Below are 72,089 nucleotides of genomic sequence, written 5' to 3'. Positions count from 1 at the left end.
TTGGTGAGAGTACTTGGTGGGCCGACCTGGTTGGGTGACTTCATGAACTGACTTAAAGAGTTGACTTGGTGGGAGTACTTGGTGGGGTGACTTGATGAACAGACTTCAAGGGTCGACTTGGCGAGGTGACTTGATGAACGGTCCTAAAGAGTTGACTTGGTGAGATTACTTGGTGTGGTGACTTGATGAAAAGACTTAAAGAGTCGAATTGGTGAGAGTACTTGTTGGGGTGACTTGATGAACGCACTTGAAGGGTCGACTTGGTGGGGTGACTTTATGAACAGACCTAAAGAGTTGACGTGGTGAGAGTGATTTGTGGGGTGACTTGATGAACATAGTTAAAGAGTCAACTTGGTGAGAGTACTTGGCCGGGTGACTTGATGAACGCACTTGAAGAATCGACTTGGTTAGAGTACTTGGTGGGGTGACTTGATGAACAGACTTAAAGATTCAACTTGGTGGGATGACCTGGCTGGGTGACTTGATGAACGAACTTAGAGAGTCGACTTGGTGAGAGTACTTGGTGACTTGGTGGGATGACCTGGCTGGGTGACTTGATGAACAAACTTAAAGAGTCGACTCGGTGAGATTGCTCGGTGGGCTGACCTGGTCACGTGACTTGATGAACGGACTTAAAGAGTCAACTTGGTGGGCCAACTTGGCTGGGTGACTTGATGAACGAACTTAAAGAGTCAACTTGGTGGGTCGAACTAGCGGGGTGACTTGGTGAGAGTACTTGGTGGGCTGACCTGGCAGGGTGACTTGATGAACGAACTTAGAGAGTCGACTTTGTGAGAGTACTTGGTGGGTCGAACTGGCGGGGTGACTTGATGAATGAACTTAAAGAGTCAACCTGGTGAGAGAACTTGGTGGGTCGAGCTGGCGGGGTGAATTAATGAACGAACCTAAAGAGTCGACTTTGTGAGAGTACTTGGTGGGTCGACCTGGCGGGGTGAGTTGATGATCGAACTTAAAGGGTCGACTTGGTGAGAGTACTTGGTGGGTCGACCTGGCGGGGTGACTTGATGAACAAACTTAAAGAGTTGACTTGGTGAGAGTACTTGGTGGGGTGACCTGATGAACAAACCTAAAGAGTCGACCTGGTGAGAGTACTTGTTGGGCCGACCTGGCGGGGTGACTTGGTGAGAAAACTTAAAGAGTCGACTTGGTGAGAGTAGTTGGTGGGCGGACCTGGCGGGGTGACTTGATGAATGAACTTAAAGAGTCGACCTGGTGGGCCAACTTGGCAGAGTGACTTCATGAACGAACTTAAAGAGTCCACTTGGTGGGCCGACCTGGTGGGGTGACTTGATGAATGAACTTAAAGAGTCGACTTGGTGAGAGTAATTTGTGGGCTGACCTGGCGGGGTGACTTGATGAATGAACTTAAAGAGTCGACTTGGTGGGGTAACTTGATGAATTCACTTGAAGGGTCGACTTGGTGGGGTGACTCTATGAACAGACCTAAAGAGTTGACTTGGCGAGAGTACTTGGTGGGGTGACTCGATGAAAGGACTTAAAGAGTTGACTTCGTGAGAGTACTTGGTGGGGTGAACTGATGAACGAACTTAAAGAGTCGGCTTGGTGGGAGTACTTGGTGGGCCGACCTGGTGGGGTGACTTTATGGACGGACTTAAAGAGTCAACTTGGTTAGAGTACTTGTTATGGTGACTTGATGAATGGACTTGAAGAGTCGACTTGGTGGGGTGACTTGATGAAAGGACTTAAAGGGTCGACTTGGTGAGAGTACTTGGTGGGGCGACTTGATGAACGGACTTGAAGGGTCGACTTGGTGGGGTGACTTGATGAACGGACCTAAAGAGTTGACTTGGTGAGAGTACTTGGCAGGGTGAACTGATGAACGGACTTAAAGAGTCGACTTGGTGGGAGTACTTGGTGGGCCGACTTGATGAACGGATTTATAGAGTCGACTTGGTGAGAGTAGTTGTTTTGGTGACTTGATGAACGGAATTAAAGAGTCGGCTTGGTAGGGTGACTTGATGAAAGGACTTAAAGAGTCGACTTGGTGGGGTGACTTGATGAACGAACTTAAAGAATCTACTTGGTGGGGTGACTTTATGAATGAACTTAAAGGGTTGACTTTGCGAGGTGACTTAATGAACGGACCTAAAGAGTTGACTTGGTGAGAGTACTCGGTGGGGTGACCTGATGAACAAACTTAGAGAGTCGACTTGGTGAGAGTACTTGGTGGGCCGACCTGGTTGGGTGACTTCGTGAACTGACTTAAAGAGTCGACTTGGTGGGAGTACTTGGTGGGGTGACTTGATGAATAGACTTCAAGGGTTGACTTGGTGAGGTGACTTGATGAACGGTCATAAAGAGTTGACTTGGTGAGAGTACTTGGTGTGGTGACTTGATGAAAAGACTTAAAGAGTCGAATTGGTGAGAGTACTTGGTGGGGTGACTTGATGAATGCACTTGAAGGGTCGACTTGGTGGGGTGACTTTATGAACGGACCTAAAGAGTTGACGTGGTGAGAGTGCTTGGTGGGGTGACTTGATGAACATAGTTAAAGAGTCGACTTGGTGAGAGTACTTGGCCGGGTGACTTGATGAACGCACTTGAAGAATCGACTTGGTTAGAGTAATTGGTGGGGTGACTTGATGAATGGACTTAAAGATTCGACTTGGTGGGCCGACCTGGCTGGGTGACTTGATGAGCGAACTTAGAGAGTCGACTTGGTGAGAGTACTTAGTGACTTGGTGGGCCGACTTGGCCGGGTGACTTGATGAAAAAACTTAAAGAGTCGACTCGGTGAGAGTGCTCGGTGGGCTGACCTGGTCACGTGACTTGATGAACAGACTTAAAGAGTCGACTTGGTGGGCCAAATTGGTCGGGTGACTTGATGAACGAACTTAAAGAGTCTACTTGGTGGGTCAAACTAGCAGGGTGACTTGGTGAGAGTACTTGGTGGGCCGACCTGGCAGGGTGACTTGATGAACGAACTTAGAGAGTCGACTTTGTGAGAGTACTTGGTGGGTCGAACTGGCAGGGTGACTTGATGAACGAACTTAAAGAGTTGACCTGGTGAGAGAACTTGGTGGGCCGAGCTGGTGGGGTGAATTGATGAACGAACCTAAAGAGTCAACTTTGTGAGAGTACTTGGTGGGCCGACCTAGCGGGGAGAGTTGATGACCGAACTTAAAGGGTCAACTTGGTGAGAAAACTTAAAGAGTCAACTTGGTGAGAGTAGTTGGTGGGCTGACCTGGCGGGGTGACTTGATTAACGAACTTAAAGAGTCGACCTGGTGGGCCGACTTGGCAGAGTGACTTCATGAACGAACTTAAAGAGTCCACTTGGTTGGCCGACCTGGCGGGGTGACTTGATGAACTAACTTAAAGAGTCAACTTGGTGAGAGTAATTTGTGGGCTGACCTAGATGAATGAACTTAAAGAGTCGACTTGGTGGGGTGACTTGATGAACGCACTTGAAGGGTCGACTTAGTGGGGTGACTCTATGAACGGACCTAAAGAGTTGACTTGGTGAGAGTACTTGGTGGGGTGACTCGATGAAAGGACTTAAAGAGTCGACTTGGTGAGAGTACTTGGTGGGGCGACTTGATGAATACACTTGAAGAATCGACTTGGTTAGAGTGGGCCTAATAGGGAGATGTGGTCAGTGGGCCTAACGGGGCGAGTTGGTGGGGCGACTTGGCGAGTGGTATTAGAGAGCCAACATGGTGAGGTGACTCGGCGAGTTGGTTCGTTGAGATGACATGGTGAGCTGACTTGGCGAGTCGACCTGGCGAGCGAACTTAAAGAGTCAACTTGGCAACGTACTCAAGTTGACTTGGTGAGGCGACCTAGCAAGTGGGCTCAAAGAGTCAACATGGTGAGGTGACTCATTGAGTCAACATGGTGAGGCGACTGATGGTGAGAAGCTATCCTTGAGGCGACTTGCTGGGCCTACTTGATTAGTCAACTTGGCGAGCTGACCTAACAAGCTGACACGATGAGCGGGCTTAAAGAGGTGACGACTTGGTGGGGTAACTTGGCAAGCCAACTTATCGAGGTGAGATGGTGAGTCGACTTGTTGAGCTGACTTGGTGAGCGCACTTAAAGAGTCAACTTTGTGAGGTGACTCGGCAAGTTAGCCCACTGATGCGACTTGGGCAGGCCGACCTAGCGAACGAACTTAAAGAGGCGACTTGGGCAGGCTGACCTGGTGAGCAAACTTAAAGAGTTAACTTGGCAACGTACTTGAACAAGTGACTTGGTGAGCTGACATGGTGAGTGGGGTTAGAGAAGCAACTCGGTGGGGCAACTTGGCGAGCGCACCTGCTGGAGCAAGGTGGTAAAACGACTAGGTGATTCGACTTGGTGAGCTAACTTAGGGACCTGACTTGGTGAGAAAACTTAAGGGGTCGACTTGGTGAGGCAACCTGAATAGTCGACTCAGTGTGCTAACTTGGGGAGCCGACATGGTGAGCGGTCTTAAAGAAGAGGCGACCTAGTGGGGCAACCTGGTGAGGCAAGATGGTAAGTCATCTTGGTAAGCCTTCTTGATGAGCTGTGAGTGGACTTAAAGAGTCAATTCTTGATTTGACAAAGACCACATGGTTAGATGACTTGGTGAGCTGACCTGGCTAGCAAAATTGGCAAGCAAACTTATAGAATTGACTTGCTATCCCCAGCCAGGATCGCACGCCTGGGTTGACCCAACTTTGGTCACCCGACTACGTCATCCCATCTTCGTCTCCCCAGCTTTTGGATCATGCACAAGTTTCAGTTCATGTATTACCGATCCAACTCGAGGCGTTACGCCTAGCTAGCCAGATTTGAGGTAGGGTAGTCGAAACGATCCGATTTGAGAATTTTCTTTATAAAAAGAGATCATGATAGGCCTCGTAAGGCAAAAAGAATGAAATTTTGGGAGTTCAAAAAAAAAAATTACTCAGTTTTGGATCGCGCACAGGGCTCGGGTCACGTAGCATCGAGGTGCCCTGGGTGACATGATTCGAGCGAAAAGTCGACGGTGGCATGAGTCATGCAAAAACATTGGAGGCCATTAAGGCTCGAGGTGCTTCGAGTCGAGGTTGCCGAGGCGGGTCAGGTTGAAAACTTTGTTCATTAACCAAAAAGAAAAAGTTAACCGCTTTTGGATCATGTACACGGCTTGAGGCACTTAGAATCAAGTCGAGCACAGTGACATGAGTCATGCAAAAAATTTGGAGATGACTCGAGTCGGGGCATCTGACTCTATTCGAGTTCAAAACTTTGGGACTTGACAAAAAAAAGAAAAAAGAAAAAGTTACCCGGTTTTGGATCACGTAAGTGACTCGAGCCACTCAGAATCAAGGCGAGTTCGATTACATGAGTTGAGCGAAAAAAAATGGATGTGGTTAAGGCTCGAGGCAATTCGAGTCGGGGTAGCTGAGTCGATTCGAAAACTTTGGCCGTTAGCCATAAAAAGAGTTAATCGCTTTTGGATCACGTACATGACTTGGGGCGCATAGAATCAAGTCAAGCACGGTGACATGAGTGGTTCGAAAAAATTGCAGGCGATTAAGGCTCGAGGCGATTTGAGTTGGGGTTGCTGACATGATTCAGGTTGAAATCTTTGGGTGTTAACCAAAGAAGGAAGAAGTTAACCGCTTTTGGATCACGTCCATGACTCAGGGCACCAAGTCGAGTATGGTGACATGAGTCCTACAAAAAAACTAGAGGCGGTTAAGGCTCGAGGCGATACGAGTCGGGGTTGCCGACACAATTTGGGTTGAAAACTTTGGGCGTTAACCCAAAAAAAGAGTTGATTGCCTTTGGATCACGCACATGACTCAACGCACTTAGAATCATGTCGAGCATGGTGACATGAGTCATGCAAAAAAATTGGAGGTGGTTAAGGCTCGACACGATTCAAGTCAGGGTTCGGGTAGTTGGGGTGATTTGTGTCGGGGTTGCCGACACGGTTTGAGTTGAAAACTTTGGGCATTAACCCCCCAAAAAAAAAAGGTTGACCTCTTTTGGACCACGTACATGACTCAGGGCACTTAGAATCAAGTTGAGCACGGTGACATGGGTTGTACGAAAAATTTGGAGGCGATTCGAGTCGGGGTAGCCAACTCGATTTGAGTTCAAAACTTTGGGCGTTAACCAAAAAAATAAGTTGACTGATTTTTGATCACGTACATGTGTCATCTGCCCTTGCGAAAATTACAAAACTTGAGGACCCACCTGGAATTTGCAGTTAGAAGATTTTTCTGTCCTCACGAAAATTTACAAACCCCACAGGCTCGAAATTTGGACTCGGAAGTTTTTTCTGCCCTCGGAAAATTTACAAACCCCACTCGCTCGAAAGTTGGCACTTGGAAATTATGAAACCCTGCCTACCCGAAATTTGGACTTGGAAATTTTTTCGCCCTCATAGAAATTGCAAACCCGACCCACATGGAAATTGCACTAGGAAAAGTTTTTCGCACTTGCAAAAATCATGAAACCCCACCTGCGGGGAATTCGGCACTCGGGAGTTTTTTTCGCCCTTCTGAAAATTGCAAACCCCACCAGCTCAAAATTTGAGACTCAGGAGATTTTTTTCCCCCTCGTGGAAATTTTACAAAACCCCACTCACCCAAAATTTGGCACTCAGGAGATTTTTCTGCCCTGGCAGAAATTTCTACAAAACCCCTCCCTCCCGCCCGAAATTTGGCACTTGGGAGATTTTTCCGCCCTGGCGGAAATTGCAAACCCCACCCGCTGGGAATTTGGCACTTGGGAGATCTTTTCACCCTCGCAGAAATTTTTGCAAAACCCCACCCGCCCGGAATGTGGCACTTGGGAGATTTCTCCGCCCCGGCAAAAATTGCAAAAACCCCACCCGCCGAGAATTTGGCGCTTGGGAGATTTCTTCGCCCTCGCAAAAATTTTCACAAAACCCCACCCGCTCAAAATTTGGCACCTGGGAGAGTTTTCCCACCCTCGCAAAAAATTGCAAACCCCACCCACCCAAAATTTGGCACTTGGAAGATTTTTCCCGCACTCGCACAAATTGCAAACCCCACCCGCCGGGAATTTGGCACCTGAGAGATTGTTATGAGCTCGCAAGAAAAAACCTTGCAAACCCCACCCCCAGCCAGAATTTGGCACTTGGGAGATTTTCTCAGCCTTGCGCAAATTACAAACCCCACCCACCTCAGAGTCAAAAAAGGTTTTACGAATCGAGGTGATAGAGGGCTGAATCTCAGTGGATCGTGGCAGCAAGGCCACTCTGCCACTTACAATACCTCGTTGCTTATTTAAGTCATTTGCAAATGATTCTTCTCGCTGACTGCTTGAAATTAATATCCAAGGTTACTCCAACGGGCTAGTGTGCCGATTGGAGATGGGCAATGACACGGGCCCCTGGGAGTGCAAGAGCACCCCTACTGCAAGTCGCGATGCAGCCGGAGAGAGATATGCGCCGCATCTAGCGTGGATTCTGACTTAGCTACATTCAGTCATAATCTGACACACGGTAGCTTCATGCCACTGGCTTTTCAACCAAGCGCGATGACCAAATGTGTGAATCAATGATTCCTCTTGTACTAAGTTGAATTACTATCGCGGCGTGGATCTTTAGTAGGGTAAAACTAACCTGTCTCACAATGGTCTAAACCCAGCTCACGTTCCCTATTGGTGGGTGAACAATCTAACACTTGGTGAATTCTACTTCACAATGATAGGAAGAGCCGACATCGAAGGATCAAAAAGCAACGTCACTATGAACACTTGGCTGCCACAAGCCAACCACCCACCTCATGGCTAGAGACAAGGGCTCGCCATTAGATCAATCAACTTCGAAATCACAGAACAGACGCGGTGTAGAATGGCAACCGCTGCAAAGTCTCTTCCGTAATTGTGTCGGTCAAGTGATCGAAGAAGGCGATCTAAGAGAGGGTCCAAGCGTAGTCATTTGTTGGGGGATTTGCGTTGATGGCATAAATTTATGCAATACCCGAGCAACACCGGATGGAGGTGCTAGACGAGGGCTCCCATTTTAGATCAAGTTTCAAAATCACCAAGTAGATGCGGTGATGTCTGGCAACCGCTGCCAAACCTTTTTCCAAAATTGCGCCAGCTGAGTGACAAGAAAACATGATCTAAAGGAGAGTCCAGGAATAGCACCCTCGAGGGTGAGCTTCATGCCCCTCTAACTGATTCAATGCCGGCGTCCACCATTTCAAAATCTGACATATCCATCCACCCTGACAGCGGCGTTGAATCAATGAGGGGGGCATGGGAGAGGCTCGTGGCAACCACTTCTCCCATTGTAGCTGCGATAGGCACGCAAAAAATTTTGCTAGAGTGCCAAAGCACCCACCTCATGGCTATAGACAAGGGCTCGCCATTAGATCAACTTCGAAATCGCAGAACGGACGCAGTGTAGAATGGCAACCGCTACCAAGTCTCTTCCGTAATTGCGTCGGTCGAGTGATCGAAGAAGGTGATCTAAGAGAGGGTCCAAGCGTAGGCATTTGTTGGGGGATTCGTGCCAATGGCATAAATTTATGCAATACCCGAGCAACACCGGATGGAGGTGCTAGATGAGGGCTCCTGTTTTAGATCAAGTTTCAAAATCACCAAGTAGACGCGGTGAGGGTTGGCAACCGCTGCCAAACCTTTTTCCAAAATTGCGCTAGCTGAGTGACAAGAAAACATGATCTAAAGGAGAGTCCAGGTATAGCACCCACGAGGGTGGGCTTCATGCCCCTCTAATTGATTCAACGTCGGCGTCCACCATTTCAAAATCTGACATATCCATCCACCCTGATAGAAGCATTGAATCAATGAGGGGGGCACAGGAGAGGCTCGCGGCAACCACCTCTCCCATTGTAGCCGTGATAGGCATGCCAAATTTTTTTGCTAGAGCGCCAAGCACCCACCTCATAGCTAGAGACAAGGGCTCGCTATTAGATCAACTTTGAAATCGTAGAACAGACGCAGTGTAGAATGGCAACCGCTGCCATGTCTCTTCCATAATTGCGTCGGTCGAGTGATCGAAGAAGGCGATCCAAGAGAGGGTCCAAGTGTAGGCATTCGTTGGGGGATTCGCATCGATGGCAAAAATTTATGCAATACTCGAGCAACACCGGATGGAGGTGCTAGACGAGGGCTCCCGTTTTAGATCGAGTTTCAAAATCACCAAGTAGACGCAGTGAGGGCTGGCAACGACGGCCAAACCTTTTTCCAAAATTGCGCTAGCTGAGTGACAAGAAAACATGATCTAAAGGAGAGTCCAAGAATTAGCACCCTCAAGGGTGGGCTTCATGCCCCTCTAATTGATTCAACGTCGGCGTCCACCATTTCAAAATCTGACATATCCATCCGCCCTGACAGCGACGTTGAATCAATGAGGGGGGCACAGGAGAGGCTCGCAGCAACCACCTCTCCCATTGTAGCCGCGATAGGCTCACAAAAAATTTTGCTAGAGAACCAAGCACCCACCTCATGGCTATAGACAAGGGCTCGCCATTAGATCAACTTCAAAATCGCAGAATAGACACGGTGTAGAATGGCAACCGCTGCCAAGTCTCTTCCGTAATTGTGTCGGTTGAGTGATCGAAGAAGGTTATCTAAGAGAGGGTCCAAGCGTAGGATTTCGTTGGGGGGATTTGCACCGATGGCATAAATTTATGCAATACCCGAGCAATATCGGACGGAGGTGCTAGACGAGGGCTCCCATTTTAGATCGAGTTTTAAAATCACCAAGTAGACACGGTGAGGGCTGGCAACCTCTGCCAAACCTTTTTCCGAAATTGCACCAACTGTGTGACTAAAAAACATGATCTAAAGGAGAGTCCAGGTATAGCACCCACGAGGGTGGGCTTCATGCCCCTCTAATTGATTCAATGTCAGCGTCCACCATTTCGAAATCTGACATATCCATCCACCCTGACAGCGGCATTGAATCAATGAGGGGGGCACGGGAGAGGCTCGCGGCAACCACCTCTCCCATTGTAGCCATGATAGGCATGCAAAAAAATTTTTCTAGAGCACCAAGCACCCACCTCATGGCTAGAGACAAGGGCTCGCCATTAGATCAACTTCAAAATCACAGAACAGACGCGGTGTAGAATGGCAACCGTTGCCAAGTCTCTTTCATAATTGCATTGGTCGAGTGATCGAATAAGGTGATCTAAGAGAGGGTCCAGGCGTGTAGGCATTCGTTGGGGGATTCACGCCGATGGAAAAAATTTGTGCAATACCCGAGCAACACCGGATGGAGGTGCTAGACGAGGGCTCCTGTTTTAGATCGAGTTTTAAAATCACCAAGTAGATGCGGTGAGGGCTGGCAACCGCTGCCAAACCTTTTTCCAAAATTGCGCCAGCTGAGTGACAAGAAAACATGATCTAAAGGAGAGTCCAAGAATAGCACCCTCGAGGGTGGGATTCATGCCCCTCTAATTGATTCAACATCGACGTCCACCGTTTCAAAATCTGACATTTCCATCTGCCCTGACAGCGGTGTTGAATCAATGAGGGGGGCACGGGAGAGGCTTGCGGCAACCACCTCTCCCATTGTAGCCGTGATAGGCACGCAAAAAATTTTGCTAGAGCACCAAGCACCCACCTCATGGCTAGAGACAAGGGCTCGCCATTAGATCAACTTTGAAATCACTAAACAAATGCGCTGAAGAATGGCAACCGCTGCCAAGTGTCTTCCGTAGTTGCGTCGGTCGAGTGATCAAAGAAGGTGATCTAAGAGAGGGTCCAAGCGTAGGCATTCATTGCGGGATTCACGCCGATGGCATAAATTGATGCAATACCTGAGCAACACCGGATGGAGGTGCTAGATGAGGGCTCCCGTTTTAGATCGAGTTTTAAAATCACCAAGTAGAAGCGGTGAGGGCTAGCAACCGCTGCCAATCCTTTTTCCAAAATTGTGCCAGCTGAGTGACACAAAAACATGATCTAAAGGAGAGTCGAGGAATAGCACCCTCGAGGGTGGGCTTCATGCCCCTCTAATTGATTCAACGTCGGCGTCCACCGTTTAGAAATCTGACATATCCATCCGCCCTGACAGCAGCATTGAATCAATGAGGGGGGCATGGGAGAGGCTCGCGAAAACCACCTCTCCCATTGTAGCCATGATAGGCATGCAAAAAATTTTGCTAGAGCGCCAAGCACCCACCTCATGGCTAGAGACAAGGGCTCGCCATTAGATCAACTTCGAAATCGCTGAACAGACGCATTGTAGAATGGCAACCACTGCCAAGTCTCTTCCGTAGTTGCGTCGGTCGAGTGATCGAAGAAGGTGATCTAAGAGAGGGTCCAAGTGTAGGCATTCGTTGGGGGATTCGCGTCGATGGCATAATTTTATGCAATACCTGAGCAACACCGGATGGAGGTGCTAGACGAGGGCTCCCATTTTAGATCGTGTTTTAAAATCACCAAGTAGACGCGGTGAGGGATGGCAACCACTACCAAACCCTTTTCTGAAATTGCGCCAGCTGAGTGACAAGAAAACATGATCTAAAGGAGAGTTGAGGAATAGCACATCTAGGGTGGGCTTCATGCCCCTCTAATTGATTCAACGTCTATGTCCACCATTTCAAAATCTGACATATCCATCCGCCTTGACACCAGCGTTGAATCAATGAGAGGGGCACGTGACAGGCTCGCGGCAACCACCTCTCCTATATAAGCTATTAGTGCGAGGCTTGCTCTGCATTAGAAATCAGCGAAGACATCGACATCCGCCTTAAAAATCCAAATCCTTTAAAATTCCTACCAAACAGCCATTCACGACCCAATTTTTTATGAGATCGGCAGAGGAGCAAAAGATTGTCATCGATTAGGAGATGTGAGTTCATGGAGCCAAGGGACTGAAATGGTCATCGAGATCATCTGATCAACTGGATGAATTTCACCTTGAAGGGGCCCAATCCAAAAGTTTTGGAGGTCATCTCCTGGAAATCTCAAGAACAAGGCCCATCTTACATGCAAACTCTGCTACTGCGCAAACATAGGTTGCAATTAAAGAGAAATTGCGAGGCCGTCATAATGGCTCGAGGCCAATGGCACCATCTAAGTCAATTTTCTCTTACAATCACCATGCTACTGTTCACAGAGAGATCTCCCCATTCACTTGTGATGTGACGCACAATCCAAGTGCTAGATGCGAGCTCGCCCTTGAAAGACAGACCACTTTCCAAGACATCCCCCGATGACACATTGGAACGTCAACCGCTGTCGAACCATTCCCAATGTTGTGTTGATCAAGTTGGCACAGAGGCGACCTTAGGGAGCTCCTGTGTAGCAATTGAGATGTGCTTTCGTGGCCATCTCTCACAAAAACCAATGTTAGCCATGGAAAAATTTGGAATCCAAGGGCTCGCATCCATCAATTTCGTCAGCACTGGGTCTATATATTCAAAGGCCACGGAGAGGTTCCGATAAGAGAAGCTCCCCTGCTCGCTTGCACAAACATCCCAAATTCTAGACACAAGCTCCTACCCTTAGCATCACTCTCCAGATCACCACAATGACACATTGGAATGACAACCGCTATCGAACAACTCCTAAAATTATGGCAATGGAGTGAGAAAGAAGAGCAACTTTGGGGAGCTGCGCATAGCAAACGGGCTGTGCTGCTGCTTCATTCTGCTCTTATATAGATCCAATGTCATTGATTTCATTTGGAATCTAAGGTTGCATTCATCCTTGCTCAAACACGCAATGGCTCTTCTAATCGAATGGCCATGGGGAGCTTCCGATAACAAAGGCTCCCTTGTCACTCGTGATGCGCAGGCCAACTGCTAGATGACGGCTCGCCCTTCAGATCACTGCCCAGGCAACCACCACAACAGCACCATTGGAAAGCCAATGACTACCGAACCATTCTAAAAATTTTGTGCCAAAGAAATTGTTGCATAGAGAACAACTCTAGGGAGAGAGCCCTCGCATAGAAAAATCGGGATGGCTTCACGGCCCTCCCAATAGAAACGATGCTGGTGCCAATATTCCAAAAATCTGAATAACGTGTCTTTCGCAAACACCAGCACTGATTTCTATTGAGGAGGGTTGCCGAGAGCTTTTGTTATCAAAGCTCCCATTGTAGCCGCGATAGGCACACAAAAAATTGCTAGAGCCCCAAGCACCCACCTCATGGCTAGACAAGGGCTCGCCATTAGATCAACTTTGAAATCGCTGAACAGACGCGTTGTGGAATGGAAACTGCTGCCAAGCCTCTTCCATAATTGGGTCAGTCAAGTGATCGAAGAAGGTGATCTAAGAGAGAGTCCAAGGCTAGGGATTCATTGGGGGATTCGCGCCGATAGCAAAAAATTATGCAATACCCGAGCAACACCGGACGGAGGTGCTAGATGAGGGCTCCCGTTTTAGATCAGGTTTTAAAATCACCAAGTAGATGCGGTGAGGGCTGGCAACCACTGCCAAACCTTTTTCGAAATTGCACCAGCTGAGTGACAAGAAAACATGATCTAACAGAGAGTCAAGGAATAGCACCCTCGAGGGTGAGCTTCATGCCCCTCTAATTAATTCAACGTCGGTCCACCGTTTCAAAATCTGACATATCCATCCGCCCTGACAGTGGCATTGAATCAATGAGGGGGGCACGGGAGAGGCTCGCGGTAACCACCTCTCCCATTGTAGCCGCAATAGGCATGCAAAAAATTTTGCTAGAGCGCCAAGCACCCACCTCATGGCTAGAGACAAGGGCTCGCCATTAGATCAACTTTGAAATTGCTGAACAGACGCGTTGTAGAATGGCAAACGCTACCAAGTCTCTTCCATAATTACGTCGGTCGAGTGATCGAAGAAGGTGATCTAAGAGAGGGTCCAAGCGTAGGCATTCGTTGGGGGATTCGCGCTGATCGCATAAATTTATGCAATACCCGAGCAACACCGAATGGAGGTGCTAGATGAGGGCTCCCATTTTAGATCGAGTTTTAAAATCACCAAGTAGACGTGGTGAGGGCTGGCAACCGCTGCCAAACCTTTTTCCAAAATTGTGCCAGCTGAGTGACAAGAAAACATGATCTAAAGGAGAGTCAAGGAATAGCACAATCCAAGGTGGGCTTCATGCCCCTCTAATTGATTCAATGTCGGCGTCCACCATTTCAAAATTTGACATATCCATCCGCCTTGACACCGGTGTTGAATCAATGAGAGGGGCATGGGAGAGGCTCACGGCAACCACCTCTCCTATATAAGCTATTAGTGTGAGGCTTGCTCTGCATTAGAAATTAGCGAACACACCGACAACTACCTCAAAAATCCAAATCCTTTAAAATTCCTACCAAAAAGCCATTTCACGACCCAATTTTTTATGAGGTCAACAGAGGAGCAAAAGATTGTCATCGGTTAGGAGATGTGAGTTCATGGAGCCAAGGGACTGAAATGGTCATCGAGCTCATCCCATCAACTGGATGAATTTCACCTTGAATTGGCCCAATCCAAAAAGTTCCAGAGGTCATCTCCTGGAACTCTCGAGAACAAGGCCCATCTTACATGCAAACTCTGCTACTGCGCAAACATAGGTTGCAATTAAAGAGAAATTGCGAGGCCGTCACAATGGCCTGAGGCCAATGCTCTAACTAAGTCAATTTTCTCTTGCAATCACCATGCCACCGTTCACAGAGGGATCTCCCCATTCACTTGTGATGCAACGCACAATCCAAGTGCTAGACGCGAGCTCGCCCTTGAAAGAAAGACCACTTTCTAAGACATCCCCCATTCACTTGTGACACGACGCACAACCCAAGTGCTAGACGTGAGCTCACCCTTGAAAGAGAGACCACTTTCCAAGACATCCCCCGATGACACATTGGAACGACAACCGCTGTTGGCACAGAGGTGACATTAGGGAGCTCCCGCGTAGCAATCAGGATGTGCTTTCATACCCATCTCTCACAAAAACCAATCTTAGCTATGAACAAATTTTGCTGCAATGACACCATTGGAACGACGACCACTGTCGAACAACTCCCGAATTTGTGCCGATGGAGTGAGAAAGAATAGCAACTTTGGGGAGCCGTGCATTGCAAATAGGCTGCTGCTTCATTCCGCTCTTATATATAGATCCAATGTTGTTGATTTCGTTTGGAATCCGAGGCTCAATTCGTCCTTGCTCACACAAGCAATGGCTCTTCTCATCAAATGGCCACGGGGAGCTTCCGATCAAAAAGGCTCCCTTGTCACTCGTGACGCACAGCCCAACTGCTTTCCGAAATTGCGCCAGCTAAGTGACAAGAAAACATGATCTAAAGGAGAGTCGAGGAATAGCACCTTGAGGGTGGGCTTCATGCCCCTCCAATTGATTCAACGTCGACGTCCACCATTTCAAAATCCGACATTTCCATCCGCCTTGACACTGTCATTGAATCAATGAGAGGGGCACGGGAGAGGTTTGTGGCAAAAACCTCTCCTATATAAGCTATTAGTGCGAGGCTTGCTCTACATTAGAAATTAACGAACACACCGATATCCGCCATAAAAATCCAAATCGTTGAAAATTCTGACCAAACAGCCATCCACGACCCAATTTATTATGAGGTCATCTAAGGAGCAAAAGATTGTCATCGGTTAGGAGATGTGAATTCATGGAGCCAAGGGATTGAAATGGTCATCGAGCTCATCCGATCAACTGGATGAATTTCACCTTGAAGGGGCCCAATCCAAAAGTTTCGGAGGTCATCTCTTGGAACTCTCGAGAACAAGGATCATCTTACTTGCAAACTCTGCTACTGCGCAAACATAGGTTGCAATTAAAGAGAAATTGCCAGGCCATCACAGTGGCCCGAGGCCAATGTTCTGACTAAGTCAATTTTCTCTTGCAATCACCATGCTGCCGTTCACAAAGAGATCTCCCCATTCACTTGTGACGCGACGCACAATCCAAGTGATAGATGCGAGCTCGCCCTTGAAAGGCCACTTTCCAAGACATCCCCCGATGACACATTGGAACGACAACCGCTATCGAACCATTCTCAATGTTGTGCTGATCAAGTTGGCACAGAGGCGACCTTAGGGAGCTCCCGCGTAGCAATTAGGGATGTGCTTTCGTACCCATCTCTCACAAAAACCAATCTTAGCTGTGAACAAATTTAGAATCCAAGGCTCGTATCCATCGATATCATCGGCACTGGGTCTATATATTCAAAGGCCACAGAGAGGTTCCGATAAGAGAAGCTCCCCTGCTCGCTCGCACAAACATCCCAAATGCTGGACACAAGCTCCCGCCCTTAGCATCACTCTCCAGATCGCCGCAATGACACATTCGAATGACAACCGCTGTCAAACAACTCCCAAATTTGTGCCGATGGAGTGAGAAAGATGAGCAACTTTGGAGAGTCGCGCATAGAAAATGGGCTGCTGCTTCATTCTACTCTTATATATAGATTCGATGTCATTGATTTCATTTGGAATCCAAGGCTGCATTCATCCTTGCTCACACAAGCAATGGCTCTTCTCATCAAATGGTCACGGGGAGCTTCCAATTACAAAGGCTCCCTTGTTACCAGTGATGCGCAGCCCAACTGGTAGATGACGGCTCACCCTTCAGATCGCTACCTCGGCAACCACCACAATGGCACCATTGGAACGACAACCGCTGCCAAACCATTCCAAATTTTTTTTGCCAAAGAAGTTGTTGGAAAGAGAATGACTCTAGGGAGAGAGCCCTCGCATAGCAAAATCGAGATGGCTTCACAGCAGGTGGATGGGATTTGAATTCATGGAGCCAAGGGAGTGAAATGGTCATCGAGCTGATCCAATCAACTGGATGAATTTCACCTTGAAGGGGCCCAATCCAAAAGTTCTGGAGGTCATCTCCTGAAACTGTCAAGAACAAAGGCAAATCTTACATGCAAACTCTGCTACTGCGCAAACATAGGTTGCAATTATAGAGAAATTACAACGCCGTCACAATGGCCCGAGGCCAATGCTCCGACTACTAAGTCAATTTTCTCTTGTAATCACCATGTTGTCGTTCACAGAGAGATCTCCCCATTCACTTGTGATGACGCACAATCCAAGTGCTAGACGCGATCTCGCCCTTGGAAGGCCGCGTTCCAAGACATCTCGATGACACATTGGAATGACAACCACTATCGAACCATTCCCAATGTTGTGCCGATCGAGTTGGCACAGAGGCAATCTTAGGGAGCTCCCGCGTATCGATCGGGAAGTGCTTTCATACCCATCTCTCACAAAAACCAATGTTAGCTGAACAATTTTAGAATCCAAGGCTCGTATCCATTAATATCGTCGGCACTGGGTCTATATTCAAAGCCCACAGAGAGGTTCCGATAAGAGAAGCTCCCCTACTCGCTTGCACAAACATCCCAAAATGCTAGATGCAAGCTCCTGCCCTTAGCATCGCTCTCTAGATCACCGCAATAACACATTGGAATGATAATCGCTGTCGAACAACTCTCGAATTTGTGCCGATGGAGTGAGAATGAAGAGCCAGATCGGGTCAACAAAAATGGCTAAGCCAGATCAGGTCGGCCAGCATGGCTCGACCACCATTTTTCACCGAGAGCTTTCGATATTAAAGCTCCCATGTAGCTGCGATAAGTACACCATGAAAAAATTACTAGAGCGCCGAGCACCCATAGAAAATTTCCATTATTCCAAGCAACGTCGAAGTGCTAGACAAGGGCTCACGTTTAGATCAAGTTTTAAAATCACCAAAAAGACACGCCATGGATCAGGAACCGCTGCCTCACCTTTTCGAAAATTGAGTCATCAGAAAACATGATCTAAAGGAGAGCTGAGGAAAAGCACTGAGATTGCTTCATGCCCCTTTCATTCATTCAACATCAGCATACACCATTTGAAAACCCAACAATCCGATCTGCCTAGACACCAATGTTGAATCAATGAAAGGGGCATGGGAGAGGCTCGTGGCAACAACCTCTCCTATATAAGCTATTAGTGTGAGGCTCGCTCTGCATTAGAAATCTGCGATAGCGTGGACAACTCCCTTAAAAATATAATTCAATGAAAAATGTGACCAAACAGCCATCCACGACACCATTTTTGGAGCTTGCCCAGATCGGCTCAGCCAGCATGGCTCGCCCAGATCGGCTCAGCCAGCATGGTGACTTGTTGACTTGGTGAGAGTACTTCAAACTATCAAGAACAAAGGCCAATCTAACATGCAAACTCTGCTACTGTGCAAACATAGGTTGTAATTATAGAGAAATTGCAAGGCCGTCACAATGGCCCGAGGCCAATGCTCCGACTACTAAGTCAATTTTCTCTTGCAATCGCCATGCTTCCATTCATAGAGAGATCTCCCCATTCACTTGTGATGATGCACAATCCAAGTGCTAGACGCGAGCTCACCCTTGAAAGGCCTTGTTCCAAGACATCCCGATGACACATTGGAATGACAACCGCTGTCGAACCATTCCCAATGTTGTGCTGATCGAGTTGGCACAGAGGCGATCTTAGGGAACTCCTGCGTATCGATCGGGAAGTGCTTTCATACCCATCTCTCAAAAAAACCAATGTTAGCTGAACAATTTTATAATCCAAGGCTCGTATCCATCGATATCATCGGCACTGGGTCTATATTCAAAGGCCACGGAGAGGTTCCGATAAGAGAAGCTCCCCTACTCGCTTGCACAAACATCCCCAAATGCTAGATGCAAGCTCCCGCCCTTAGCGTCGCTCTCCAGATCACCGCAATGACACATTGGAATGACAACCGCTGTCGAACAACTCCCAAATTTGTATCGATGGAGTGAGAAAGAAGAGCCAGATCGGGTCGATGAAAATGGCTAAGCCAGATCGGGTTGGCCAGCATGGCTCGGCCACCATTTTTCACCGAGAGCTTTCAATATTAAAGCTCCCATGTAGCCGCAATAAGTACACCACAAAAAATTGCTAGAGCGTCGAGCACCCATAGGAAATTGCCATTATACCAAGCAACGCCGGAGTGCTAGACAAGGGCTCACGTTTAGATCAAGTTTTAAAATCACCACAAACACACGCCATGGATCGGCAACCGCTGCCTCACCTTTTCCAAAATTGAGTCATCAAAAAACATGATCTAAAGGAGAGCCGAGGAAAAGCACTGAGATCGCTTCATGCCCCTTTCATTGATTCAACATCAGCATACACCGTTTGAAAACCCAACAATCCGATCCGCCTAGACACCAATGTTGAATCAATGAAAGGGGCATGGGAGAGGCTCGCGGCAACAACCTCTCCTACATAAGCTATTAGTGTGAGACTCGCTCTGCATTAGAAATCTGTGATAGCGCGGACAACTCCCTTAAAAATCCAATTCAATGAAAAATGTGACCAAACAGCCATCCACGACACCATTTTTGGAGCTCGCCTAGATCGGGACGGCCAGAATGGCTCGCCCAGATCGGCTCGGCCAGCATGGCTCACCCAGATCGGCTCGGCCAGCTTGGCATGGCCAGCATGGCTCGCCCAGATCGGCTCGGCTAGATCGGGTCGGCCAGCATGGTGACTTGGTGACTTGGTGAGAGTACTTGGAACCGTCAAGAACAAAGGCCAATCTTACATGCAAACTCTACTACTGCGCAAACATAGGTTGCAGTTATAGAGAAATTGCAAGGCCGTCACAATGGCCCGAGGCCAATGCTTCGACTACTAAGTCAATTTTCTCTTGTAATCGCCATGCCGCCGTTCACAAAGAGATCTCCCCATTCACTTTTGATGACGCACAATCCAAGTGCTAGATGCGAGCTCACCCTTTAAAGGCCGCGTTCCAAGACATCCCGATGACACATTGGAACGACAACCGCTGTCAAACCATTCCCAATGTTGTGCCAATCGAGTTGGCATAGAGGCGATCTTAGGGAGCTCTCGCGTAGCCATCGGGAAGTGCTTTCATACCCTTCTCTCACAGAAACCAATGTTAGCTGAAAAAATTTAGAATCCAAGGCTCACCGCAATGACATATTGGAATGACAACCACTGTCAAACAACTCCCAAATTTGTGCCGATGGAGTGAGAAAGAAGAGCCAGATCGGGTCGACAAAAATGGCTAAGCCAGATTGGGTCGGCCACCATTTTTCGCCAAGAGCTTTCGATATTAAACCTCCCATGTAGCCGCGATAAGTACACCATGAAAAATTGCTTGAGTGCCAAGCACCCATAGCAAATTGCCATTATACCAAGCAACGCCGGAGTGCTAGACAAGGGCTCACGTTTAGATCAAGTTTTAAAATCACCAAAAAGACACGCCATGGATCAGCAACCACCGCCTCACTTTTTCCAAAATTGAGTCATCAGAAAACATGATCTAAAGGAGAGCCGAGGAAAAGCACTGAGATCGCTTCATGCCCCTTTCATTCATTCAACATCAGCATACACCGTTTCAAAACCCAACAATCTGATCCGCCTAGACACCAATGTTGAATCAATGAAAGGGGCATGGGAGAGGCTCGCGGCAACAACCTCTCCTATATAAGCTATTAGTGCGAGGCTTGCTCTGCATTAGAAATCTGTGATAGCAGGGACAACTCCCTTAAAAATCCAATTCAATGAAAAATGTGACCAAACAGCCATCCACGACTCCATTTTTGGAGCTCGGCCAGATTGGCTCGGCCAGAATGGCTTGCCCAGATCAGCTCGGCCAGCATGGCTCGGCCAGAATGGATCGGCTAGCATGGCTCTGCCAGAATGGCTCGCCCAGATCGGCTTGGCCAGCATGGCCTGGCCAGATCAACTCGGCCAGCATGGCTCGCCCAGATCAGCTCACCCAGAACGGCTCGGCCAGCATGGCTCGGCCAGAATGGCTCACCCAGATTGGCTCGGCCAGCATGGCTCGGCCAGAATGGCTCGCCCAGATCAGCTCACCCAGATCGGCTCCGCCAGCATGGCTCGGCCAGAACGGCTCACCCAGATTGGCTCGGCCAGCATGGCCTGGCCAGATCGGCTTGGCCAGCATGGCTCAACCAGAATGGATCGCCCAGATCGGCTCACCCAGATCAGGTCGACCAGAATGGCTCGCCCAGATCGGCTCGGCCAGCATGGCTCAGCAAGAATGGCTTGCCCAGATCGGCTCAGCCAGCATGGCTCGGCCAAAATGGCTCGGCCAGATCGGGATGGTGACCTGATGAACGGACTTAAAGATTCGACTTGGTGGGCCGACCTGGCGGGGTGACTTGATGAACGAACTTATAGAGTCAACTTGGTGAGAGTACTTGGTGACTTGGTGGGCCGACCTGGCCGGGTGACTTGATGAATAAACTTAAAGAGTCAACTCGGTGAGAGTGCTCGGTGGGCTGACCTGGTCACGTGACTTGACGAACGGACTTAAAGAGTCGACTTGGTGGGCTGACTTGGCCAGGTGACTTGATGAATGAACTTAAAGAGTCGACTTGGTGGGTCAAACTAGCGGGGTGACTTGGTGAGAGTACTTGGTGGGCCAACCTGGCAAGGTGACTTGATGAATGAACTTAGAGAGTCAACTTTGTGAGAGTACTTGTTGGGTCAAACTGGCGGGGTGACTTGATGAACGAACTTAAAGAGTTGACCTGGTGAGAGAACTTGGTGGGCCAAGCTGGTGGGGTGAATTGATGAACGAACCTAAAGAGTCGACTTTGTGAGAGTACTTGGTGGGCCGACCTGGCGGGGTGAGTTGATGACCGAACTTAAAGGGTCGACTTGGTGAGAGTACTTGGTGGGCTAACCTGGCGGGGTGACTTGATGAACGAACTTAAAGAGTCAACTTGGTGAGAGTACTCGGTGGGGTGACCTGATGAAAAAACCTAAAGAGTCGACCTGGTGAGAGTACTTGTTGGGCCGACCTGGCGGGGTGACTTGGTGAGCAAACTTAAAGAGTCGACTTGGTGAGAGTAGTTGGTGGGCTGACCTGGTGGGGTGACTTGATGAACGAACTTAAAGAGTCGACCTGGTGGGATGACTTGGCAGAGTGACTTCATGAATGAACTTAAAGAGTCCACTTGGTGGGGCGACCTTGCGGGGTGACTTGATGAACGAACTTAAAGAGTCGACTTGGTGAGAGTAATTTGTGGGCTGACCTGGCGGGGTGACTTGATGAATGAACTTAAAGAGTCGACTTGGTGGGGTGACTTGATGAACGCACTTGAAAGTCAACAGACCTAAAGAGTTGACTTGGTGAGAGTACTTGGTGGGGGGACTCGATGAAAGGACTTAAAGAGTCAACTTGGTCAGAGTACTTGGTGGGGCGACTTGATGAACACACTTGAAGAATCGACTTGGTTAGAGTACTTGGTGGGGCAACTTGATGAACGGACTCAAAGAGTCGACTTGGTGAGAGTACCTGGTGGCTCAACTTGATGAGCAGACTTAAAGAGTCAACTTGGTGAGAGTACTTGGCGGGGTGAACTGATGAACGAACTTAAAGAGTCGGCTTGGTGCGAGTACTTGGTGGGCTGACCTGGTGGGGTGACTTTATGGACGGACTTAAAGAGTTGACTTGGTTAGAATACTTGTTCTGGTGACTTGATGAATGGACTTGAAGAGTCAACTTGGTGGGGCGACTTGATGAAAGGACTTAAAGGGTCGACTTGGTGAGAGTACTTGGTGGGACGACTTGATGAACAGACTTGAAGGGTCGAATTGGCAGGGTGACTTGATGAATGGACCTAAAGAGTTGACTTTGTGAGAGTACTTGGTGGGGTGAACTGATGAACGGACTTAAAGAGTCAACTTGGTGGGAGTACTTGGTGGGCCGACTTGATGAACAAACTTATAGAGTCGACTTGGTGAGAGTAGTTGTTCTGGTGACTTGATGAACGAACTTAAAGAGTCGGCTTTGCGGGGTGACTTGATGAAAGGACTTAAAGAGTCAACTTGGTGGGGTGACTTGATGAACAAACTTAAAGGGTCGACTTTGTAGGGTGACTTGATGAATGGACCTAAAGAGTTGACTTGGTGAGAGTACTCGGTGGGGTGACCTGATGAACAGACTTAGAGAGTCAACTTAGTGAGAGTACTCGGTGGGCCGACCTGGTTGGGTGACTTTGTGAACTGACTTAAAGAGTCAACTTGGTGGGAGTACTTGGTGGGGTGACGTGATGAACGAACTTCAAGGGTCAACTTGGCGAGGTGACTTGATGAACGGTCCTAAAGAGTTGACTTGGTGAGAGTACTTGGTGTGGTGACTTGATGAAAAGACTTAAAGAGTCGAATTGGTGAGAGTACTTGGTGGGGTGACTTGATGAACGCACTTGAAGGGTCGACTTGGTGGGGTGACTTTATGAATGGACCTAAAGAGTTAACGTGGTGAGAGTGTTTGGTGGGGTGACTTGATGAACATAGTTAAAGAGTCAACTTGGTGAGAGTACTTGGCTGGGTGACTTGATGAATGCACTTGAAGAATCGACTTGGTTAGAGTACTTGGTGGGGTGACTTGATGAACGGACTTAAAGATTTGACTTGGTGGGCCGACCTGGCAGGGTGACTTGATGAACAAACTTAGAGAGTCGACTTGGTGTACCGACCTCGTCGGGTGACTTGATGAATAAACTTAAAGAGTCGACTTGGTGAGAGTGCTCGGTGGGCTGACTTGGTCACGTGACTTGATGAACGGACTTAAAGAGTTGACTTGGTGGGCCAACTTGGCTGGGTGACTAGATGAACAAACTTAAAGAGTCGACTTGGTGGGTCGAACTAGCGGGGTGACTTGGTGAGAGTACTTGGTGGGCCGACCTGGCAGGGTGACTTGATGAACGAACTTAGAGAGTTGTCTTTGTGAGAGTACTTGGTGGGTCGAACTGGCGAGGTGACATGATGAACGAACGTAAAGAGTCGACCTAGTGAGAGAACTTGGTGGGCTGAGCTGGCGGGGTGAATTAATGAACGAACCTAAAGAGTCAACTTTGTGATATTACTTGGTGGGCCGACCTGGCGGGGTGAGTTGATGACCGAACTTAAAGGGTCGACTTGGTGAGAGTACTTGGTGGGCCGACCTGGCGGAGCGACTTGATGAACGAACTTAAAGAGTCGACTTGGTGAGAGTACTTGGTGGGGTGACCTGATGAACAAACCTAAAGAGTCGACCTGGTGAGAGTACTTGGTGGGCCGACCTGGTGGGGTGACTTGGTGAGCAAACTTAAAGAGTCGACTTGGTGAGATTAGTTGGTGGGCTGACCTGGTAGGGTGACTTGATGAACAAACTTAAAGAGTCAACCTGGTGGGCTGACTTGGCAGAGTGACTTCATGAATGAACTTAAAGAGTCCACTTGGTGGCCGACCTGGCGGGGTGACTTGATGAACGAACTTAAAGAGTCAACTTGGTGAGAGTAATTTGTGGGCTGACCTGGCGGGGTGACTTGATGAATGAACTTAAAGAGTCGACTTGGTGGGGTGACTTGATGAATGCACTTGAAGGGTCGACTTGGTGGGGTGACTCTATGAACGGACCTAAAGAGTTGACTTGAAGAGAGTACTTGGTGGGGTGACTCGATGAAAGGACTTAAAGAGTCGACTTGGTGAAAGTACTTGGTGGGGTGACTTGATGAATGCACTTGAAGAATCGACTTGGTTAGAGTACTTGGTGGGGCGACTTGATGAATGGACTCAAAGAGTCAACTTGGTGAAAGTACCTGGTGGCTCAACCTGATGAGCAGACTTAAAGAGTCAACTTGGTGAGAGTACTTGGCGGGGTGAACTGATGAACAAACTTAAAGAGTCGGCTTGGTGGGAGTACTTGGTGGGCCGACCTGGTGGGATGACTTTATGGACGGACTTAAAGAGTCGACTTGGTTAGAGTACTTGTTATGGTGACTTGATGAACGGAGTTGAAGAGTCGACTTGGTGGGGCGACTTGATGAAAGGACTTAAAGAGTCGACTTGGTGGGAGTACTTGGTGGGCCGACTTGATGAACGGACTTATAGAGTCGACTTGGTGAGAGTAGTTATTCTGGTGACTTGATGAACGGACTTAAAGAGTCGGCTTGGCGGGGTGACTTGATGAAAGGACTTAAAGAGTCAACTTGGTGGGGTGACTTGATGAACGAACTTAATGAGTCAACTTGGTGGGGTGACTTGATGAACGAACTTAAAGGGTCGACTTTGCTTGGTGACTTGATGAACGGACCTAAAGAGTTGACTTGGTGAGAGTACTCGGTGGGGTGACCTGATGAACAGACTTAGAGAGTTGACTTGGTGAGAGTACTTGGTGGGCCGACCTGGTTGGGTGACTTCGTGAACTGACTTAAAGAGTCGACTTGGTGGGAGTACTTGGTGGGGTGACTTGATGAATGGACTTCAAGGGTCGACTTGGTGAGGTGACTTGATGAACGGTCCTAAAGAGTTGACTTGGTGAGAGTACTTGGTGTGGTGACTTGATGAAAAGACTGAAAGAGTCGAATTGGTGAGTGTACTTGGTGGGGTGACTTGATGAACACACTTGAAGGGTCGACTTGGTGGGGTGACTTTATGAACGGACCTAAAGAGTTGATGTGGTGAGAGTGCATGGTGGGTTACTTGATGAACCTAGTTAAAGAGTTTATTTGGTGAGAGTACTTGGCCAGGTGACTTGATGAACGCACTTGAAGAATCGACTTGGTTAGAGTACTTGGTGGGGTGACTTGATGAACAGACTTAAAGATTTGACTTGGTGGGCTGACCTGGCGGGGTGACTTGATGAACAAATTTAGAGAGTCAACTTGGTGAGAGTACTTGGTGACTTGGTGGGCCGACCTGGCCGGGTGACTTGATGAACAAACTTAAAGAGTCAACTCGGTGAGAGTGCTCGGTGGGCTAACCTGGTCACGTGACTTGATGAACGGACTTAAAGAGTTGACTTGGTGGGCTAACTTGGTTGGGTGACTTGATGAATGAACTTAAAGAGTTGACTTGGTGGGTCGAACTAGCGGGGTGACTTGGTGAGAGTACTTGGTGGGCCGACGTGGCAGGGTGACTTGATGAACAAACTTAGAGAGTCGACTTTGTGAGAGTACTTGGTGGGTCGAACTGGCGGGGTGACTTGATGAACGAACTTAAAGAGTCGACCTGGTGAGAGAACTTGCTGGGCTGAGCTGGCGAGGTGAATTGATGAACGAACCTAAAGAGTCAACTTTGTGAGAGTACTTGGTGGGCTGACCTGGCGGGGTGAGTTGATGACCGAACTTAAAGGGTCGACTTGGTGAGAGTACTTGGTGGGTTGACCTGGCGGGGCGACTTGATGAACGAACTTAAAGAGTCGACTTGGTGAGAGTACTCGGTGGGGTGACCTGATGAAAAAACCTAAAGAGTCGACCTGGTGAGAGTACTTGGTGGGCTGACCTGGCGGGGTGACTTGGTGAGAAAAGTTAAAGAGTCGACTTGGTGAGAGTAGTTGGTGGGCTGAACTGGCGGAGTGACTTGATGAACGAACTTAAAGAGTCGACCTGGTGGGCCAACTTGACAGAGTGACTTCATGAACGAACTTAAAGAGTCCACTTGGTGGGCCGACCTGGCGGGGTGACTTGATGAACGAACTTAAAGAGTCGACTTGGTGAGAGTAATTTGTGGGTTGACCTGGCGGGGTGACTTGATGAATGAACTTAAAGAGTCGACTTGGTGGGGTGACTTGATGAATGCACTTGAAGGGTCAACTTGGTGGGGTGACTCTATGAACAGACCTAAAGAGTTGACTTGGTGAGAGTACTTGGTGGGGTGACTCAATGAAAGGACTTAAAGAGTTGACTTGGTGAGAGTACTTGGTGGGGCGACTTGATGAACGCACTTGAAGAATCGACTTGGTTAGAGTGGGCCTAACGGGGGGATGTGGTGAGTGGGCCTAATGGGGCGAGTTGGTGGGGCAACTTGGCGAGTGGTATTAGAGAGCCAACGTGGTGAGGCAACTCGGCGAGTTGGTTTGGTGAGATGACATGGTGAGCTGACTTGGCGAGTCGACTTGGCAAGTGAACTTAAAGAGTCGACTTGGCAACGTACTCGAGTTGACTTGGTGAGGCGACCTAGCGAGCGGGCTCAAAGAGTCAACATGGTGAGGTGACTCATTGAGTCAACATGGTGAGGCGACTCATGGTGAGGAGCTATCCTTGAGGCGACTTGGTGGGCCTACTTGATTAGTCGACTTGGTGAGCTGACCTGATGAGCTAACATGGTGACTTGGTGAGTGCACTTAAGGAGTCAACTTTGTGAGGTGACTCGGCAGGTTAGCCCACTGATGCGACTTGGGCGGGCCGACCTTGCGAATGAACTTAAAGAGGCAACTTGGGCGGGCTGACCTAGTGAGCGAACTTAAAGAGTTGACTTGGCAACGTACTTGAACAACCGACTTGGTGAGCTGACATGGTGAGTGGGCTTAGAGAAGCAACTCGGTGGGGCAACTTGGCGAGCGCACCTACTGGGGCAAGGTGGTAAAATGACTAGGTGATTCGACTTGGTGAGCTGACTTAGGGAGCTGACTTGGTGAGTGAACTTAAGGGGTCGACTTGGTGAGGCAACCTGAATAGTCAACTCGGTGAGCTGACTTGGGGAGCTGACATGGTGAGCGGTCTTAAAGAAGAGGCGACCTGGTGGGGCAACCTGGTGAGGTGAGACGGTAAGTCATCTTGGTGAGCTAGCTTGACGAGCTGTGAGCGGACTTAAAGAGTCAATTCTTGATTTGGAAAAGACCACATGGTTAGATGACTTGGTGAGCTGACCTGGCTAGCAAAATTGGCAAGCAAACTTATAGAATCGACTCGCTGTGCCCAGCCAGGATCGCACGCTTGGGTCGACCCAACTTGGATCACCCGACTAGGTCAACCCATCTCCATTGCCCCAGCCTTGGGCGACCCGACTGGGTCACCAAAGTGGGTCGGCGAGGGGAAATAAAACAAAAAAACAAAAAAAATCATGGGAGGCCTTGTACAGCAAAAAGCGCTAAATTTTGGGCATTACAACAAAAAAAAAAAACCAAGTTACCTGCTTTTGGATCACGCACAAGTTTCAGTTCACGTATTGCCGAGCCGACTCGAGGCGTTACGCCTAGCTAGCCAGATTCAAGGTAGGGTAGTCGAAACGATCTGATTTGAGAATTTTCTTTATAAAAAGGGATCATGATAGGCCTCGTAAGGCAAAAAAGAATGAAATTTTGGGAGTTCAAAAAAAAACGTTACCCGGTTTTGGATCGCGCACAGGGCTCGGGTCACGTAGCATCGAGGTGCCCTGGGTGACATGATTTGAGTGAAAAGTTGACGGTGGCATGAGTCGTGCAAAAACATTAGAGGCCATTAAGGCTCAAGGCACTTCGAGTCGAGGTTGCCGAGGCGCGTCGGGTTGAAAACTTTGGGCGTTAACCAAAAAGAAAAAGTTAACCGCTTTTGGATCATGTACATGGCTCAGGGCACTTAGAATCAAGTTGAGCACGGTGACATGAGTCGTGCGAAAAATTTGGAGACGACTCGAGTCGGGGCATCCGACTCTATTCGAGTTCAAAACTTTGGGACTTGACAAAAAAAAGAAAAAAGAAAAAGTTACCTGGTTTTGGATCACGTAAGTGACTCGGGCCACTCAGAATCAAGGCAAGTGTGATTACATGAGTCGAGCGAAAAAAAAATGGAGGCGGTTAAGGCTCGAGGCAATTCGAGTCGGGTAGCTGAGTTGATTCAAAACCTTTGGCCATGAGCCAAAAAAAGAGTTAATCGCTTTTGGATCACGTACATGACTTGGGGCGCATAGAATCAAGTCAAGCACGGTGACATGAGTGGTTCAAAAAAATTGCAGGCGATTAAGGCTCGAGGTGATTTGAGTTGGGGTTGTTGACACGATTTGGGTTGAAATCTTTGGGTGTTAACCAAAGAAGGAAGAAGTTAACTGCTTTTGGATCACGTACATGACTTGGGGCACCAAGTCGAGCATAGTGACATGAGTCCTGCGAAAAAACTGGAGGCGGTTAAGGCTCGAGGTGATACAAGTCAGGGTTGCCGACACAATTTGGGTTGAAAACTTTGGGCATTAACCCAAAAAAAGAGTTGACCGCCTTTGGATCACGCACATGACTCGGCGCACTTAGAATCATGTCGAGCATGGTGACATGAGTCATGCAAAAAAATTGGAGGCGGTTAAGGCTCGACGCGATTCGAGTCAGGGTTCGGGTAGTTGGGGCGATTCGTGTTGGGGTTGCCGACACGGTTCGAGTTGAAAACTTTGGGCATTAACCCCCAAAAAAAAAAGGTTCACCTCTTTTGGACCACGTACATGACTCGGGGTACTTAGAATCAAGTCGAGCACGGTGACATGGGTCTTGCAAAAAATTTGGAGGCGATTCGAGTTGGGGTAGCCAACTCGATTTGAGTTCAAAACTTTGGGCGTTAACCAAAAAAATAAGTTGACCAATTTTGGATCATGTACATGAGTTGTCTGCCCTTGCAAAAATTACAAAACCTGGGGACCCGCCTGGAATTTGCAGTCGGAAGATTTTTCTGCCCTCACAAAAATTTACAAACCCCACCCGCTCAAAATTTGGACTTGGAAGTTTTTTCCGCCCTCGCAGAATTTACAAACCCCACCCGCTCGAAATTTGGCACTTGGAAATTACGAAACCCCGCCTGCCCAGAATTTGGACTTGGAAGATTTTTTTGCCCTCACAGAAATTGCAAACCCGACCCACATGGAAATTGCACTTGGAAAAATTTTTCGCACTTGCAAAAATCACAAAACCCCACCCGCGGGGAATTCGGTACTCGAGAGATTTTTCTGCCCTTCCGAAAATTGCAAACCCCACCAGCTCAGAATTTGGGACTCGGGAGATTTTTTCCCCATCGTGGAAATTTTACAAAACCCCACTCGCCCGAAATTTGGCACTCGAGATATTTTTTTGCCCTAGCAGAAATTTCTACAAAACCCCTCCCTCCCGCCCAAAATTTGGCACTTGGGAGATTTTTCTGCCCTGGCAGAAATTGCAAACCCCACCCGCCAGGAATTTGGCACTTGGGAGATCTTTTCACCCTCATAGAAATTTTTGCAAAACCCCACCCGCCCGAAATGTGGCACTTGGGAGATTTTTCCGGCCCGGTAGAAATTGCAAAAACCCCACCCGCTGGGAATTTGGCACTTGGGAGATTTCTTTGCCCTCGCAGAAATTTTCACAAAACCCCACCCACTCAAAATTTTGCACCTGGGAGAGTTTTCCCACCCTCACAAAAAATTGCAAACCCCACCTGCCCGAAATTTGGCACTTGGAAGATTTTTCCCGCACTCGAACAAATTGCAAACACCGTTCCGCATCCGACCGGGACACATCGACGGCCTCCATCCGCTTCCCTCCTGGAAATTTCAAGCACTCTTTAACTCTCTTTTCAAAGTCCTTTTCATCTTTCCCTCGCGATACTTGTTCACTATCGATCTCTCACCCGTATTTAGCCTTGGATGGAATTTACCACCCGATTAGGGCTACATTCCCAAACAACCCGACTCGCCGACAGTGCCTCGTGGTGTGATAGGATCTGGGCCTGACGGGGCTCTCACCCTCTCTGCTGCCCCCTTCCAGGGGACTTAGGCCCGGTCCGTCGCAGAGGACGCTTCTACAGAATACAATTCGACAGGCACGGCCGTCGATTTTCATGCTGGGCTCTTCCCGGTTCACTCGCTGTTACTAGGGGAATCCTGGTAAGTTTCTTTTCCTCCACTTATTGATATGCTTAAACTCAGCGGGTACTCACGCCTAACTTGGGGACGCGGTAGAGATGTAGAAATGACCGCATTGCAATGGGCCGCTGAGCCCAGAATAAAGTTCCTCGCGAGGAATCATTCGATCGGCGCAAACCAATGCCGGCCTTTGCGAGCCACCGGTCATCGCGACGGATTGACGGACCTCGTGCTCATTTCAGCTGACCGCGCGCCACTTGCAAACATAGTCGGCCATCTCTGCTCCTCGCTGAGGAGGCCAAAATTTTGTAGTGCGATGCCCAAGCAGACATGCCCTTGGCCGAGGCCTCAAGCGCAACTTGCGTTCAAAGACTTGATGATTCACGAGATTCTGCAATTCACACTAAGTATTGCATTTCGCTACATTCTTCATTGTGGCGAGAGCCAAGATATCTACTGCCGAGAGTCATGATTTTATTTTGTTTTTGCCTTTTGATGACCCAAGCGTACAAGGTGCTAGCTCGTGCTTCGTTCTTTGGATTTCTAAGGTGCGCGATGCACCCGTGTGTTGTTGGGTGTTGACACATCCTGATCCTCGAGCACCCAATGGGTGCGACGAGGAACACTATAGTGTGTCCCCGCCCCATCCCCTCGCAAAGGTGGGAGGCAACGCATGGGAGAGCTGTGTCAGCAGATGGGGCCCCTGCCTCGCAAATCATGTGAGTGCACCCATCCTAAACATAGAACACTCCAAGCGATGAGTCAACACACCTGGGCAAGGAATTGGGGGGTTGCGACAGTCCCGACTTGCCGCCATCGAAATGACGGATCCCTGGCACAGTGCCGCGCATGCGATCAAACCGTGAAATCTCAATGGGGGACGAGGCCCGGACCCCCTCTAAACTGCAACAGAGCAGAGACCTCTCACTTCGACGCGGATGTCATTCAAAGGCACCGATCCTAATCCAGATTGCATCTGAGTCTCTTCTTCGCCCCGCGGGGAATCCATGCTTTTGATCATGGGCATTCAATGTGACCCTCGACCTCAACGGTGCTGGACCCATAGCTTGGCCGTCCAACACATCACTGCAGGGCCGAGTGTCCGCACGTCGTCAAGATTTTGGGGGCGGGGAGGAGGCCAGCTCCATCCCCTACACGATTCAGGGTCTCCAACCGACAATGATCCTACCGCAGGTTCACCTACGTTAACCTTGTTACAACTTCTCCTTCCTCTAAATGATAAGGTTCAGTGAACTTCTCACGATGTCGCCGACAAGAACCGCCATCGTTGTCGCGATCCAAACACTTCACCGGATCATTCAATCGGTAGGAGCGATGGGTGGTGTGTACAAAGGGTAGGGACGTAGTCAACGCGAGCTAATGACTCGTGCTTACTAGGAATTCCTCGTTGAAGATCAATAATTGCAATGGTCTATCCCCATCACGATGCAATTTGGCAAGATTTCCCAAACCTTTTGGGCCAAGGAGAGAAACTCATTGGTTGCATCAGTGTAGCGCGCGTGCAGCCCAGAACATCTAAGGGCATCACAGACCTGTTATTGCCTCAAACTTCCATGGCCTAGGAGGCCATAGTCCCTCTAAGAAGCTGGCCGTGAAGGGGAACCTCCGCGTAGCTAGTTAGCAGGCTGAGGTCTCATTCGTTAACGGAATTAACCAGACAAATTGCTCCACCAACTAAGAACGGCCATGCACCACCACCCATATAATCAAGAAAGAGCTCTCAATCTGTCAATCCTTACTATGTCTGGACCTGGAAAGTTTCCCAGTGTTGAGTCAAATTAAGCCGCAAGCTCCACTCCTGGTGGTGCCCTTCCATTAATTCCTTTAAGTTTTAGCCTTGTGACCATACTCCCCTCGGAACCCAAACACTCTAATTTCTCAGAAGGTACTGGTGGAGTCCTTAGAGCAACATCCGCCAATCCCTGGTCGACATCGTTTATGGTTGAGACTAGGATGGTATCTGATCATCTTCGAGCCCCCAACTTTCGTTCTTGATTAATGAAAACATCCTTGGCAAATGCTTTCGCAGTGGTTCATCTTCCATAAATCCAAGAGTTTCACCTTTGACAATGAAATACAAATGCCCCCGACAGTCCCTATTAATCATTACTCTGGTCCCGAAGGCCAACGGAACAGGACCAGACTCCTATCGCGTTATTCCATGCTAATGTATTCAGAGCGTAGGCTTGCTTTGAGCAGTCTAATTTTTTCAAAGTAATGGCACCAGAACCGCGACGCAGCCAATTAAGGCTAGGAACATGCCGCCAGCAGAAGGGACATGAGGGCCAGTGCACACCCAGAAGGCGGACTGACCGTGACGACCCAAGGTCCAACTACGAGCTTTTTAATTGCAACAACTTAAATATATGCTATTGGAGCTAGAATTACCATGGCTGCTGGCACCAGACTTGCCCTCCAATGGATCCTCGTTAAGGGATTTAAATTGTACTCATTCCAATTACCAGACTCGATGAGCCCAGTATTGTTATTTATTGTCACTACCTCCCCATGTCAGGATTGGGTAATTTGCACGCCTGCTGCCTTCCTTGGATGTGGTAGCCGTTTCTCAGGCTCCCTCTCCAGAATTGAACCCTAATTCTCCGTCACCCATCACCACCATGGTAGGCCTCTGTCCTACCATCGAAAGTTGATAGGGCAAAAATTTGAATGAAGCGTCGCCAGAACAAAGGCCGTGCGATCCGTCGAGTTATCATGAATCACCGGAATATTAGGCGAGCCCGCGCCGGCCTTTTATCTAATAAATGCATCCCTTTCGAGAGTCGAGATTTGGTGCACATATTAGCTCTAGAATTACTATGGTTATCCGAGTAGCAAAGTACCATCAAAGAAACTATAACTGATTTAATGAGCCATCCGCAGTTTCACAGTTTGAAATAGTTCATACTTAGACATGCATGGCTTAATCTTTGAGACAAGCATATGACTACTGGCAGGATCGACAAGGTAGCTTCTAACAACGAGGGGACCCCCAAGACCTGCTACAGCCAAGGGATGCCGACCGTGATGGGAAACCAAAATTTGCATTCGCTCCGTCATGCATCCAAACATAATCTGCCCCACAAGCAACAAGAATGACATTCACAGCACATGCAGGACTTGCAACGCTCAAAGATTTTGCACAAGAGGAAAGTGTCCCATCGTCGATCGGAGAGGGCCAAACAGGGATCCTCAGTTCACAAGCACTTGGAAGAACATCCCGTACAGAACCCTTTACCCTTGAACTCGCTGTCACCACTACTTGGAAAGAAGCCTTGAGTCTATACGAGATGCACCGCGCACGTAGCCACCTCAATTGTAAGGCCACTCAGAGACATCCATTTCCCAGGCATATGCCTCCTACACACCTGTTGAGGTGCACCCACACAGACAAAATCCTTCTCGATCGCAACAAACATTTTCCCATGATGAAGAGCTGGTTTCCGAAGTTCCAACGGAGACCACCGTGCTGAAGGGTGAAGGGCCGTGCAAGTTGAAAACATGGCTGGTTATGTGATTGGCGGGGGCATCACTGTGCATGCGACCACCTCAATTATAAGGCTGCTCAAGGGCATCATGTATAACAACACCCGCTCTGCACATTTATAGGTGATGAGAGCCCTCCCGCAATTTTGTCATGAGTTCCTACGGCTAAACACTCACACTAGCGTTGTCGGACAAGCTTCAATCTCATGCACATGCACATACCAAAGAATTGGCACCGCGAGGGAACCACCCGCGAGCACCCACATCTCGGCAAAAAGCATTCATGCAATTTCTTCCCCTAGACAGACACGTTGGGCCTGCACTTGTCAGAGCATTGCAAAGACGAGCGCTCTGGTTCGTAGGAGCCTGAGAAGAACATCTCGTACCAAAACTCATTCCCCCAAAATGCTCGAATCACAAATGCTCACAGCAGGGTCATAATGCAAAGATGTACACCGCGCATGCGACCGAGTAAGGACACTCAGAGACATCCATTTCCCAGGCATATGCCCCTACATGCTTTTTGGTGCACCCCATACAAATGGCCATACTTTGACAAGCCCTCCTAGAATTTCGCATCTGAAGAGAGAGATGAAACGCCTTGGGCTTTTTGTCCACACAATGCAAACACCAAACGCTCTCTTTAGGGGGGAGCTGAAGAAGAGTATCTCTCGCAGAACCGACGAGCCGCAGCCGTTCGGATCGCACAGGGCAGGACAGGGCATGGAGAGTTTCTGCATCCAAACAAAAATTATCGGTAATACTCTATGCTTCTACTGGCCTGGACCACAAAGGCTGTCATGATAGTGCCATGCACTTCTATAGGATGAGACAGTGAAGAGGCGAGCACGCACCGAGAACGCACTAGCAAATAAATTATGTGGCAACCAAACCTTTCACCGGCCCCCCTCTCAATCCCAAGGCTCTAACGATCAGTAAAAAATTAGGGGTGGAGAGTGGACCCTTGATGAAATTAGGGACGTCGAGCAATGCACCCGTGCAACCATCTCTTTCCTTCTTGCCATCCGGGCAGGATAAAAATGCAATGATAGAATGTGCCAATGAGACAGAGCCCTTGGCTAAAAGATACAACTCCATACACACTCAGCAACAAGTGCATCTTAGAATCGAACACCAAATGTGCGGTGTGTTGCAAGCCGTGCAGACACCTACATATAGGGTATATCCCACAAAACAAAGCGACAAGTACTTCCCACCAGCTCTGCCATTGCGATTACTGAATGGGATAATACTCACCGCCACAGATTAATGACCATCATTACCGTCTCAGAATAGATACAAGCACATCGAGCTTCATCCAATAAGCTGGATGAATTTCACCTTGAAGGGGCCCAATCCAAAAGTTCTGGAGGTCATCTCCTGGAACTCTCAAGAACAAGGTCCATCTTACATGCAAACTCTACTACTGCGCAAACATAGGTTGCAATTAAAGAGAAATTGCAAGGCCATCACAATGGCCCGAGGCCAATGCTCTGACTAAGTCAATTTTCTCTTGCAATCACCATGCCTCCGTTCACAGAGAGATCTCCCCATTCACTTGTGACGTGATGCACAATCCAAGTGCTAAACACGAGCTCACCCTTGAAAGGCCACTTTCCAAGGCATCCCCCGATGACACATTGGAATGACAACCGTTGTCGAACCATTTCCCAATGTTGTGCCGATCGAGTTGGCACAGAGGTGCTAGACGAGGGCTCCCATTTTAGATCGAGTTTTAAAATCACCAAGAAGACACGGTGAGGGCTGGAAACTGCTACCAAACCTTTTTCCGAAATTGCACCAGCTGAGTGACTAGAAAACATGATCCAAAGGAGAGTCCAGGAATAGCACACTCAAGGGTGGGCTTCACGCCCCTCTAATTGATTCAACGTCTGCGTCCACCGTTTCAAAATCCAACATATCCATCGAACATGACAGTGGTGTTGAATCAATGAGGGGGACATGGGAGAGGCTCGCGACAACCACCTCCCCCATTGTAGCCGCGATAGGCATGCAAAAAAGTTTGCTAGAGCACCAAGCACCCACCTTATGGCTATAGACGGGGGCTCGCCATTAGATCAACTTCGAAATTGCAGAACAGACGCAGTGTAGAATGGCAACCGCTGCCAAGTCTCTTCCGTAATTGTGTCGGTCGAGTGATTGAAGAAGGTGATCTAAGGGAGGGTCCAAGTGTAGACATTCGCTGGGGGGATTCGCGCCGATGGCATAAATTTATGCAATACCCGAGCAACACCGAACGGAGGTGCTAGATGATGGCCCCCGTTTTAGATCAAGTTTTAAAATCACCAAGTAGACGTGGTGAGGGCTGGCAAGCACTACCAAACCTTTCTTTGAAAATGCACAAGCTGAGTGACAAGAAAACATGATCTAAAGGAGAGTCCAGGAATAGAACCCTCGAGGGTGGGCTTCATGCCCCTCTAATTGATTCAACGTCGGCGTCCACCATTTCAAAATCTGACATATCCATCTGCCCTGATAGCGGCGTTGAAGCACCCACCTCATGGCTACAGACAAGGGCTTGCCATTAGATCAACTTCGAAATCGCAGAACAGACGCGGTGTAGAATGGCATACGCTACCAAGTCTCTTCTGTAATTACGTCGGTCGAGTGATCAAAGAAGGCGATCTAAGAGAGGGTCCAAGTGTAGGCATTCATTGGGGGATTTGCACCGATGGCATAAATTTATGCAATACCCGAGCAACACCGAACGGAGGTGCTAGACGAGGGCTCCCGTTTTAGATCGAGTTTCAAAATCACCAAGTAGACAGGGTGAGGGCTGGCAACCACTGCCAAACCTTTTTCCAAAATTGTGCTAGCTGAGTAACAAGAAAACATGATCTAAAGGAGAGTCCAGGTATAGCACCCACGAGGGTGGGCTTCATGCCCCTCTAATTGATTCAACGTCGGCGTCCACCATTTCAAAATCTGACATATCCATTCGCCCTGGCAGCGGCCTTGAATCAATGAGGGGGGCATGGGAGAGGCTTGCGGCAACCACCTCTCCCATTGTAGTCGCGATAGGCATGCCAAAAAATTTTGCTAGAGCACCAAGCACCCACCTCATGGCTAGAGACAAGGGCTCGCCATTAGATCAACTTCGAAATCGTAGAACAGACACGGTGTAGAATGGTAACCGCTACCAAGTCTCTTTCATAATTGCGTCAGTCGAGTGATCGAAGAAGGAAATCTTAGAGAGGGTCCAAGCATAGGCATTCATTTGGGGATTCGTGCCAATGGAAAAAATTTATGCAATACCCGAGCAACACCAGATGGAGGTGCTAGACGAGGGCTCCCATTTTAGATTGAGTTTCAAAATCACCAAGTAGACGCGGTGAGGGCTGGCAACCACTGCCAAACCTTTTTTTGAAATTGTGCTAGCTGAGTGACAAGAAAACATGATCTAAAGGAGAGTCCAAGAATTAGCACCCTCGAGGGTGGGCTTCATGCCCCTCTAATTGATTCAACGTCGACATCCACCGTTTCAAAATCTGACATATCCATCCGCCCTGACAGCGGCGTTGAATCAATGAGGGGGGCACGGGAGAGGCTTGCGGCAACCACCTCTCCCATTGTAGCCATGATAGGCTTGCAAAAAATTTTGCTAGAGCGCCAACCACCCACCTCATGGCTAGAGACAAGGGCTCGCCATTAGATCAATCAACGTTGAAATCGCAGAACAGACACAGTGTAGAATGGCAACCGATGCCAAGTCTCTTCCATAATTGCGTCGGTCGAGTGATCGAAGAAGGCAATCTAAGAGAGGGTCCAAGCATAGGCATTCATTGTTGGATTCGTGCCGATGGCATAAATTTATGCAATACCCGAGCAACACCGGATGAAGGTGCTAGACAAGGGCTCCTGTTTTAGATCGAGTTTCAAAATCACCAAGTAGACGCGGTGAGGTCTGGCAACCGCTACCAAACCTTTTTCCAAAATTGTGCCAGCTGAGTGACAAGAAAACATGATCTAAAGGAGAGTCGAGGAATAGCACCCTTGAGGGTGGGCTTCATGCCCCTCTAATTGATTCAACACCGACGTCCACCGTTTCAAAATCCAACATATCCATCCGCCCTGACAGCGGCGTTGAATCAATGAGGGGGGCACGGGAGAGGCTCGCAGAAACCACGTCTCCCATTGTAGCCGCGATAGGCACGCAAAAAATTTTGCTAGAGTGCCAAAGCACCCACCTCATGGCTATAGACAAGGGCTTGCCATTAGATCAACTTCAAAATCGTAGAACAGACGCGGTGTAGAATGGCAACCGCTGCCAAGTCTCTTCCGTAATTGCGTCGGTTGAGTGATCGAAGAAGGTGATCTAAGAGAGGGTCCAAGAATAGGCATTCATTGGGGGGATTCGCGCTGATGGCATAAATTTATGCAATACCCGAGCAACATTGGACGGAGGTGCTAGACAAGGGCTCCCATTTTAGATCGAGTTTTAAAATCACTAGGTAGACGCGGTGAGGGCTGGCAACCGCTGCCAAACCTTTTTCCGAAATTGAGCCAGCTGAGTGACAAGAAAACATGATCTAAAGGAGAGTCCAGGTATAGCACCCACGAGGGTGGGCTTCATGCCCCTCTAATTGATTCAACGTCGGCGTCCACCGTTTCAAAATCTGACATATCCATCTGCCCTGACAGCGGCGTTGAATCAATGAGGGTGGCATAGGAGAGGCTCGCGGCAACCACCTCTCCCATTGTAGCCACAATAGGCACACAAAAATTTTTTTCTAGAGCGCCAAGCACCCACCTCATGGCTAGAGACAAGGGCTCGCCATTAGATCAACTTCGAAATTGCAGAACAGACGTAGTGTAGAATGGCAACCGCTACCAACTCTCTTCCGTAATTGCGTTGGTCAAGTGATCGAAAAAGGCGATCTAAGAGAAGGTCCAAGCATAGGCATTCATTGGGGTAATCGCACTGATGGCAAAAATTTATGCAATACCCGAGCAACACCGGACGGAGGTGCTAGACGAGGGCTCCCATTTTAGATTGAGTTTTAAAATCTCCAAGAAGACGCGGTGAGGGTTGGCAACCGCTGCCAAACCTTTTTCCGAAATTGCGCCAGCTGAGTGACAAGAAAATAATGATCTAAAGGAGAGTCCAGGAATAGCACCCTCGAAGGTGGGCTTCATGCCCTTCTAATTGATTCAACGTCGGCGTCCACCATTTCAAAATCTGACATATCCATCCGCCATGACAGCGGCATTGAATCAATGAGCTAGGCACGGGAGAGGCTTGCGGCAACCACCTCTCCCATTGTAGCCGCGATAGGCTCACAAAAAATTTTGCTAGAGTGCCAAGCACCCACCTCATGGCTATAGACAAGGGCTCACCATTAGATCAACTTTGAAATCACAGAACAAATGCGGTGTAGAATGGCAACCGCTGCCAAGTCTCTTCCGTAATTGCGTCAGTCGAGTGATCAAAGAAGGTGATCTAAGAGAGGGTCTAAGCCTCTAGGCATTCGTTGGAGGATTTGCGCTGATGGAAAAAAATTTTGCAATACCCGAGCAACACCGGACGGAGGTGCTAGACGAGGGCTCCCATTTTAGATCAAGTTTTAAAATCACCAAGTAGACGCGGTGAGGGCTGGCAACCGCTACCAAACCTTTTTCCGAAATTGTGCCAGTTGAGTGACAGGAAAACATGATCTAAAGGAGAGTCGAGGAATAGCACCCTCGAGGGTGGGCTTCATGCCCCTCTAATTGATTCAACGTCGGTGTCCACCATTTCAAAATATGACATTTCCATCTGCCTTGACAACGGCGTTGAATCAATGAGGGGGGCATGGGAGAGGCTCGCGGCAACCACCTCTCCCATTGTAGCCACGATAGGCACGCAAAAAATTTTGCTAGAGTGCCAAGCACCCACCTCATGGCTAGAGACAAGGGCTCGCCATTAGATCAACTTTGAAATCACTGAACAGACACGTTGTAGAATGGCAACCGCTGCCAAGTCTCTTCCGTAGTTGCGTCGGTCGAGTGATCAAAGAAGGTGATCTAAGAGAGGGTCCAAGCGTAGGCATTCATTGGGGGATTCGCACCAATGGCATAAATTTATGCAATACCCAAGCAACACCGGACGGAGGTGCTAGACGAGGGCTCCCATTTTAGATCGAGTTTTAAAATCACCAAGTAGACGCGGTGAGGGCTGGCAACCTCTGCCAAACCTTTTTCCAAAATTGTGCCAGCTGAGTGACAAGAAAACATGATCTAAAGGAGAGTCGAGGAATAGCACCCTCAAGGGTGGGCTTCATGCCCCTCTAATTGATTCAACTTCAGCGTCCACCATTTCAAAATTTGACATATCCATCCGTCCTGACAGCGTCGTTGAATCAATGAGGGGGGCACGGGAGAGGCTTGCGGCAACCACCTCTCCCATTGTAGCCACGATAGGCACGCAAAAAATTTTGCTAGAGCGCCAAGCACCCACCTCTTGGCTAGAGACAAGGGCTCCCCATTAGATCAACTTTGAAATCACCGAACAGACGCACTGTAGAATGGCAACCGCTGCCAAGTCTCTTCCGTAGTTGCGTCAGTCAAGTGATTGAAGAAGATGATCTAAGAGAGGGTCCAAGCATAGGCATTTGTTGGGGGATTCGTGCTAATGGCATAAATTTATGCAATACCTGAGCAACACCGGACGGAGGTGCTAGATGAGGGTTCCCATTTTAGATTGAGTTTTAAAATCACCAAGTAGACGCGGTGAGGGCTGGCAACCATTGCCAAACCTTTTTTTGAAATTGCGCCAGCTGAGTGACAAGAAAACATGATCGAAAGGAGAGTGCAGGAATAGCACCCTCAAGGGTGGGCTTCATGCCCCTCTAATTGATTCAACGTCGGCATCCACCATTTCAAAATTCGACATGTCCATCTGCCCTTACAGCGGCGTTGAATCAATGAGGGGGGCACGGGAGAGGCTCGCAGCAACCAATTCTCCCATTGTAGCCGCGATAGGCACGCAAAAAATTTTGCTAGAGTGCCAAGCACCCACCTCATGGCTAGAGACAAGGGCTTGCCATTAGATCAACTTTGAAATCGTTGAACAGATGCGCTGTAGAATGGCAACTGCTACCAAGTCTCTTCCGTAGTTGCGTCGGTCGAGTGATCGAAGAAGGTGATCTAAGAGAGGGTCCAAGCATAGGCATTCGTTAGGGGATTCGCACTGATGGCATAATTTTATGCAATACTCGAGCAACACCGGATGAAGGTGCTAGATGAGGGCTCCCATTTTAGATCGAGTTTTAAAATCACCAAGTAGACGCGGTGAGGGATGGCAACCGCTGCCAAACCCTTTTCCGAAATTGCGCCAGCTAAGTGACAAGAAAACATGATCTAAAGGAGAGTCGAGGAATAGCACATCTAGGGTGCGCTTCATTCCCCTCTAATTGATTCAATGTTGACGTCCACCATTTCAAAATCTGACATATCCATCTGCCTTGACACCGGCATTGAATCAATGAGAGGGGCACAGGAGAGGCTCGCGGCAACCACCTCTCCTATATAAGCTATCACGGGGCTAGATTTTTACCTCGTGCGGCACTGGCAATCTCCCCAGATGGGACGATCCCAGACTACGCCTGTCTCCTTACTCCCTTAGCTCAGCTCCTGCATACACTTGGTCAGCACAATACAAAATATCTTGCACAACGGAATAAAGCTCAACACACAATGAACACAGTATTTTGGGGTAACAAGTAGCTTTATTGATTGTCACAAATGGCCCTTGGCCCGTGTTACATCAAGCTCAACAGAATTGTTGATCACTACCTGAGTGCTCTCCCTGGCACCCAATACAAGTTCCCACCCCTAGTTGTGCATCCACTCTTAGAACACTGGCACAACCATATGCACCTCACCCAACCTTGGTTGTTGCTCTTCACGTAGATTCCACACCCCCAACACCTTGTGTCGTTGGAACTTGCTGAAGCAACCCTGAATCTCTCTTGACCCCTAGCTGACTTACATGGATAGGACCCAGGCCTCCCCCTGCTAGGGAGCCCAAGTCAAACTGGCTCTTAGCACTTCACTAGCTCTACTCTACTTCACATCACCACACTGCAATCTTTGAACACTCTGCTCGTTGATAGCTGTTGTGTGCCTCCTTGCATCTCTGCACCATGACACTTCGCTTTGGAGAATAAAAGCAATCACGTAGATGTTCGTTTCAGAACAGTCGGGGTACTCTTCTTCCCCCTATAATAGTTATAAGTGCCTAGCCCACTTCGCATTAGAAATTGTCTGTACAGCCGACAAACCGCTTAAAGACCTCTGTCTCAACTAAGGGACAGCATTTCCCCTTATGCAAATCATCCACCCCTTACATCCTCCCCCACTTAAAATAGGCGATGTCCCTGATGCCGGCAACACTGCCTATGCAACGCTGTAGAGGTACCCAGCTCCAAGCTGGATGGCTTAAAGAGGTAAGCTAGAGTCTCTGTTAAGAAACTCCAACACTTTGTCTTCATATTTCCACATGTTCTCAGCTCGCTCCCAGGTTGCTTCCACCCTGGTCTGGACCTGCCAATGAACCAAGAATTCCCTCCACTTTCTGTTAACATATCCCCAATTCCTGACAGCAATCACCTCCTCCACATCCAACCCTGGTCTATCCTTGACAAACGCTGGCCCTCGTGTCGGAACATTCCTACTGTCGTCCACCATATCCTGATGATATGGATGGAGCTGGCTGACATGGAACACATTATGAACCCTCATGTGGTTTGGAAACTTCAGCTTGTATGCCACCTTTCCTATCTTTTCAACAACTGAAAAAGGCCCATCATAGCACCTTCCCAATGCTATACTCAATCCCTTGGGTGGTTTGAACTGAACCAGATCCATCTTCAAAAAGACCCTGTCACCCACTTTGAAATCCACACTCATCCTCCCTGAGTCTGCATAGTGCTTCATTCGTTCAGCATCCTTGACCAAATTATGCCTTGCAAGATCTACCTGGTCATGCCACTCTTGCAACCTTTTTCTCACATCTGGACTTTCTCCTCTGTATCCACTCAAAACAGTATGAGGAGTTAGTGGTTGTTGGCCTGTTGCCAACTCAAATGGTGAGAACTAACTCGATGCACTCTTCTGCATGTTGTAGCTAAACTGAGCTGAGTCCAATAGCCTTGGCCAATTGGATTGGTCCGACCAAACAAAGTGCCTCAGATAGTCTTCCAGAATCCCATTGATCCTTTTTGTCTATCCATCCATCTCCGGATGATGACTCGTTGACATGAGTAACTTTGTCCTAATCATTCTGAACAACTCCTTCCAAAATGTGCTGGTGAACCTTGTGTCCCGATCACTGATGATACTCAATGGAACACCCCAATACTTCACCACATTCTTGAAAAAGTAGTCCGCAGCATCCTCCACCTTACATGGTGCCTTGCACGCTACAAATGTGGCATACTTGGAGAATCTGTCAACCACAACCATAATACTTGGATACCTATTCACATCAGGCAACCCTATGATGAAATCCATGCTTACACTTGCCCATGGTCTTACTGGAACAAGAAGCAGCTGCAACAAACCTCCTGGAGGTCTAGTCACCACCTTGTCTTGCTGATAGATGAGACAACTCCTGACTTACTCATCTACATCCTTCCTCATATTCTGCCAGTAGAACCCTCTTTCAAGCAATGCAAGGGTCCTCTTCTGCCCTGGATGACCTGCCCAAGGACTATCATGACATTCATGTAGGACCTCCCTCCTTACATTCTTCCACTTGGGAAGGTAGACTCGATCCTAGGTAAAGACTAATAACCCATCTTGAATACTGAACTTGCGAGTTCTACCCTCTGATGCTTGCTTGAACAATTCAGCTACCTGAGGATCCATTTGATATCCTTCCTTGATTGTCCTCATGACTTCCTCAGATAATGTCACATGGCTAGCCCCTGGCTGAGCCCCTTGATCCTCCCCCATAGAAACTAACTGTCCCTTTCGACTTAGAGCATCCGCCACCACATTTTGTTTTCCTGGATTATACAGGATCTCAAAGTTGAACTCTGCTAGAAATTCTTTCCATTTGGCCTGCTTCGGTGTCAACTTAGCTTGAGTCTTGAAATAAGTTGAGGAGACATTGTCTGTCTTCACAATGAACTGTGTCCCCAAGAGATAATGTCTCCAAGTCCTGAGACAATGTATGATCCCCGTCATCTCCTTCTCATGGGTAGGATAATTTTTCTCCCTGTCCTGCAACTTCCTAGACTCATATGCAATGGGATGTCCATTTTGCATTAACACTCCCCCAACTGCATAATCCAAAGCGTCACATTGGACTTCAAATGAACCTGTGAAATCAGGCAGTGCCAACATTGGTGAAGAAGTGAGCTTCTCCTTCAATCCGTCAAATGCATTCTGACACTTATCTGACCACCACCATTTTCTATCGTTCTTCAGGAGATCTGTCAAAGGGGCCGCAAGCTTAGAATACCCTTCAACAAACTACGTGTAGTAGTTTGCCAAACCCAGAAACTACCTCACTTCATGAACATTGTTCAACAGTTCCCAATCCCTGATGGCTTGCAATTTCTCTGGGTCTGGATGAATCAGACTGTGACCCACTATATGACCCAAGAAGTGCACCTCTTCTTGAGCAAAGGAACACTTTTCCTTCTTCACATATAGTTTGTGCTCCCTGAGCAACTCAAAAACTTTTGCTAGATGTTGCTTGTGCTCCTCCATATTCTTGCTGTATACCAGGATGTCATCTAAATACACCACCATAGACTTATCCAATAGAGGGTAAAACACATCGTTCATGAGTGTGCAAAATGTTGCTGGTGCATTGCATAGCCCAAAGTGCATCACCATGAACTCGTATGACGCATACCTGGTCACACATGCAACTTTCTCTTCATCCCCTATAGCAATCCTCACTTGATAATAGCCCTGCTTCAGATCAAGCTTGCTGAACACCCTCACTCCTGATAAGCGATCAAAACAATTTGCAATGAGTGGGAGGGGATACTTATTCTTGATGGTTAACTTATTTAGAGCTCTAAAGTCGATGCATAACCTCAATGTTCCATCCTTCTTCTTTTGAAACAACACAGGAGCTTCGTATGGAGAACGGGATGGTCTGATATACCCCACCTCAAGCAATTCTTCCAACTACTTCTTAAGTTCAACCATCTCAGGCCCTGACAACCGATATGGTGCCTAAGCAGGAGGCCTTGCCCCCGGTATCAACTCAATCTTATGATCTATAGCTCTTCTGATAGGGAGTTGTGTGGGAAACTTGGCCGGCATGAGGTCTCCAAAATCCAATATGACCTCCTCTACTTCTGTTGGAATCGGTGTCACCTTGACTCCTTCTAGCTCATCCCAACCTCCAAGTAGTGCTGCCAAGAACATAGGTTCTTTATCTTTCTTTCTGGCTGCCTTATTCATGTTCATAGCTAAAACCATTGGAGCCTTCCCAGATTGCTGCCTATCTGATGTCTTCACCATACATGAGTGTTGCGGATCTAAGAACAAAATTGACACCAAATGAGGCATCACTGCCACTTTACCCAGTCTCAAAAATTCTTGCCCCAAAATTAACTCAAAATCATCCATTTCAATTGCCATAAGATCCATGTGGCCTTGCCACATGCCTACTTTCACTAGTGTGCCTTTCACAACACCAGTTACTCGCTTGGTAGGTGAGTTCACTGCCTTAAAGGAACTTGTGCGTGGTTGCACCTTAAGTCCCAGTTCCACAGCTCTCCTAGCTGAGATATAGTTGTGTGTGGCACTTGAATCTACCATCCCCATGGTCACCTTGTTATTCATCATGGTCTCCACATACAACAATCTGTTCATGTTCTCGGGCTTGGCTGCTGTAGCCTTCTTCTGTGGTGCATCCTTAACTGCGCCCAACCCTTGGATCACCCCCATCACTGATGATGAACCATCCTTCTCTACAATCTCATTCTGCGTTGAAGACAACCTCTGTCTCTCTGGATATTCCTTAGCCCAATGGCCTTTGTTACTATAGACAAAACACCCCTTGCTCTTTTGGTTCTTCGGCTTGGTCTTAGCCTCATCACCACCTTTCTTGCCCATTTCTTTCTTGTCTTTAGGTTTTGATGACCCTGTCATCTTTGTGCTTGAAGAAGGTCTAGCTGACTTTGTAGTTCCACTACTCTTCTCGTCATTCTTCTTCTGGAACAGCTTCTTCTCACTTTTTTGAAATGGCCCACTGTTGTTGGCATCCTTGCCGAATTGGTGATCTTTGAGAACATCCGCAATGGCAATGGCTTCCTCAGCTGTTTGAGGTCTAGCTTTCCTTACTTCAGCCATTGGCCCTAGCTTCAAGCCGGTTATGAAGAAATGCACTTTCTCTTCCTCTACCCAGTTTGGCATTTGCAGCATATATGTCCGATAGGTCTGGATGTAATCCCTCAGTGACCCTATCTGCCTCATTATCTGAATTTATACCTCAGTTCCAAATCTGCACTCTCGGGCTTGAACTGTTGTTTGAGCAGTGCACTCAAGTCTTCCCAATTACTCACTATTGGAACTGGCCTTCCTGCCTTCTGGTCTTCCAGCCTGGTTCTCCACCACAACTTGGCCTCACTTGAGAGACAACAAACCGCCTCATCAAGCTTCTCCTCATCGATGTAACCTCTGAGTGATTTCAGAAATCTTTCCATATCGAATACAAAATTTTCCAACACCTTGTCATCCCTCTTTCTGTCATAGGGTTCAAGGGGCTTCCTCTTGTGCCCGGCCTTGCTTCCACCTCCTTGAGTGAAGACTGCCTTCATGAAGTCAACCTCCTTGACTAACCTCTACACCTCTGCTACAAAAGTCTGGTATTATGAAATCATGGTATTATGCTCCCCTGATAAGGTTTGGAATTTAGTTGACAATGCCGCATGATCATCTCACAACTTCTTGTGAGCTTCTCCCAAAAGAGCATGATCATCGGACAGTGAGTTGTGCTCTTGCGTAAGAGACTGTAACTCCATTGTCACTCTCCCAGAGTCCTCCAAAATGTCTTTGACATCTGCCTCTAGTTGCCCTATCCTTTGAGCTGTGGCTATGTCCTCTATGGACTCCATTTGACTTTCCAAGTCGTTGATTCTATCACTTCCCCTCAGTGTGTTCCTAGGCCCAGTGTTGATATTAGGCCTTGGAGGTCTCCCTACGGAGTACTCCTCCAATGATGCCTCCTCTCCAGACATCCAAGTCTCTTCTCCAGACATCTACTCAGTGCTGACTGTCAAGCTGTGGGAGTATCAAGCCGCTTGGCTCTGATACCAACTGTCACGGGGCTAGATTTTTACCTCGTGCAGCACTGGCAATCTCCCCCAGATGGGACGATCCTAGACTACGCCTGTCTCCTTACTCCCTTAGCTCAGCTCCTACATACACTTGGTCAGCACAATACAAAATATCTTGCACAGCGGAATAAAGCTCAACACATAATGAACACAGTATTTTGGGGTAACAAGTAGCTTTATTGATTGTCACAAATGGCCCTTGGCCCGTGTTACATCAAGCTCAACAGAATTGTTGATCACTACCCGAGTGCTCTCGCTGGGACCCAATACAAGTTCCCACCCCTAGTTGTGCATCCACTCTTAGAACACTGGCACAACCATATGCACCTCACCCAACCTTGGCTATTGCTCTTCACATAGATTCCACACCCCCAACACCCTGTGTCGTTGGAACTTGCCGAAGCAACCCTGAATCTCTCTTGACCCCTGGCTGACTTACACAGATAGGACCCAGGCCTCCCCTAGCTGGGGAGCCCAAGTCAAACTGGCTCTTAGCACTTCACTATCTCTACTCTGCTTCACATCACCACACTGCAATCTTTGAACACTCTGCTCGTTGATAGCTATTGTGTGCCTCCTTGCATCTCTGCACCATGACACTTCGCTTTGGAGAATAAAAGCAATCACGTAGATGTTTGTTTCAGAATGGTCGGGGTACTCTTCTTCCCCCTATAATAGTTATCAGTGCCCAGCCCACTTCGCATTAGAAATTTTCCGTACAACCGACAAACCGCTTAAAGACCTCTGTCTCAACCGAGGGACAGAATTTCCCCTTATGCGAATCATCCACCCCTTACATAAGCTATTGGTGTGAGGCTTGCTCTGCATTAGAAATTAGCGAACACACCGACATCCACCTTAAAAATCCAAATCCTTTAAAATTCCTACCAAACAGCCATTCATGACCCAATTTTTTATGAGGTTGGCAGAGGAGCAAAAGATTGTCATCGGTTAGGAGATGTGAGTTCATGGAGCCAAGGGACTGAAATGGTCATCGAGCTCATCGAATCAACTGGATGAATTTCACCTTGGAGGGGCCCAATCAAAAAGTTCCAGAGGTCATCTCCTGGAACTCTTGAGAACAAGGCCCATCTTACATGCAAACTCTGCTACTGCGCAAACATAGGTTGCAATTAAAGAGAAATTGCGAGGCCGTCACAATGGCCCGAGGCCAATGGCTCTGACTAAGTTAATTTTCTCTTGTAATCACCATGCTTCTGTTCATAGAGAGATCTCCCCATTCACATGTGACGTGATGCACAATCCAAGTGCTAGACGCGAGCTCGCCCTTGAAAGAAAGACCACTTTCCAACACATCCCTCGATGACACATTGGAATGTCAACCGCTGTCGAACCATTCCCAATGTTGTGCCAATCAAGTTGGCATAGAGGCGACCTTAGGGAGCTCCTGTGTAGCAATTGAGATGTGCTTTCGTGCCCATCTCTCACAAAAACCAATGTTAGCTGTGGACAATTTTGGAATCCAAGAGCTTGCATCCATCGATATCGTCGGCACTGGGTCTATATATTCAAAGGCCACGGAGAGGTTCCGATAAGAGAAGTTCCCCTGCTCGCTCGCACAAACATCCCAAATTCTAGACACAAGCTCCCGCCCTTAGTATCGCTCTCCAGATCACCGCAATGACACATTGGAATGACAACCGCTGTCGAACAACTCCCGAAATTGTGGCAATGGAGTGAGAAAGAAGAGCAACTTTGGGGAGCCGCGCATAGCAAATGGGTTGTGCTGCTACTTCATTCCAATCTTATATAGATCCGACGTCATTGATTTCATTTGGAATCCAAGGCTGCATTCATCCTTGCTCAAACAAGCAATGGCTCTTCTAATCGAATGGCCATGGGGAGCTTTTGATAACAAAGGCTCCCTTGTCACTCGTGATGCACAGGCCAACTACTAGACGATGGCTCGCCCTTTAGATCACTACCCAGGCAACCACCACAATGGCACCATTGGAACGACAACCACTGCCAAACCATTCTGAAAATTTTGTGCCAAAGAAGTTGTTGCATAGAGAACGACTCTGGGGAGAGAGCCCTCGCATAGCAAAATTGAGATGGCTTCACGGCCCTCCCAATAGAAATGATGCTGGTGCCAATATTCCAAAAATCCAAATAACGTGTCATTCGCGAACACCAGCACTGATTTCTATTGGGGAGGGTCACCAAGAGCTTTTGTTATCAAAGCTCCCATTGTAGCCGCGATAGGCACACAAAAAATTGCTAGAGCCCTAAGCACCCACCTCATGGCTAGACAAGGGCTCGCCATTAGATCAACTTTGAAATCGCTGAACAGACGCGCTGTGGAATGGCAACCGCTACCAAGCCTCTTCCATAATTGCGTTGATCGAGTGATCGAATAAGGTGATCTAAGAGAGAGTCCAAGGCTAGGGATTCATTGGGGGATTTGGGCCGATAGCAAAAAATTATGCAATACCCAAGCAACACCGGATGGAGGTGCTAGACGAGGGCTCCCATTTTAGATCAGGTTTTAAAATCACCAAGTAGACGCGGTGAGGGCTGGCAACCGCTGCCAAACCTTTTTCCAAAATTGCGCCAACTGAGTGACAAGAAAACATGATCTAAAGGAGAGTTGAGGAATAGCACCCTCAAGGGTGGGCTTCATGCCCCTCTAATTAATTCAACGTCGGCATCCACCGTTTCAAAATCCGACATATCCATCCGCCCTGACAGCGGCGTTGAATCAATGAGGGGGGCACGGGACAGGCTCGCGGAAACCACCTCTCCCGTTGTAGCCACAATAGGCATGCAAAAAATTTTGCTAGAGCGCCAAGCACCCACCTCATGGCTAGAGACAAGGGCTCTCCATTAGATCAACTTCAAAATCGCTGAACAGATGCGCTGTAAAATGGCAACCACTGCCAAGTCTCTTCTGTAATTGCATTGGTCGAGTGATCGAAGAAGGTGATCTAAGAGAGGGTCCAAGCGTAGGCATTCGTTGGGGGATTCGCGCCGATGGCATAAATTTATGCAATACCCGAGCAACACCAGACAGAGGTGCTAGACGAGGGCTCCTATTTTAGATTGAGTTTTAAAATCACCAAGTAGACGCGGTGAGGGCTGGCAACCGTTGCCAAACCTTTTTCCAAAATTGCGCCAGCTGAGTGACAAGAAAACATGATCTAAAGGAGAGTAGAGGAATAGCACAATCCAGGGTGGGCTTCATGCCCCTCTGATTGATTCAACATCGGCGTCCACCATTTCAAAATCCGACATATCCATCCGCCTTGACACCGGCATTGAATCAATGCGAGGGGCATGGGAGAGGCTCGTGGCAACCACCTCTCCTATATAAGCTATTAGTACAAACATAGGTTGCAATTAAAGAGAAATTGCCAGGCCATCACAGTGGCCCGAGGCCAATGCTCCGACTAAGTCAATTTTCTCTTGCAATCACCATGCCGCCATTCACAGAGAGATCTCCCCATTCACTTGCGATGCGACGCACAATCCAAGTGATAGACACGAGCTCACCCTTGAAAGGCCACTTTCCAAGACATCCCCTGATGACACATTGGAATGACAACCACTGTCGAACCATTACCAATGTTGTGCCAATCAAGTTGGCATAGAAGCGACCTTAGGGAGCTCCCGTGTAGCAATCGGGGATGTGCTTTCGTACCCATCTCTCACAAAAACCAATCTTAGTTGTGAACAAATTTAGAATCCAAGGCTCATATCCATCGATATCATCGGCACTGGGTCTATATATTCAAAGGCTACGGAGAGGTTCTGATAAGAGAAGCTCCCCTACTCACTCGCACAAACATCCCAAATGCTAGACACAAGCTCCCGCCCTTAGCATCGCTCTCCTGATCGCCACTATGACACATTGGAATGACAACCGCTGTCGAACAACTCATGAATTTGTGTCGATGGAGTGAGAAAGATGAGCAACTTTGGGGAGCCACGCATAGCAAACGGGTTGCGGCTTCATTCCACTCTTATATATAGATCCGATGTCATTGATTTCATTTGGAATCTGAGGCTGCATTCATCCTTGATCACACAAGCAATGGCTCTTCTCATCGAATGGTCACGGGGAGCTTTCGATTACAAAGGCTCCCTTGTCACTCATGATGCGTAGCCCAACTGCTAGATGACGGCTTGCCCTTCAGATCACTGCCCAGGCAACCACCACAACGGCACCATTGGAATGACAACCGCTGCCGAACCATTCTGAAATTTTTTTGCCAAAGAAGTTGTTGCAAAGAGAACAACTCTGGGGAGAGAGCCCTCACATAGCAAAATTGGGATGGCTTCACGGCAGCTGGATGGGATTTGAATTCATGGAGCCAAGGGAGTGAAATGATCATCGAGCTCATCCAATCAACTGGATGAATTTCACCTTGAAGGGGCCCAATCCAAAAGTTTCGGAGGTCATCTCTTGGAACTTTCAAGAAAAAAGGCCAATCTTACATGCAAACTCTGCTACTGCGCAAACATAGGTTGCAATTATAGAGAAATTGCAACGCCATCACAATGGCCCAAGGCCAATGCTCCGACTACTAAGTCAATTTTCTCTTGCAATCACCATGTTGCCGTTCACAGAGAGATCTCCCCATTCACTTGTGATGATGCACAATCCAAGTGCTAGACGCGATCTCGCTCTTGGAAGGCCACGTTCCAAGACATCCCAATGACACATTGGAACGACAACCACTGTTGAACCATTCCTAATGTTGTGCCGATCGAGTTGGCATAAAGGTGATCTTAGGGAGCTCCCGCGTATCGATCGGGAAGTGCTTTCGTACCCATCTCTCACAAAAACCAATGTTAGCTGAAAAATTTTAGAATCCAAGGCTCGTATCCATCAATATTGTCAGCACTGGGTCTATATTCAAAGGCCACGGAGAGGTTTCGATAAGAGAAGCTCCCCTACTCGCTTGCACAAACATCTCCAAATGCTAGATGCAACCTCCCGCCCTTAGCATTGCTCTCCAGATCACCGAAATGACACATTGGAACGACAACCGTTGTTGAACAACTCTCGAATTTTTGTCGATGGAGTGAGAAAGAAGAGCCAGATCGGGTCAGCCAGCATGGCTCAGCCACCATTTTTCGCTGAGAGCTTTCAATATTAAAGCTCCCATGTAGCCGCGATAAGTACACCATGACAAAATTGCTAGAGTGCCGAGCACCCATAGCAAATTGCCATTATACCAAGTAACGTCGGAGTGCTAGACAAGCGCTCACGTTTAGATCAAGTTTTAAAATCACCAAAAAGACACGCCATGGATCGGCAACCGCTGCCTAACCTTTTCCAAAATTGAGTCATCGGAAAACATGATCTAAAGGAGAGCCAAGGAAAAGCACTGAGATCACTTCATGCCCCTTTCATTCATTCAACATCAGCATACACCATTTGAAAACCCAACAATCCGATCCTCCTAGACACCAATGTTGAATCAATGAAAGGGGCATGGGAGAGGCTCGCGACAACAACCTCTCCTATATAAGCTATTAGTGCGAGGCTCACTCTGCATTAGAAATCTGCGATAGCACGAACAACTCCCTTAAAAATCCAATTCAATGAAAAATGTGACCAAACAGCCATCCACGACACCATTTTTGGAGCTCGCCCAGATCGGGTCAGCCAGAATGGCTCACCCAGATCAGCTCGGCCAGCATGGCTCGCCCAGATCGGCTCGGCCAGCATGGTGACTTGCTGACTTGGTGAGAGCACTTCGAACTGTCAAGAACAAAGGCCAATCTAACATGCAAACTCTACTACTGCGCAAACCTAGGTTGCAATTATAGAGAAATTGCAAGGCCATCACAATGGCCTGAGGCCAATGCTCTGACTACTAAGTCAATTTTCTCTTGCAATCGCCATGCCGCCATTTACAGACAGATCTCCCCATTCACTTGTGATGACGCACAATCCAAGTGCTAGAAGCGAGCTCACCCTTGAAAGGCCGCATTCCAAGACATCTCGATGACACGTTGGAACGACAACCGCTATCGAACCATTCCCAATGTTGTGCCGATCGAGTTGGCACAGAGGCGATCTTAGGGAACTCCCACGTATCAATCGGGAAGTGCTTTTGTACCCATCTCTCACAAAAACCAATGTTAGTTGAACAATTTTATAATCCAAGGCTCGTATCCATCGGTATCGTCAGCACTGGGTCTATATTCAAAGGCCACGGAGAGGTTCCAATAACAGAAGCTCCCCTGCTCGCTTGCACAAACATCCCCAAATGCTAGACGTAAGCTCACGCCCTTAGCATCGCTCTCCAGATCACCGCAATGACACATTGGAATGACAACTGCTGTCGAACAACTCCCAAATTTGTGCCGATGGAGTGAGAAAGAAGAGCCAGATCGGGTCGACGAAAATGGCTAAGCCAGATCGGGTCAGCCAGCATGGCTCGGCCACCATTTTTCACTGAGAGCTTTTGATAATAAAGGTCCCATGTAGCCGCGATAAGTACACCATGACAAATTGCTAGAGCGCCGAGCACCCATAGAAAATTGCCATTATACCAAGCAACGCCGGAGTGCTAGACAAGGGCTCACATTTAGATCAATTTTTAAAATCACCAAAAACACACGCCATGGATCGGCAATCTCTGCCTCACCTTTTCCAAAATTGAGTCATCAGAAAACATGATCTAAAGGAGTGCCGAGGAAAAGCACTGAGATCGCTTCATGCCCCTTTCATTCATTCAACATCAGCATACACCATTTGAAAACCCAACCATCTGATCCACCTAGACACCAATGTTGAATCAATGAAAGGGGCATGGGAGAGGCTCGCGGCAACAACCTCTCCTATATAAGCTATTAGTGCGAGGCTCGCTCTGCATTAGAAATCTGCGATAGCATAGACAACTCCCTTAAAAATCCAATTCAATGAAAAATGTGACCAAACAGCCATCCATGACACCATTTTTGGAGCTCGCCCAGATCGGGTCGGCCAGAATGGCTCGCCCAGATTGGCTCGCCCAGCATGGCTGACCCAGATCAGCTCGGCCAGCTTGGCTCAGCCAGCATGGCTCACCCAGATCGGCTCGGCCAAATGGAGTCGGCCAGCATGGTGACTTGGTGACTTGGTGAGAGTACTTGGAACCGTCAAGAACAAAGGCCAATCTTACATGCAAACTCTGCTAGTGCGCAAACATAGGTTGCAGTTATAGAGAAATTGCAAGGCCGTCATAATGGCTCGAGGCCAATGCTCCGAATACTAAGTCAATTTTCTCTTGCAATCACCATGTCACCGTTCACAAAGAGATCTCCCCATTCACTTGTGACGATGCACAATCCAAGTGCTAGATGCAAGCTTGCCCTTGAAAGTTTGCGTTCCAAGACATCCCGATGACACATTGGAACGACAACCGCTGTCGAACCATTCCCAATGTTGTGCCTATCGAGTTGGCATAGAGGCGATCTTAGGGAGCTCCCGCGTAGCCATCGGGAAGTGCTTTCGTACCCTTCTCTCACAAAAACCAATGTTAGCTAAACAAATTTAGAATCCAAGGCTCGTATCCATCGATATCGTCAGCACTGGGTCTATATTCAAAGGACATGGAGAGGTTTTGATAAGAGAAGCTCCCCTGCTCGCTTGCACAAACATCCCCAAATGCTAAACGCAAGCTCCTGCACTTAGCATCGCTTCCAGATCACCGCAATGACACATTGGAATGACAATTGCTGTCGAACAACTCCCAAATTTGTGCCGATGGAGTGAGAAAGAAGAGCTAGATCGGGTCGATGAAAACAGCTAAGCCAGATTGAGTCGACGAAAATGGCTAAGCCAGATCAGGTCGGCCACCATTTTTCGTCGAGAGCTTTTGATATTAAAGCTCCCATGTAGCCACGATAAGTACACCATGACAAATTGCTCGAGCGTCGAGCACCCATAGCAAATTGCCATTATACCAAGCAACGCCGGAGTGCTAGACAAGGGCTCAGATTTAGATCAAGTTTTAAAATCACCAAAATGACACGCCATGGATCGGCAACCGCCACCTCACTTTTTCCAAAATTGAGTCATCGGAAAACATGATCTAAAGGAGAGTTGAGGAAAAGCACTGAGATTGCTTCATGCCCCTTTCATTCATTCAACATCAGCATACACCGTTTGAAAACCCAACAATCCGATCCGCCTAGACACCAATGTTGAATCAATGAAAGGGGCATGGGAGAGGCTCGCGGCAACAACCTCTCCTATATAAGCTATTAGTGCGAGGCTCGCTCTGCATTAGAAATCTGCGATAGCATGGACAACTCCCTTAAAAATCCAATTCAATGAAAAATGTGACCAAAGAGCCATCTACAACACCATTTTTGGAGCTCGGCCAGATCGTCTCAGCCAGAACGGCTCACCCAAATTGGCTCAGCCAGCATGGCTCAGCCAGAACGGCTCGCCCAGATCAGCTCGGCCAACATGGCCCGGCCAGATCGGCTCGGCCAGCATGGCTCGGCCAGAATGGCTCGCCCAGATTGGCTTGCCCAGATCAGGTTGGCCAGAACAGCTCGGCCAGCATGGCTCGGCCAGAATGGCTTAGCCAGCATGGCTCGGCTAGAATGGCTCACCCAGATTGGCTCGGCCAGCATGGCTCGGCCAAAGTGGCTTGTCCAGATCGGCTCACCCAGATGAGCTCGGCCAAGATGGCATGGCCAGAACGGCTCACCTAGATCGGCTCGGCCAGCATGGCTCGGCCAGATCGGCTCAGCCAGAATGGCTCAGCCAGAATGGCTCGCCCAGATCGGCTCACCCAGATTGGGTCGGCCAGAACGGCTCGCCCAAATCGGCTCGCCCAGATCGGGTCGGCCAGAATGGCTCGCCCAGATCAGCTTGGCCAGCATGGCTCGGCCAGAATGGCTCGCCCAGATTGGCTCATCCAACATGGCTCGGCCAAAATGACTCGGCCAGATCAAGATGGTGACTTGATGAACGGACTTAAAGATTCGACTTGGTGGGCTGACCTAGTGAGGTGACTTGATGAACGAACTTAGAGAGTCGACTTGGTGAGAGTACTTGGTGACTTGGTGGGCCGACCTGGCCGGGTGACTTGATGAACAAACTTAAAGAGTCGACTCGGTGAGAGTGCTCGGTGGGCTAACCTGGTCACATGACTTGATGAACAGACTTAAAGAGTCGACTTGGTGGGCTGACTTGGCCGGGTGACTTGATGAATGAACTTAAAGAGTCGACTTGGTGGGTCAAACTAGCGGGGTGACTTGGTGAGAGTACTTGGTGGGCTGACCTGGCAGGGTGACTTGATGAACGAACCTAGAGAGTCGACTATGTGAGAGTACTTGGTGGGTCAAACTGGCGGGGTGACTTGATGAACGAACTTAAAGAGTCGACCTGGTAAGAGAACTTGGTGGGCCGAGCTGGCGAGGTGAATTGATGAACGAACCTAAAGAGTTGACTTTGTGAGAGTACTTGGTGGGCCGACCTGGCGGGGTGAGTTGATGACCGAACTTAAAGGGTCGAGTTGGTGAGAGTACTTGGTGGGCCGACCTGGTGAGGTGACTTGATGAACGAACTTAAAGAGTCAACTTGGTGAGAGTACTCGGTGGGGTGACCTGATGAACAAACCTAAAGAGTCGACCTGGTGAGAGTACTTGGTGGGCTGACCTGGCGGGGTGACTTGGTGAGCAAACTTAAAGAGTCGACTTGGTGAGAGTAGTTGGTGGGCTGACCTGGCGGGATGACTTGATGAATGAACTTAAAGAGTTGACCTGGTGGGCCAACTTGGCAGAGTGACTTCATGAATGAACTTAAAGAGTCCACTTGGTGGGCTGACCTGGCGAGGTGACTTGATGAACGAACTTAAAGAGTCAACTTGGTGAGATTAATTTGTGGGCTGACCTGGTGGGGTGACTTGATGAATAAAATTAAAGAGTTGACTTGGCGAGAGTACTTGGTGGGGTGACTCGATGAAAGGACTTAGAGAGTCAACTTGGTGAGAGTACTTGGTGGGGCAACTTGATGAACGCACTTTAAGAATCGACTTGGTTAGAGTACTTGGTGGGGCGACTTGATGAATGGACTCAAAGAGTCAACTTGGTGAGAGTACCTGGTGGCTCGACTTGATGAGCAGACTTAAAGAGTCAACTTGGTGAGAGTACTTGGCGAGGTGAACTGATGAACGAACTTAAAGAGTCGGCTTGGTGGGAGTACTTGGTGGGCCGACCTGGTGGGGTGACTTTATGGACGGACCTAAAGATTTGATGAACGGACCTAAAGATTTGACTTGGTGAGAGTACTTGGCGGGGTGAACTGATGAACAGACATAAAGAGTCGACTTGGTGGGAGTACTTGGTGGGCCCACTTGATGAACGGACTTATAGAGTCGACTTGGTGAGAGTAGTTGTTCTGGTGACTTGATGAACGGACTTAAAGAGTCAGCTTGGTGGGGTGACTTGATGAAAGGACTTAAAGAGTCGACTTGGTGGGGTGACTTGATGAACGAACTTAAAGGGTCGACTTTGCGGGGTGACTTGATGAACGAACCTAAAGAGTTGACTTGGTGAGAGTATTCGATGGGGTGACCTGATGAACAGTCTTAGAGAGTCGACTTGGTGAGAGTACTTGGTGGGCCGACTTGGCTAGGTGACTTCATGAACTGACTTAAAGAGTCGACTTGGTGGGATTACTTGGTGGGGTGACTTGATGAATGGACTTCAAGGGTCAACTTTGCAAGGTGACTTGATGAATGGTCCTAAAGAGTTGACTTGGTGAGAGTACTTGGTGTGGTGACTTGATGAAAAGACTTAAAGAGTCGAATTGGTGAGAGTACTTGGTGGGGTGACTTGATGAACGCACTTGAAGGGTCGACTTGGTGGGGTGACTTTATGAACAGACCTAAAGAGTTGACGTGGTGAGAGTGCTTGGTGGGGTGACTTGATGAACATAGTTAAAGAGTCAACTTGGTGAGAGTACTTGGACGGGTGACTTGATGAACGCACTTGAAGAATCGACTTGGTTAGAGTACTTGGTGGGGTGACTTGATGAACAGACTTAAAGATTCGACTTGGTGGGCCGACCTGGCAGGGTGACTTGATGAACAAACTTAGAGAGTCGACTTGGTGAGAGTACTTGGTGACTTGGTGGGCCGACCTGGCCGGGTGACTTGATGAAAAAACTTAAAGAGTCGACTCGATGAGAGTGCTCGGTGGGCTGACCTGGTCACGTGACTTGATGAATGGACTTAAAGAGTCAACTTGGTGGGCCAACTTGGCCGGGTGACTTGATGAACGAACTTAAAGAGTCGACTTGGTGGGTCGAACTAGCGGGGTGACTTGGTGAGAGTACTTGGTGGGCCGACCTGGCAGGGTGACTTGATGAACGAACTTAGAGAGTCAACTTTGTGAGAGTACTTGGTGGGTCGAACTGGCAGGGTGACTTGATGAACAAACTTAAAGAGTTGACCTGGTGAGAGAACTTGGTGGGCCGAGCTAGCAGGGTGAATTGATGAACGAACCTAAAGAGTCGACTTTGTGAGAGTACTTGGTGGGCCAACCAGGCGGGGTGAGTTGATGACCAAACTTAAAGGGTCGACTTGGTGAGAGTACTTGGTGGGCCGACCTGGCGGGGTGACTTGATGAATGAACTTAAAGAGTTAACTTGGTGAGAGTACTCGGTGGGGTGACCTGATGAACAAACCTAAAGAGTCGACCTGGTGAGAGTACTTGGTGGGCCAACCGGGCGGGGTGACTCTGTGAGCAAACTTAAAGAGTCGACTTGGTGAGAGTAGTTGGTGGGCTGACCTGACGAGGTGACTTGATGAACGAACTTAAAGAGTCGACCTGGTGGGCCGACTTGGCAGAGTGACTTCATGAATGAACTTAAAGAGTCCACTTGGTGGGCCGACCTAGCGGGGTGACTTGATGAACGAACTTAAAGAGTCAACTTGGTGAGAGTAATTTTTGGGCTGACCTGGCAGGGTGACTTGATGAATGAACTTAAAGAGTCGACTTGGTGGGGTGACTTGATGAACGCACTTGAAGGGTCGACTTGGTGGGGTGACTCTATGAACGGACCTAAAGAGTTGACTTGGTGAGAGTACTTGGTGGGGTGACTCGATGAAAGGACTTAAAGAGTCAACTTGGTGAGAGTACTTGGTGGGGCGACTTGATGAACACACTTGAAGAATCGACTTGGTTAGAGTGGGCCTAACGGGGTGATGTGGTGAGTGGGCCTAATGGGATGAGTTGGTGGGGCGACTTGGCGAGTGGTATTAGAGAGCCAACATGGTGAGGTGACTCGGTGAGTTGGTTCATTGAGATGACATGGTGAGCTGACTTGGCGAGTCAACCTAGCGAGAAAACTTAAAGAGTCAACTTGGCAACGTACTCGAGTCGACTTGGTGAGGCAACCTGGTAAGTGGGCTCAAAGAGTCAACATGGTGAGGCGACTCATTGAGTCAACATGGTGAGGTGACTCATGGTGAGGAGCTATCCTTGAGGTGACTTGGTGGGCCTACTTGATTAGTCGACTTGGTGAGCCGACCTGACGAGCTGACACGGTGAGAAGGCTTAAAGAGGCGATGACTTGGTGGGGTAACTCGGCAAGCCAACTTATCGAGGCAAGATGGTGAGTCGAATTGTTGAGCTGACTTGGTGAGCGCACTTAAAGAGTCAACTTCGTGAGGTGACTCAGCAAGTTAGCCTGCTGATGCGACTTGGGCGGGCCAACCTAGCGAACGAACTTAAAGAGATGACTTGGGCGGGCTGACCTGGTGAGCAAACTTAAAGAGTTGACTTGGCAACGTACTTGAACAACTGACTTGGTGAGCTGACATGGTGAGTGTGCTTAGAGAAGCAACTCGGTGGGGCAACTTGGCGAGCACACCTGCTGGGGCAAGGTGGTAAAATGACTAGGTGATTCGACTTGGTGAGCTGACTTAGGGAGCTGACTTGGTGAGCAAACTTAAGGGGGCGACTTGGTGAGGCAACCTAAATAGTCAACTCGGTGAGCTGACTTGGGGAGCCGACATGGTGAGTGGTCTTAAAGAAGAGGCGACCTGGTGGGGCAACCTAGTGAGGTGAGATGGTAAGTCATCTTGGTGAGCCAGCTTGACGAGCTATGAGCGGACTTAAAGAGTCAATTCTTGATTTGGCAAAGACCACATGGTTAGATGACTTGGTGAGCCGACCTAGCTAGTAAAATTGGCAAGCAAACTTATAGAATCGACTTGCTGTCCCCAGCTAGGATCGCACGCCTGGGTCGACCCAACTTGGGTCACCCGACTAGGTCAACCCATCTCCGTCGCCCCAGCCTCGGGCAACCTGACTGGGTCGCCAAAGTGGGTCGACGAGGGGGAAAAAAAAACAAAAAAACAAAAAAAATCATGGGAGGCCCTGTACAGCAAAAAGCGCTAAATTTTGGGCATTACAAAAAAAAAAAAAAAAACAAGTTACCCGCTTTTGGATCACGCACAAGTTTCAGTTCACGTATTGCCGAGCTGACTTGAGAATTTTCTTTATAAAAAGAGATCATGATAGGCCTCGTAAGGCAAAAAAGAATGAAATTTTGGGAGTTCAAAAAAAAACATTACCCGGTTTTGGATCGCGCACAGGGCTCGGGTCACGTAGCATCGAGGTGCCTTGGGTGACATGATTCGAGCAAAAAGTCGACGGTGGCATGAGTCTTGCAAAAACATTGGAGGCCATTAAGGCTCGAGGCACTTCGATTTGAGGTTGCCGAGGTGGGTCGGGTTGAAAACTTTGGGCGTTAACCAAAAAGAAAAAGTTAACCGCTTTTGGATCATGTACACGGCTCGGGGCACTTAGAATCAAGTCGAGCACGGTGACATGAGTCGTGCAAAAAATTTGGAGATGACTCGAGTCGAGGCATCCGACTCTATTCGAGTTCAAAACTTTGGGACTTGACAAAAAAAAGAAAAAAGAAAAAGTTACCCGATTTTGGATCACGTAAGTGACTCGAGCCACTCAGAATCAAGGCGAGTGCGATTACATGAGTCGAGAAAAAAAGAAAATGGAGGCGGTTAAGGCTCGAGGCAATTCGAGTCAGGGTAGCTTAGTCGATTCGAAAACTTTTGCCGTTAGCCAGAAAAAGAGTTAATTGCTTTTGGATCACGTACATGACTTGGGGCACATAGAATCAAGTCAAGCACGGTGACATGAGTGGTTCAAAAACTTTGCAGGCGATTAAGGCTCGAGGCGATTTGAGTTGGGGTTGCTGACATGATTCGGGTTGAAATCTTTGGGTGTTAACCAAATAAGGAAGAAGTTAACCACTTTTGGATCACGTATATGACTCGGGGCACCAAGTCAAGCACGGTGACATGAGTCCTGTGAAAAAACTGGAGGCGGTTAAGGCTTGAGGCGATACGAGTCGGGGTTGCTGACACAATTTGGGTTGAAAACTTTGGGCGTTAACCCAAAAAAAGAGTTGATCGCCTTTGGATCACACACATGACTCGGCGCACTTAGAATCATGTCAAGCATGGTGACATGAGTCGTGCAAAAAAATTGGAGGCAGTTAAGGCTCGACGCGATTCGAGTCGGGGTTCAGGTAGTTGGGGCGATTCGTGTCGAGGTTGCTGACACGGTTCGAGTTGAAAACTTTGGGCATTAACCCCAAAAAAAAAAAAGGTTGACCTCTTTTGGACCATGTACATGACTCAGTGCACTTAGAATCAAGTCGAGCACAGTGACATGGGTTGTGCAAAAAATTTAGAGGCGAGTCGAGTCGGGGTAGCCAACTCGATTTGAGTTCAAAACTTTGGGCGTTAACCAAAAAAATAAGTTGACCAATTTTGGATCACGTACATGAGTCGTCTGCCCTAGCGAAAATTACAAAGCCTGGGGACCCACTTGGAATTTGCAGTCGAAAGATTTTTTTGCCCTCATGAAAATTTACAAACCCCACCCGCTCGAAATTTGGACTTGGAAGTTTTTTTCGCCCTCGTGGAATTTACAAACCCCACCCGCTCAGAATTTGGCACTTGGAAATTGCGAAACCCCGCCTGCCCGGAATTTGGACTTGGAAGATTTTTTCGCCCTCACAGAAATTGCAAACCCGACCCACATGGAAATTGCACTTGGAAAACTTTTTCGCACTTGCAGAAATCACGAAACCCCACCCGCGGGGAATTTGGCACTCAGGAGATTTTTCTTCCCTTCCGAAAATCGCAAACCCCACCAGCTCAGAATTTGGGACTCGGGAGATTTTTTTCCCCCTCGTGGAAATTTTACAAAACCCCACTCGCCCAAAATTTGGCACTCGGGAGCTTTTTCTGTCCTGGCAGAAATTTATACAAAACCCCTCCCTCCCTCCCGGAATTTGGCACTCGGGAGATTTTTCTGCCCTGGTAGAAATTGCAAACCCCACCCACCGAGAATTTGGCATTTGGGAGATCTTTTCGCCCTCGCGGAAATTTTTGCAAAACCCCACCCACCCGAAATGTGGCACTTGGGAGATTTTTCCGCCCTGGCAGAAATTGCAAAATCCCCACCCGTCGAGAATTTGGCTCTTGGGAGATTTCTTTGCCCTCACAGAAATTTTCACAAAACCCCACCCGCTCAAAATTTGGCACCTGGGAGAGTTTTCTCGCCCTCGCAAAAAATTGCAAACCCCACCTGCCCAAAATTTGGCACTTGGAAGATTTTTCCCGCACTCGCACAAATTGTAAACCCCACCTGCCAGGAATTTGGCACCTGAGAGATTGTTACAAGCTCGCAAGAAAAAACCTTGCAAACCCCACCCCCACCCGAAATTTGGCACTTGGGATATTTTCTCGCCCTCGCACTAATTACAAATCCCACCCATCTCAGAGTCAAAAATGGTTTTACGAATTGAGGCGACAGAGGGCTGAATCTCAGTGGATCGTGGCAGCAAGGCCACTCTACCACTTACAATACCCCGTCGCTTATTTAAGTCATCTGCAAAAGATTCTTCTCACCGACCACTTGAAATTAATATCCAAGGTTGCTCCAATGGGCTAGTGCACCGATCGGAGATGGCCAATGACACGCGCCCCTAGGAGTGCAAGAGCACCCCTACTGTGGGTCGCGATGCAGCCGGAGAGAGATATGCACCGCATCTAGCGTGGATTCTGACTTAGAGGCGTTCAGTCATAATCCGACACACGGTAGCTTCGTGCCACTGGCTTTTCAACCAAGCGCGATGACCAAATGTGTGAATCAACGGTTCCTCTCGTACTAAGTTGAATTACTATCGCAGCGCGGATCATCAGTAGGGTAAAACTAACCTGTCTCACTACGGTCTAAACCAAGCTCACGTTCCTTATTGGTGGGTGAACAATCCAACACTTGGTGAATTCTGCTTCACAATGATAGGAAGAGCCAACATCGAAGGATCAAAAAGCAACGTCGCTATGAACGCTTGGCTGCCACAAGCCAGTTATCCTTGTGGTAACTTTTCTGACACCTCTAGCTTCAAATTCCAAAAGTCTAAAGGATCGATAGGCCACGCTTTCACGGTTTGTATTTGTACTGAAAATCAAAATCAAATGAGCTTTTACCCTTTTGTTCCACATGAGATTTATATTCTCGTTGAGCTCATCTTAGGACACCTGCGTTATCTTTTAACAGATGTGCCACCCCAGCCAAACTCCCCACCTAACAATGTCTTCCGCCCGGATCGGCGTGCCTAGACGTACCTTAAGGCCAAAAATAGGGGCATTGCCCAGTCTCTGCCTCATGGAATAAGTAAAATAACGTTAAAAGTAGTGGTATTTCACTTGCGCCTGAAAGCTCCCACTTATTCTACACCTCTCAAGTCATTTCACAAAGTCGGACTAGAGTCAAGCTCAACAGGGTCTTCTTTCCCCGCTGATTCTGCCAAGCCCGTTCCCTTGGCTGTGGTTTTGCTAGATAGTAGATAGGGATAGTGGGAATCTCATTAATCCATTCATGTGTGTCACTAATTAGATGATGAGGCATTTGGCTACCTTAAGAGAGTCATAGTTACTCCCGCCATTTACCCGCGCTTGGTTGAATTTCTTCACTTTGACATTCAGAGCACTGGGCAAAAATCACGTTGCATCAGCATCCGTAGGGACCATTGCAATGCTTTGTTTTAATTAAACAGTTAGATTCCCCTTGTCCGTACCAGTTCTGAATCGACTGTTCATCGCCTAGGGAAAGCCCTCCGAAGGGGGCGTCCTGCATCCGTCGCCCAATTGGCATGCGACGGCCCGCCGTCACCATGGGAGCAGCTCTGGCAGGCCTCCAATAGCCCATGAGTTCGGGGCGGAGACCCCTAGGCCCAGCCCTCAGAGCCAATCCTTTTCCTGAAGTTACGGATCCATTTTGCCGACTTCCCTTACCTACATTGTTCTATTGACCAGAGGCTGTTCACCTTGGAGACCTGATGCGGGTATGAGTACGATTGGGCATGAATGGTACTCAGTCCTCTAGATTTTCAAGGGCCACCAAAGGCACACCGGACACCGCAGGACGTGCGGTGCTCTTCCAGCCGCTGGACCCTATCTTTGGTTGAACCGATTTCATGGTGGGCAGGCTGTTAAAAAGAAAAGATAACTCTTCCCGGGGCCCCCGCCGATGTCTCTAGATTTCCTAACATTGTCGTCCATCGTCACATCCCGGTTCGAGAATATTAACCTGATTCCCTTTCGATGATCACGCAAAGTGCACCCTTGAAACAGGGTTTCCCCATCTCTTAGCATCGACTAACCCATGTCCAAGTGTTGTTCACATGGAACCTTTCCCCACTTCAGTCTTCAAAGTTCTCATTTGAATATTTGCTACTACCACCAAGATCTACATCGGGGGCCGGTCCACCCAGGCTCACGCCCAAGGTTTCGCAACAACCCCCGCATCCTCCTACTCATCAGAGCTTGGCACTTGCCCCGACTGCCGAGTATAGGTTGTGCGCTTTAGCGCCATCCATTTTCGAGGCTAGTTGATTTGGCAAGTGAGTTGTTACACACTCCTTAATGGATTTTGACTTCCATGACCACCGTCTTGCTATCTTAATCAACCAACACCCTTTGTGGGATCTGGGTTAGCACGCAATTTGGCACCGTAACTCAGCTTTCGGTTCATCTCGTATCGTCAGTTCTGCTTACCAAAAATGGCCCACTTGGAGCTCGTGATTTCATGGCACGTCTCAACAGAGCAGCCGTGCTGACTTACCTATTTAAAGTTTGAGAATAGGTCGAGGACGTTATGCCCCCGATGCCTCTAATCATTTGCTTTACCCGATAAAACTCGCACGTGAGCTCCAGCTATCATGAGGGAAACTTCAGAGGAAACCAGCTACTAGACGGTTTGATTAGTCTTTCGCCCCTATACCCAAGTTAGATGAATGATTTGCACGTCAGTATCGCTGTGGGCCTCCACTAGAGTTTCCTCTAGCTTTGCCCTGCTCAGGCATAGTTCACCATCTTTCGGGTCCCAACAGGTGTGCTCGCACTTGAACCCTTCATAGAAGATCAGGGTCGGTCGGCGATGCACCCCCTGAGAGGGGATCTTGCTAGTCAGCTTCCTTGCACCTCGCAGGTTTTCCCAACCTGCCAACTTGCACACATGTTAGACTCCTTGGTCCGTGTTTCAAGACAGGTCAGATGGAAAGCCCGCTGGCCAGTGCCACGAGTGCACAGGTGCCCAAGAGCCTACCATAAAGGCACGCGCTTCGCTCCTCTACCGCTGCGACAAAAGTATTTGTGCGACCAGAAGGTCGCGCTTGTGCCGCCGTGATAGCCTGCACTGGCACGTCCCCCGAACCGAGCGGCGGACTGGCTCACACCGTTCTGCATCTGACCGAGGCACATCATCGGCCTGCATCCGCTTCCCTCCCAAAAATTTCAAGCATTCTTTAACTCTCTTTTCAAAGTCCTTTTCATCTTTCCCTCGCGGTACTTGTTCGCTATCGATCTCTCGACCGTATTTAGCCTTGGATGGAATTTACCACCTGATTAGGGCTGCATTCCCAAACAACCCGACTCGTCGACAACGCCTCATGGTGCGACAGGGTTCGGGCCTGACAGGGCTCTCACCCTCTTCGGCGCCCCCTTCTAGGGGACTTGGGCCTAGTTCGTCACTGAGGATGCTTCTACAGACTACAATTCGACAGGTGCGGCCGTCGATTTTCATGCTGGGCTATTCCCGGTTCACTCGCCGTTACTAGGGGAATCCTGGTATGTTTCTTTTCCTCTGCTTATTGATATGCTTAAACTCAGTAGGTACTCATGCCTAACTTGGGGACACGGTAGAGATGCAGTAATGCCCGCACTACGGCGGGCCGCTGAGCCCAGAATAAAGTTCCTCGCGAGGAATCGTTTGATTGGCACAAACCAACGCTGACCTTTGCGAGCCACCACTCGTCACGACGAATCGACGGACCTCGTGCTCATTTCAACCGATCGCGTGCCACTTGCGGACATGGACGGCCATCTCCACTCCTCACTGAGGAGGGCAAAATTTTGTAGTACGACACCCAAGTAGACGTGCCCTTGGCCGAGGCCTCGAGTGCAACTTGCATTCAAAGACTTGATGATTCACGGGATTCTGCAATTCACACTAAGTATCGCATTTTGCTACATTCTTCATTGTGGCGAGAGCCGAGATATTCATTGCTGAGAGTCATGATTTTGTTTTGTTTTTGCCTTTCAATGACCCAAGTGTGCAAGGCACTGGCTCAGGCTTCGTTCTTTGGATTTCTAAGGTGCGCGATGCACCCATGTGTTGTTGGGTGTTGACACATCCCAAACCTTGAGCGCCCAATGGGTGCGACGAGGAACACTGTGGTGTGTCCCTACCCCATCCCCTCGCAAAGGTGGGAGGCGATGCATGGGAGAGCCGTGTCAGCAGACGGGGCCCCTACCCCGCAAATCATGCGAGTGCACCCATCCTAAACACAGAACACTCCAAGCGATGAGTCAACACACCTGGGCAAGGCAACGGGAGGTTGCGGCAGTCCTGACTTGCCATCATCGAAATGACAGATCCCTGCCACAGTGCCGTGCATACAATCGAACCATGAAATCTCAATGGGGGATGAGGCCCAGACCCCCTCTGCACTACAACTGAGCAGATACCTCTCACTCCGACGTGGATGTCATTCAAAGGCACCGATCCTAATCTAGATTGCATTCGAGTCTCTTCTTTGCCCCGCGGGGAATCCATGCTTTCGATCACGGGCATTCGATGTGACCCCCGAGCTCGACAGCGCTGGACCCGTAGCTTGGCTGTCCAGCACATCATTGCAGGGCCGAGTGTTCGCACGTCACCAAGATTTTGGGGGCAGGGAGGAGGCCAGCTCCATCCCCTACACGATTCAGGGTCTCGAACTGACAATGATCCTACCGCAGGTTCACCTACGGCAACCTTGTTACGACTTCTCCTTCCTCTAAATGATAAGGTTCAGTGAACTTCTCGTGACATCACCGATCCAAACACTTCACCGGATCATTCAATCAGTAGGAGCAATGGGCGGTGTGTACAAAGGGCAAGGACATAGTTAATGTGAGCTGATGACTCGCGCTTACTAGGAATTCCTTGTTGAATATCAATAATTGCAATGGTCTATCCCCATCACGATGCAATTTGGCAAGATTTCCCAAACCTTTCAGGCCAGGGAGAGAAGCTCGTTGGTTGCATCAGTGTAGCACACGTGTGGCCCAGAACATCTAAGGGCATCACAGACCTATTATTGCCTCAAACTTCCATGGCCTAGGAGGCCATAGTCCCTCTAAGAAGCTGGCCACAAAGGGGAACCTCCGCATAGCTAGTTATCGGGCTGAGGTCTTGTTCGTTAATGGAATTAACTAGACAAATCACTCCACCAACTAAGAACGGCCATGCACCACCACCCATAGAATCAAGAAAGAGCTCTCAATCTATCAATCCTTACTATGTCTGGACCTAGTCAGTTTCCCTGTGTTGAGTCAAATTAAGCCGCAGGCTCCACTCCTGGTGGTGCCCTTCCGTCAATTCCTTTAAGTTTCAACCTTGCGACCATACTCCCCCCGGAACCCAAACACTTTGATTTCTCAGAAGGTGCTGGCGGAGTCCTTAGAGCAACATCCGCCGATCCCTGGTCGGCATCGTTTATGGTTGAGACTAGGATGGTATCTGATCATCTTCGAGCCCCCAACTTTCATTCTTGATTAATGAAAACATCCTTGGCAAATGCTTTTGTAGTGGTTTGTCTTCCATAAATCCAAGAATTTCACCTCTAACAATGAAATATGAATTCCCCTGACAGTCCCTATTAATCATTACTCTGGTCCCGAAGGCCAACGGAACAAGACCAGACTCCTATCGCGTTATTCCATGCTAATGTATTCAGAGCGTAGGCTTGCTTTGAGCACTCTAATTTTTTCAAAGTAACAGCACCAAAACTGCGACCCAGCCAATAAAGGCTAGGAACATGCCGCTGGCAAAAGGGATGTGAGGGCCAGTGCACACCCAGAAGGTGGACCGACCGTGACGACCCAAGGTCCAACTACGAGCTTTTTAACTACAACAACTTAAATATATGCTATTGGAGCTGGAATTACCGCGGCTGCTAGCACCGGACTTGCCCTCCAATGGATCCTCATTAAGGGATTTAGATTGTACTCATTCCAATTACCAAACTCGATGAGCCCAGTATTGTTATTTATTGTCACTACCGCCCTGTGTCAGGATTGGGTAATTTGCACGCCTGCTGCCTTCCTTGGATGTGGTAGCCGTTTCTCAGGCTCCCTCTTCGGAATCGAACCCTAATTCTCTGTCACCTATCACCACCATGGTAGGCCTCTATCCTACCATTGAAAGTTGATAGGGAAAAAATTTGAATGAAGCGTCGCCAGTACAAAGGCCGTGTGATCCGTCGAGTTATCATGAATCACCGGAATAGCGGGCGAGCCTGCGCCGGCCTTTTATCTAATAAATGCATCCCTTCCGAGAGTCAGGATTTGGTGCACGTATTAGCTCTAGAATTACTACGGTTATTCGAGTAGCAAAGTACCATCAAAGAAACTATAACTGATTTAATGAGCCATCCGCAGTTTCACAGTCTGAAATAGTTCATACATAGACATGCATGGCTTAATCTTTGAGACAAGCATATGACTACTGGCAGGATCGACCAGGTAGCTTCTAACAATGAGGGGACCCCCAAGACCTGCTATAGCCAAGGGATGCTCACCGCGATGGGAAACTGAAATTTGCATTCACTCCATCATGCATCCAAACATAATCCACCGCACAAGCAACAAGAATGACGTTCACAGCACATGCAGGACTCGTAATGCTCAAAGATTTCACACAAGAGGAAAGTGTCCCATCATCGATCGGAGAGGGCCAAACAGGGAGCCTCAATTCACAGGCACCTGGGAAGAACATCCTGTACGAAACCCTTTACCCTCAAACTCACTGTCGCCACTACTCGGAAAGAAGCCCCGAGTCTATACGAGATGCACCACGCACGTAGCCACCTCAATTGTAAGGCCACTTAGAGACATCCATTTCCCAGGCATATGCCTCCTACATGCTTGTTGAGGTGCACCCACACAGAAAAAGTCCTTCTCGATCGCAACAAACATTTTCCCATGACGAAGAGCTGGTTGCCGAAGTGCCAACGAAGACCACCGTGCTGTAGGGTGAAGGGCCGTGTGAGTTGAAAACATGGCTGGTTATGCGATTGGCGGGGGCATCACTGTGCACGCGACCACCTCAATTATAAGGCTGCTCAAGGGCATCGTGTATAACAACACCCCCTACGCACATTTATAGGTGATGAGAGCCTGCCCGCATACATGAACATGTCTAACCTCTGGCAAATATCTCCTTTCCTAGCACAACCTCGCTAATTGTTCCCCGTGACACGTGATCTGCCAGTGTAGGTACAGAAAAGTTCCTACGGTTGAACACTCACACTAGCATTGTCAGACAATCTTCAATCTCATGCACATGCACATACCAAAGAACTGGCACTGCAAGGGAACCACCCGCGAGCACCCACATCTCGAAAAAAAGCATTCGTGTGATTTCTTCCCCTAGACAGACACGTTGGGCCTGCACTTGTCGGAGCATTGCAAAGATGAGCGCTCTGGTTCACAGGAGCCTGAGAAGAACATCTCGTACTAAACCCATTCCCCCAAAATTCTTGAATCACAAATGCTCACAGCAGGGTCGTAATGCAAAGATGTACACTGCACACGTGACCGAGTAAGCACACTCAGAGACATCCATTTCCCAGGCATATGCCTCCTACACGCTTTTTGGTGCACCCCGTACAAACGGCCATACTTCGACAAGCCCTCCCAGAATTTTACATTTGAAGAGAGAGATGAAACTCCTTGGGCTTTTTGTCCACACAATGCAAACACCGAACGCTCTCTTTAGGGGGGAGCTGAAGAAGAGTATCTCTCGCAGAACCCACGAGCCGCAACCGTTCGGATCGTACAGGGCAGGACAAGGCATGGAGAGTTTCCGCATTCAAACAAAAATTATCAGTAATACTGTACGCTTCTACTGGCCTGGACCACAAAGGATGTCACGACAGTGCCATGTACTTCTGTAGGATGAGACAGTGAAGAGGCAAGAACGCACCGAGAATGCACTAGCGAATAAATTATGCGGCAACCAAACCTTTCGTCGGCCCCTGTCTCAATCCCAAGGCTCTACCGATTGGCAAAAACTTAGGGGTGGAGAGTGGACCCTTGATGAAATTAGGGACGTCAAGCAATGCACCTGTGCAACCATCTCTTTCCTTCTTGCCGTTCGGGCAGGATAAAAATGCAATGATAGAATGTGCCAATGAGACGGAGCCCTTGGCTAAAAGATACGACTCCATACACACTCAGCAACAAGCACATCTTAGAATCGAACACCAAATGTGTAGTGTGTTGCAAGCTGTGCAGACACCTACATATAGGGTATATCCCACAAAACAAAGCGACAAGTACTTCCCACCAGCTCTGCCATTGCGATTACCGAATGGGATAATACTCACCGCCACAAATTAATGACCATCATTACCATCTCGGAATAGATACAAGCACATTGAGCTTCATCTGATCAACTGGATGAATTTCACCTTGAAGGGGCCCAATCCAAAAGTTCTGGAGGTCATCTCCTGTAACTCTCAAGAACAAGGCACATCTTACATGCAAACTCTGCTATTGTGCAAACATAGGTTGCAATTAAAGAGAAATTGCAAGGCCGTCACAATGGCCCAAGGCCAATGCTCCGACTAAGTCAATTTTCTCTTGCAATCACCATGCTGCCGTTCACAGAGAGATCTCCCCATTCACTTGTGATGCGACGCACAATCCAAGTGCTAGATGTGAGCTCGCCCTTGAAAGGCCACTTTCCAAGGCATCCCCCGATGACACATTAGAATGACAACCGCTATCGAACCATTTCCCAATGTTGTGCCAATCGAGTTGGCACAGAGGCGCTAGAAGAGGGCTCCCATTTTAGATCGAGTTTTAAAATCACCAAGAAGACACGGTGAGGGCTGGCAACTGCTGCCAAACATTTTTCTGAAATTGCACCAGCTGAGTGACTAGAAAACATGATCCAAAGGAGAGTCCAAGAATAGCACCCTCGAGGGTGGGCTTCACACCCCTCTAATTGATTCAATGTCGGCGTCCACCATTTCAAAATCTGACATATCCATCTGCCATGACAGTGGCATTGAATCAATGAGGGGGGCATGGGAGAGGCTTGCGGCAACCACCTCCCCCATTGTAGCTATGATAGGCACGCAAAAAATTTTGCTAGAGTGCCAAGCACCCACCTCATGGCTATAGACAA

The 72,089-nt window shown here is 48.5% G+C and overlaps 5 non-coding genes across 5 annotated transcripts; all 5 read right to left on the bottom strand.

Moving 5' to 3' along the window:
- Window positions 1-30,833: 30,833 nt before the first annotated feature.
- Window positions 30,834-30,987, bottom strand: LOC149579041 (5.8S ribosomal RNA). The gene has a single exon (XR_016358127.1). It is a non-coding gene; the product is annotated as a 5.8S ribosomal RNA (ribosomal RNA).
- A 709-nt stretch (window positions 30,988-31,696) lies between these two features.
- Window positions 31,697-33,507, bottom strand: LOC149579040 (18S ribosomal RNA). Its single transcript, XR_016357586.1, has one exon. It is a non-coding gene; the product is annotated as an 18S ribosomal RNA (ribosomal RNA).
- A 29,637-nt stretch (window positions 33,508-63,144) lies between these two features.
- LOC149579039 (25S ribosomal RNA) lies at window positions 63,145-66,547 on the bottom strand. The gene has a single exon (XR_016357835.1). It is a non-coding gene; the product is annotated as a 25S ribosomal RNA (ribosomal RNA).
- A 224-nt stretch (window positions 66,548-66,771) lies between these two features.
- LOC149579038 (5.8S ribosomal RNA) lies at window positions 66,772-66,925 on the bottom strand. Its single transcript, XR_016358156.1, has one exon. It is a non-coding gene; the product is annotated as a 5.8S ribosomal RNA (ribosomal RNA).
- A 709-nt stretch (window positions 66,926-67,634) lies between these two features.
- On the bottom strand, window positions 67,635-69,421 carry LOC149579037 (18S ribosomal RNA). Its single transcript, XR_016357601.1, has one exon. It is a non-coding gene; the product is annotated as an 18S ribosomal RNA (ribosomal RNA).
- Window positions 69,422-72,089: the final 2,668 nt, after the last annotated feature.

This window comes from Cupressus sempervirens, chromosome 1, assembly GCF_028749045.1.
Source record: "Cupressus sempervirens isolate cs-2001-9-10 chromosome 1, ASM2874904v1, whole genome shotgun sequence".
Classification (NCBI taxonomy): Eukaryota; Viridiplantae; Streptophyta; class Pinopsida; order Cupressales; family Cupressaceae; genus Cupressus; species Cupressus sempervirens.
Note: the sequence above shows the minus strand (reverse complement) of the source record. Positions and strands in the feature narration are given on the sequence as shown.